General features: G+C 58.1%; 1 protein-coding gene across 2 annotated transcripts; it reads left to right on the top strand.

The window, feature by feature from the left end:
- Positions 1-1053: 1053 nt before the first annotated feature.
- Tbc1d16 (TBC1 domain family member 16) lies at positions 1054-43171 on the top strand. Of its 2 annotated transcripts, none has more exons than XM_090351328.1 (11): positions 1054-1280; positions 3908-4484; positions 31351-31512; positions 31944-32091; positions 32993-33157; positions 33706-33854; positions 34210-34344; positions 34942-35128; positions 38387-38566; positions 40867-41013; positions 41706-43171. In XM_090351328.1, the coding sequence occupies exons 1-11, from the start codon at positions 1106-1108 to the stop codon at positions 41952-41954; spliced, it is 2274 nt and encodes a 757-aa protein (XP_090207454.1). In that variant the 5' UTR covers positions 1054-1105; the 3' UTR covers positions 41955-43171. The 2 variants fall into 2 exon arrangements, with proteins under 2 accessions (XP_090207454.1, XP_090207453.1); XM_090351327.1 differs by having other exon boundaries at positions 32990-33157.
- The last annotated feature ends 17777 nt before the right edge of the window (positions 43172-60948 follow it).

Below are 60948 nucleotides of genomic sequence, written 5' to 3'. Positions count from 1 at the left end.
GATCTCCACACTGATCTCCTGGTCTGCTCTAGGTAGAACTGTTAACCTGCATTTCCTGAAGTCTTGGGGATCCTAGATCCACTGGGCGGGTGAGTCCCTGCCCTGCCTTCCCACAGACCAGAGCCCATGGCAGCTCCTCCTCCACGTCCTTGCCAAGGTCATGCTGTCCAAGGTCACACTGTCCTTTCCTGGGTTGCAGGTGTCAGATAACTGAAGATCTCTTCACCTTTATCAGTTCTTTGATTTTCCTCCTGTGTATCTCATTCATTTCCCTACTGGATTTTGGCTCTTGCCTACAGTGACTTCTAGGCTTTCTTTATTATAGGCTGGATCCTGAATCTCTTGCTTGTAGTTCTCTTTTATTGTTTGCCAGTCCTGTGGCCTGGGCACTGTACCAGAGTTTTTCTTGCTCAAGGCTAGCGCTCTACCACTGATGGCTGTGTGTGGCTGATTGAAGAAAAGAGTCTGGACTTTTCTGCCTGGACTGACTTTAAGCCACAATCCTCAGATCTTAGCCTCCTGCATAGGTGGGATTACAGGAGTGAGCCACCAGTGCCCTGCTTCTAGTTTTGTTTTGAATAGTTATAGGGAATCTTGGGTCCTTCAAATACTTACGACACCCTGAGAACTGGATGCTAGGGTCGCTGGGGCTGGTGGGGGTAGACAGTAAGTCAGGACTCCTTGCTGTCATCACGGTGGAAATGGACCAGAGAGAAGCCCAGAAAGGTTTAGGAGATCACTGCCTGGAAATGCCTGTCCTCTAGCCTAGCTGCTCTCTGGGAACGATGTGGACTCTAGGGACTCTTGGCATGTCTGGGGACACTCCATGCAGCAGAGGAGGGGTGTTCGTGGCATGTGGCAGGTTGAGGCCAGGAGGTGGCATGTCACAGCCCCAAGGACAGAGCATGACCAGCTGAGGTGGACTGGCCTGCCCTGGACATAGCCCTGTGCTCACAGACGTGGTCTGCTGCTGCAGGAGGGCATGAGGTGACCTGCTTTGCCTGTGACCTTGACCCCAGCCTCTCCTCTGTCTTCCTCTCCCCACAGGTCCTGACGAGCCCTGCCTGGGCCACAGCACACAGAGGATGGAAACACGCGCCCAGCAATGTCTCTGGGCCGCCTCCTCCGCCGGGCCTCCTCCAAAGCCTCGGACCTCCTGACTCTCACCCCCAGTGGTGGGGGGCCCCCCTCTGTCCTAGATGGAGAGATTATCTACTCCAAGAACAATGTCTGTGTGCACCCAGCTGAGGGGCTGCAGGGCCTGGGGGAGCACCACCCAGGTGAGGGTCAGGGGCCTGGGGCAGGGTGGTCTCAGGGTGCAGAGGAGTGGCAAAAATTCCCAGGAGATTCCGGGTCCTGCTTGCCTCTGCCCAGGGCAATGAGAATTAGAGTGACACTCCCCATTCCTCTGGCTCTGCGGAGTGGAGGGACTTGGCGACTGCTCAGAACCTCTGGTCACCTGCGGCCATTCCCAGGATGGAATGATCATTCTGGGGCCCTGGGGGAGAGAAGCGTCCCTTGGGAGTTTGCTGTTATTTGTGAGTCCCAGGGGAAGACACTGCTTTGTATTTATAGGGCAGGACATATTCTGAGTTAGGGCACAAGTGCCACCACACTCAAGAAAAATGAGCATTTGGTTCTAACAGCTAACTGTAGCGCGTCCCCCCCATGGAAGGGTTCCGGCCAGTCCGTCGATCTCTCTGCCCTGAGTTGGAACAGAAGTTTGTTTTAGTTTGTGTGTGGAGGCTGATCCAGAGTCTTGAGCTCAGAGCCTGAGCGCTGTCCTTTAGTTTTTTCACTTAAGACTGGTGCTCTACCACGTTGAGCCACGGCTCTGCTTCTGGGTTTTGGGTAGTTAGACATGAGAGCTTCATGGACTTTCCTGCCCAAGCTGGTTCCTGACCTTGGTCCTCAGATCTCAGCCTTCTGCATAGCTACCAGGGCAGCTGTGACACCAATGTCCAGCCCTTCCTTAGCTTATTTTTATTTTTTATTTTCCCCAGCCCTGGGGCTTGAACACTGTCCCTGAGTTTCTTTGTTTTTCCCGTCAAGGCTAGCACTTTACCATTTGAGCCACAGCACCATTTCCAGCTTTTCCTGTGTGTGTGGTACTAAGGAATGGAACCCATGCTTAGCAAGCAGTCTAGCACTAAGCTACATGCCAACCCTTCAAAGCTTTATTTTCTTTTCTTTCCCTAGCATCCTCACTCACTTATCCAGGACTTGCTTGAAACTGCAGTGAAGTGCTCAGATCTCACTGACTGCTATCACTTTAAACACTAATAACCAGTAAGCAGGTGTGTTGGCATGCCTGCCATTCCAGACTTCAGGGGGCCGAGGCAGGACCATCTCTAGTTCAGGCTGGCTTGGGCCACAGAGGGAGGCTCTGTGCATAAGAATCTAGATAAATAACTACATGATAAAATACTCAGACATGTGGTCAGGGTCTCCAGCTGTCCCCCTTCCCTGCCCCTGGGAAGAGAGGAAGCAAGCCTACGTGATGGCCAGGCTTCCTAGAGCCCCGTGAGTGAGCGAGGGGAAGGGAGGGAGGGAAGAAGGGAGCAAGCGAGCCAGCCAGCCAGCCCAGGAACCAAGAGAGTCTGAGGCTGCCCTGTGTTCCCCACGTGGCCTGGCTCTGAACTGTGGGAGTTGTCAGCGCCCCACCCATCGGAGGGCCAGCCCTGTGCAAATCAAACCCAGTGTTGGAGGAATAAAACAAGCTCTAGGAATGAAGCCCTAACCCTGAGTTCAAGCCCCACAGCCACCACCAACAAACATCCAATGAAGTGTTTGGGTCACACCCTCCTTCCTGGGGTGTTCAGGGCCCCGGCTGCCAGGTGCAGGACAAGAACCGGCCACCAGAAGACAAGGCAGCCAGGTCCCGGCCTGGCCACATCTGTCCTCTAACCTGCTGCCTCCTTGAATGCAGGCCCCCTTGGCGGTCTGGGAATTCAGGGTGGGCTGGAAGGGGCTGACCCAGCTCTGAGGCCCTGTGTGTGATGGGCTCAGCATTGGTGCGTGCGTGCGTGCGTGCGTGCGTGCGTGTGTGTGTGTGTTGATTCTGGTAGATTCTGAATTCATGGGTCTGGTGTGAACTACGTAGAACGACAGGTGCCCTGGGGAAGCTGTGGCAGTGTTCCCCAAGACCTGAGAAAGGAAAGGGCAAGGAACAGCCCCGGTCTCCACCCCATCCAGATCCCAAAGCCACCCGGTGTGAGGGTGTGGAAAAGCTCAGCTTCCCCCTCCTCCCCGCCACGCTCCGGCACAGCTGGCAATGTTCCCAGGGTTTCCCAACCTTTCTTGAACACGACTTGACTGGAGTCCAGGATCCAAGAGATGTGGTCTGGAGCACAGATTTCTGCCCGAGGCGGGGATCGACCCAGAATAGCAAATCCGGGGACAGGGTGCCGCAGCCCAGGAATGAGGAGACCAGCTGAGTGCTGCAGTGGGAAGGGCTGCCGCCCTCCCAGCCTGAGCACGGAGGCTTGCTGCTGGTCCATCCCGCAGACCTGCCCTGGAGAAAGACCCAGAATGCACAGCTGAAGGGAGCAGGCAGGCCCCGCCCGGCCTGCATTTGTTCCCGGGAAGCAGACATCCAGTCCCCACCTGCATCCCTCCACAGACTGCTGGACCGCTGGACTGGCTAGGCCCGTCCAGTCCCGGGGCTGGCCTCAGGCTTGGCCTGCATGGTGTGTGCGTGGGTGCGTGTACAGAGAATGCCCAGAGCATACCAGAGCACAGATCCATGCCAGGCTCATCTCTGTCCCCGAGGTATTTTGCTGGGGGCCGACAACAGCTGGAGCTGGCTGTTCCGTGCGGTCTCCATGGAAACTGCCGGAGGGCGCCATGCACAGGGCTTCCTGCAGCCGGCATGCCCCCTGACCTCCCGTCCTGTGACTCCCCGCAGGGTACCTGGGCTTGTACGTGGAGAAGGACGAGCTCCTGGGGGCCACGCTCATCCTGGCATGGGTCCCCAACTCTCGCATCAAGAGGCAAGATGAGGAGGCCCTACGCTACATTACCCCCGACAGCTCCCCTGTGCACAAGGCGCCCCGCCCTTGGCACCGGCGTACCCCGAGCGCGGGGGCTCCCCCCCAGCCCTCCCTCACAGAACAAAGGCCCTCCCTGACCCCCAAAGATGAGGATATCCTGGTGGTGTCCCAGAGCCCTGGGGACACTGTGCACATCAGCCCATCCCCCGAGGAGGGAGAGCCGCTGACCCAAGGCCCTGGAGCCGAGGGCCCCCACAGCGACTCCGGGATCTTGTCCACGGTCAGTTCACAGGACGGAACGGAGGACGGCCCAGAGCCTCGGCTTGAGGCTGGGGAGGAAGAGGGCTCCTTGGAGCTTTCTGCTGATGGTGTGAGCAGGGACAGCTCCTTTGACTCGGACTCAGACGCCTTCTCTTCACCCTTCTGCCTCTCCCCCATCAGCGCCGCCCTGGCTGAGGGCAGTGGTTCTGCATTCCTGGAGAGCGAGGGAAGGTGAGTTTTTCACTCACGGTGGGCTCCCGTAGTCCTCTCTTCCAGACCTCTGGGCATGTCTGCCAGCTGCAGTGGCAGGAGGTGGCCACTGAGCCCCAGTGGAGCTGGCTGGGTGCTGGACAGACATGGGGGTGGACATGGGGGCAGACAGTGGGCGCGGGGGCCAGCTCCCCCACCCCCGTCAGCCAGAGTGAGCAGGTGAGCCTGTGCCTGGCTCTGGTGGGGGAGGTCTATCTTGGCACCTGTCTGCCCCCCCCCCCGGTGCCATCTGGGTCCTCGACTTGAAGTAGTGGCGTGTGCCAGCGTAGCAGGATGGGTGTGAGGGATGTGATGATAATCACAGACAGCAGTAATTGATGGCTGAGCCATGTGCAGGGCCTGAGACTTGCCGGCACTGGGGCCTGCAGGCTCTCTACCCTGGGGTCCAGGGTTAGTCACAGAACTCAGCCTTGCACAGAAGAGGAAAGGGAGGTTCTGCCACTCGAGCCATGCCTCTACTTCCCAGTTTTTGCTGGCTAATAGAAGAGTCTTTCGACTATGTCTGCCCTAGCTGGCTTTGAACCATAATCCTCAGATCTCAGCCTCCTGATTGCAGGCGTGAACCACCTCACCTGCTCCAGCTGGGTCTCATCCAGGGCTGGAGTGTACAATCACACAGGTAGCAAAGGTCAGTGGACAGACACATGGCGTGCCTTCCCTGGGGTCGCAGAGGAATTCAGGATGGACGCAGCCCTGGTTTTCCCTCTCAATAAGGCATAGTCCTATAGCTTCTTGGAGAGCCAGGACGTTTGTCCCCAGTGCCTGCAGAGGGCCAAGCCCTGTGGTGGTCTCGGTCAGGGACGGGCTGAGGCCAGCGCTCCCCCTGGTGGTGGGACCGTGTCGGTGCAGTGGTGCCTGAACGTGTCTGTGTGCCTCAGTGCGGGGGAGGTGAACACGTCCTGGCCTATCCCTTCGCTTATCTACCCTCCCCCCACCAGGGGACCCCATTCGGAGCCTGGCCAGTACCACTGTCCATCCAACAACCCCATCTTGTCAGGAGCTGGGAATGGGGACCTGCCAACTGAGCGCTGGCTATGCCTGTGGTTGGAGTGATTTGGCACCATTCTTTATTTTTCTGTAGCCCTGGTGTTCCTGTTCATTTTGGGGCTCCTCAGGAGTCTGCACACCAAGTCCCTTTCCTGGACCTCTTTCTGCTAGCTGGCTCCCTCCCTGGCTGCTCTGGCGGCCCCCGGGGGCTCCATACAGCCTTGACTCCCTGGCTCTCAGAGCCTCCAGAGTCATCATTTCCACCTGGGGCATGAGTATCGCCCAGGAGGCTGGGGTTGGGGTGTTGTTACCCCACCCCCGTCTGGGGAAGGCTGGCCCAGGCCACCTATTCTTCAGTCTCTGCTGTGGGCCTCTCACCCCAGCTTCCTCCTGCACCCAGCCAGCCCCCCATATTCTAGACTGTCTGGCAGGGCCTCCAGTCTGCCAAGTTGGGCACCACTCAGCTCCTGCTCCCCTGTCCTCCTGCTAGAGCTGTCTCTTACTGTGGGCTGGGTCCCCGCCAGTGCCCACAGGGCCAGCTGTGCACTTTGGGATGGATGGATCCGGGTCAGACTGACTTTGCCCCTGGTGTGTGACATTGGGTATCTGAAGCTCAGCTGCCCTGGGGGAATGGAATGCGGGGATGCTGTGAGTCAGTGAGGAGGGCGGCCTGTGGGTGAAGCCCCCTCGAAGCTGCCCCTCTGCGGAGGAGGGCGGGGGGCTGCTGCTGGGAGTGGCACTGCCTCCTCCTCACTGTGGGGTACCTCATGTGCTTGGGACTCCTGCGTTGTCTGAGTGCCCCTTTGGCCTGGGGCACGGAGTCCCCTGTGCCATGTCTCTGGCCCACTGGGCCCGATCTAGTTTGGATGAGGTTCCATGAACAGTGTCGTTGATGTACATGGAGTTATGTAAGTCAGATAAAGGGTACCTTTCTTTTTGGATGGTGTCATCCCTTCCTCCAAGTTGTATGAGTTATTTCCCACGCCGTGTCAGTGAGTGCCACTGCTGCATTTGTTTGCCCAGGTTGATTTTTTAAATTGGTCTAAGATGTGCCATCTTGGTCCCTGGAAAGCAGCCATGGCCCCTGCTCATTTCCCGACCTTCGGGGCACCTGGCATGTGGTGGTGGGTGCACTGGCCCTCAGCACAGACCTCCTCAGATGGCTGTCCTGGGGCAGCTTTCCAACACCCTGGTGTCCAAACCACTTAGCTCAGCCTGGCACCTGCATGTCACCTGCATATCCCGAGCTCTCCAGGGGGCTCCCATTGTAGTAGACCACGCTGGGAGGGAGCTCTGGGGGAGGCAGAGGACATCAGAGCTGGGATCAGGGACTGTGTCCTGGCCAGCAGAGCTGGGCTGAGGACCCGCAGGGACTCGGTAACTCCTAGAGTCAGAGTGCTGACCCCCTGCCCCAGAGGGCAGGGCAGGTAGGCCGGCTCAGGGCTCCTCTAGTGGCAGAACTGGAGAAGTACAGCTAAGTAGCTGGTTCCCCCTGGGATGTAAGAACCGTTCCCTCCCCTGCCCCAGGACTGCAGGGTCCCCCAGATGTTTTCTTGCGTGGCAAATAGTTCAGAGGCTGCTGGGTGGTTAAAAGCAATGACATGGTGGACCCTGAGCAGGCTCATGTGGGTGCTGTCTGTGGGTCACAGGGCCTGTACCTAGGAAGCCTGACTTGCTGGGTCCTGAAGGCTCCCTTGAGCTTAGCACAGTGATGGCCAGGAAATTGAGCCAAAGAGCAGTGCAGACCTCCTTTGGGGTGAGGGTCACCTTGCACTGTCACGCTCCCTCCCCCACCCCGCCAGTAGTCCCTGTCCTCCAACAAATCAGACCCAAGGCCCTGGGCCATGACTGGGCTGTCTAAGGCGCCCTGTCCCAGGGCTGTCCTGGGTGTTGAGGAGGAGAAATGTCCTGTGTGGCTCCTCTCCTGGAGTCCCTCCTGGAAAATCATACCACAGGAGGAGAAAGTGCACGCACCCACCCGTGCTGCAGGAAGGCAACTGAATGCCACCATAGCGAGGAGCGCCCACAGGGTCAAGCAGGGTCCTGGTGCCGGGGTGCTCCAGGGTACATTTTGTGAGGAAAGGGCACCATCTGCCTTCTCAGAGGGCTGGTGCTCCACGCCCCACCCCCACACCTCCAGAGAGCCTTGGTCACAGCAGGTGGACTCTGCCGTCCTGAGGCCCGCACGGCCACATGAAATTTACAGACACGGGCCGGGAGTTTGGCCTAGTGGTTAAAGTGCTTGCCTAGCATGCATGAAGACCCGGGTTCGATTCCTCGGTACCACATACATAGAAAAAAGCCAGAAGTGGTGCTGAGGCTCAAGTGGTAGAGCTCTAGCCTTGAGAAAGTCCAAGGACAGGGCTCAGGCCCTGAGCTCAAGCCCAGGACTGGCAAAAAAAAAAAAAAAAAAAGAAATGTACAGACACCTGTAATCCTGAGGAGCCGAGTTCAAAGCCAGTCTGGATAAGAAAGTTCATGAGACCCTTATTTCCAATTAACCACCAAAAAGTCAGAGCAGAGGTATGGCTCAAGTGGTAGAGTGCCAGCAAAGATCAGACAGGAACGAGGCCATTCTGAGGGAGGCTGCCTAGCAGAGCTTCCTTCAAGATGGAATGGTCCTGGTGACCGCCGGCCCCCCGTGCCTCTCCCCTGAGCCCCCAGCATGTGGCGTGTGCAACTGCACAGTGGAACACTCCTTCTATGGGACATCCACCCACACCAACAGAAATGGCACCTGTGGACATGGCCCAGGGGTGGGCAGACAGGTGGGAAGGAAGACAGGTGCCTGTGTGTCTGCAAGAATGCAGTTGTGAGACTGTTCCTTTTTTAAAATTTGTGGTTTGTAATTACATTAGTCAGAAGATGAGCATTGGGTTTTGTTTTGGGCAGTACTCGGGCGCGTGTTCTGCCTCTTGAGCCATACCTATAGTTTTTTGCTTTTGCTTGCTTTAGTGTGTGTAAAGACCTTGACCCTCGTACCCATGTCCCCTCCATAGCTGGGATTACAGACATGAGCATCCAACTTTGGCTTCTTTGTGGAGACAGGTTCTCTTACTTTCTAGCTGAGGGCATAGTCCAAGGTCAGTCCTCCTCCTTCTGTGATAGATAAATAGCCGGAATTGCAGGTGTGAGCCACCATACCCGACAAAAACAAGTACTTAAGACTAGCTAGCCCCGCAGTCCTGGGGCTGGCTTCGGCTCCCCTGCTGTCCTGTTAACGAATGCACACAGTGAGACTGCTGCTGCTGGCCTTTCTCCATACCGTGGGCAGTCCCCGACCCCACTGTGCTCAGCCTCAGGGTTGCCACTGTCTGTCCCCAGGCCAAAGGTGCTGGCCTTTGAGGTCAGCAGTCAGGGTTTCAGGTCAGGCTGCGCAGTGTCTGCTTCCGGGTTGCAGCACCTTCTTGTGGTCTCGATGCCACGTCCCCACCTGCTCTCACGGGCCTGGTGGGCCTGTGGGCACGGACTCTGGGTCCTGGCACCCCAGCCTTTCATCCTGGCCGGAGGGCTCCTGGTTCAGTCCCAAGCAGCCTCCTGTTTCCAGATGGCAGTGTCCGTGCCGTAGGCCCCGCCATGCTGCACGTGCGAGGGCTCCTTTCCTGGGAGTCCTGGGCCATCCAGATCCCCTCTGGACGTTCTGCTTCCCGTGGAGAGTGTCTACACAGAGTGGTTCTGTGGAGAGGGGGTCCCCTTCCCGCACAGGGCAGGTCTGGGAACATCTTCCTTGGAAATGAGTGGGGAAGGCCGGCCAGGTAAACAGCCGCTCCATTCCCAGGGGCAGCGAAGGAGGGTCCACCTTTCCCTAAAGCCAGCCAGGAGCTAGCAGCAGAGGCCCAGAGCCCAGGGTGGGTACCCAGCAAGGACTGGCATGGTGCAGGGTGCACAGGGCAAATTAATGATGCCTTTAGGGCACAGGGGGTGAGGGAACAATATCTTAAGAACGTCTGCCTTGAGGAGGAGAAGGGTCACAGGGGTCACTCAGCAGTTATTGATGGCCTCTCGAGCATCAGGGGCAATTTGGCCCCACTTCCCCCATGACACTGGGCCAGAAGTTAACCTGGGAAGGTTATAAAATTGGAAGTCAGAGTGAGCCTGCACAGTACAGCAGGCAGTGGAGTTCTGGGGTGCTGGCCTTTCTCCCCTGCTGGAGGTGAAATGTGACCCCTCTCTTTGGTGGCTTCCAGAGCAGCCTGCAGTATTTTTCGCATGCGCCAGTACTGGGATTTGAACTCAGGGCTTTTGTGCTGTCCCTTAGAACTTTGTTGCTCAAGGCAGATTGCTCTACCACTGGAGCTACAACTAGCTTTTTGCTAGTCGGTGATAAGAAGCCCACAGACATTTCTGCTCTTGATTCCCAGATGGCAGCCTCTCCCCGTCTCTTAGTCAGCCATGGGGCTGGACCTCACGGCCTTCGCTTTGTGCTCGGGGACACTTGGAGCCAGAGCTCCACTCCCAGGTTTTTTGGTGGCTGATTGGAGATCCGAGTCTCATGGACTTTCCTGCCTGGGCTCGATCCTCAGCTCTTTGCCTCCTGAGTAGCTAGAACCACAGGCTCGAGCGACTGGTTCAGTGGGTGGACTTTCCTCCTGTGGGATGGTTTCAGCAGACTCACACGCCCCCTTCCTGTCGCTGGTCTTCTCCCCCCAGGGACCACTGTGCTCAGAAGGATGGGAAGGAGGGAGGGGGAAGAGGAATGAGCACTGGAATGCCAAGACCACAGGTATGTTAGGAGACCCCTCCAGCCAGTGGGGAGCAGGGGGGGGGGGTTGGGTGTTGGTGGGCCCTGCAGCAGGGAGGGGGGCACAGACCTGCCAGGGAGCTTGAGAATGGAGTGGCCAGGAGTAAAGGAGAGATGTGTCCTTGTCCCCCTGAAGCCAGCCCGGGCACCCCAATGCCTTAGGCACACCCACACCCCCGGGATGTTCTGGGAGCCCTTGCCGCCCCTCCCCGTCCCCCCGCAGCGGGCTGCTGCTCCCCACGATCTGTTGTTTGGATTTGTTTGTGCTTCGGTAACCGGGAGCTGAGATTTATTTCTTTAAAACATCCCATCGCTCGACACCCTGCAATCTGTTCTGGGCTGCCTTAGACTCTTCTTGCCTTATGTTTCTGCAATCCTTGGCGCAGGCTCTGTGTGCGTGTCTCCCTCCCCCTCCACCCCCTCGCTGAGGCCGAGATGGCCGTCACCAGCTGCTCCCCTGCCTGGAGGGACCCCTGCCCACCCCGGAGTCCCACGGATGCTACCACGGAAACAGCAGCGGCAGGTCTTAGTGCCATGGCTGGCCTGCAGCCCCTGGGTAGTCTAGAAACAGCCAGCAGGTCCTGTAGAGTCGCCCAGAGGTCTCGCTGCCAGGCCAGGAAGCTGGAGACACCCAGACAAGCAGGGCCAGAAACTGGCTGCCACCAGCTCCAGGATCTTGGAGTGGTTGCCAAGGAATTCAGGCTGGGTCTGGACAGTGCCCGGCCCTTTGAAGTGTGACTGCACACGTGTGTTTGGCACACACACGGTGTTGGAAAGGGAGAGGCTGTGGGCTGGGCCAGTGAGGCCCTGGGGGTCCAGCCTGGCTGCCAGATGCCCGTTTGGGAACTTGAGCCTTCACCTGAGATCCCCGAGGTGTCGCCTGGCAAGGTCTGTTACCTCGGTGCCTCTGGCCCCCATCGGAGAAATGAGGCAGGGAGAGGGTGAAGTCAGAGGACCCTGGAAAGGGCTGTGGAGGGGCTCGGCACGCATGCTAATTGTTGCCATGGTGACTGCACTTAAAAGTGGCGCAAAGGCAGCCTATGGGCATCTGGGGGCTGCCAGGTAGAGCCAAATGGGAGGCGTTTTCCTCAGAAGCCCAAAGTGACGGTGGGTGTGGGGCCGGCCGCCTGGGCGACGCAGTACAACCTCCTCTCCGTGTTTCAGTTCACCGCTGCAGAGACAGGCAGCTGGGTCTTGTTGGTTCTGCGTATGGACCTGTCCATGCAACAGAAATGTCTACGATTTAGGTTTTAACCACAATTTTTAGCAGGTTGGTCCCCGAGCTGTGAAAATGTGCACAGGACCCTTCATCCCAAATACCTAGGGGGAACATCTCTCGTAAAGCCACACGTGCAAGCACGCCTGTGATCCTAGCTGCTCCGGAGGCTGAGATCGGAGGATTGTGGTTCAAAGCCAGCAGGGCAGGAAAGCCACCAGAACTCAGGAAACGGAGCTATGGCTCAAGTGGTAGAGAGCTATTCTCGAGCCCACATCCTCACTGGCTTTGTTTCCTTACCCTTGAGCTTTTAGTATAGTCCATGATAAAATCCAGTATATTCTAAAAACTAGTCCAGTGTTGAGTGTGATTCACAAATATTTTGCCCAGTCTATGACGTTAAGCTCAGTTCAAGTCCAATTTGTCAATTTTCTTTTGTATGGATCATGGCTTTTGATGCCAGACCTAGGAATTCTGGGCAGGTGCTGGGTCTGGAGATGTTCTGGCATTTTTCATCAGTAAGATTTACCACTTTTCTGCCTCATTTGTCGATTAGACCGTCCGTGTTTCTGTCTGGCCTTCTGTCCCCTGAGCACTTCCACACTCCCTTCAGCTCGTCTGGAAGTGTCTTTGTGGGTCTTGCAGCTGCATTTTCTGCTATGGTAGCGGTGCTAGGGTTTGAACTTGTGTCTCTGTTTACCCGGCACGCACTCTTTACCGCTGAGCGAGCCTCCGGCCTCCCTCTCCGTAGCCACACCGTGTCTGCCAATCCTAGCACTTGACTCCAAGCCCAGACGCTCTTGTGGAGTTTTGGCTCAAGGCTGGTGCTCTGCCACTTGAGCCACAGCTTCACCTCTGGCCTTTTTTTTTTTTTTTTAATCTTTCTTGGGGCTTGAACTCTGGGCCTGGGTCCTGTCCTTGAGCTCTTCAGCTCAAGGCTAGTGCTCTACCATTTGAACCACAGTGCCACTTCTGGTTTTCTGATGGTTAGTTGGAGATAAAAGTCTTACGATTTCTGTGCCTGGGCTGTCTTTGAACCGAGATCCTCAGATCTCAGCCTCCTGAGTGGCCGGGATTACAGACATGAGCCACTGGCGCCCAGCTCCGCTGGTGTCTTTCTATTAAAGCCACCAAGACGGGGAGGAGAGGAGTCTCTGAGTCCTCCTGAGCTGACAAGAGCAGATCCAGGCACCTGGAGAGGGCTGTGGAAGGGCCTGAAAATCTAGTCTGTCTGTCCTGCTTCAGCTCACCCATAGCCACAACTCCCCAGGGTCTTTATGCAACCTGGCTGAGGGTTGCACAGGCCTGTGGGCCCACAGGCCTCTCTGGCAGGAGCTGGGGCTGCCTGTAGGAGCGGAAGCCAGGGCCCTGGGGCCGCTCTTACATCAGCAGCTGAGCAGAGCCCTGAGGGCTCACGTGAGCTGAGCATGCAGTCACCCATGCACTGCGCGCAGGTCACCCTAGGCCCCTGGGGACAAGGCTGGCTGTTGCAATGTAACCCAACCCCTGATGAAACCCTCTCTGAAACTGGGAGGGGGGACCTTTTGTTTTGTGGGGGATTACTGTATCTGGTTCTGTTTGCATTCAACTTGTAGACATCCCGGGATTCCCAAAGCACCAGCCCTGGCACACAAGGCGAGGGGCTTCCTGCCAGGCAGCCCCTCTCCCTGCACCCCTGCCCCTGCCCCTAAGAGCACAGGAGGAGGGGCTTCCTTGATTCAGAGAATCTGTTTGGAAATTGGATTCCATCCGTTTCCTCAGCCATCCAGAGCCAGTGGACACCCAGTCACAGCTCCGGAGCCTGTGAACACGGTGTCCCTTCCTGCTGGCCGGGCGGAACACTGGTGGGCCATGCCCAGGCAGATGGCTTCACTGTGGGGTTAGTGCCACAGCCTCTCTTGGCAGTACCCTGAGAAGGGGCTTCTGGGCACAGGCCCTGGGGCCCAACACGGCCTCAGTACCTTGCCGGGACTGGTGTGGTTGGGCTGCCCTATCTGTCGTGGCACAAGAGAGAGGAGAGACCTTTCTGGAGGACTCAGTGCCATTTTGTTTTGTTCAGTGGTTTCCGGAGCAGAATGGGACCCTCCAGTGACAGAGGGCCTTCCTGGGGGAGCCCTGGGGGGGGCAGTGCCACCTGGCAAGATGAGGATGGCAGGCTCGGGAGGGGAAAGCAGGGCCCTTCTGTGGGTCACTGGTGGAGGCAGCGGTGTGCCTGGGAGGGTGGCTGTGCAGGAAGTGAGGCTCTCTTGCTTAGCTGTGCTGAGGGCAGAGTGCGGGCTGAAGGCATCAGGATCTGTCTTGCTTCCGTAAATATTTAAACACAGGGAGGATTATTTTTGGTAGGTCTGTCTCTCTTCTCTCTGAAGCTGGCTGGCTGCCTGGATGGGTGTCGAATAACACTGGTCGGTGCACGCATGCGCGCATACATGTGCGCGCGCACACACACACACATGTATACAGAATGTACGCGTGTGCGCACACACACACACACACCCACCCTCCATGGGTTTGTGGTTCCTACAGTCCCTGTTTCCTGTTTGGAGGGCCACTGTGGAAGGAAAGGCCCCCCGGTGGGAAGCCAGTATGGCAGAGGTGGATGGGGACAGTTCTGTGAGCTTCTGGACCACCAGCTGCTGTGCTGGGGATGGTGGCATGCTGGGGACACGGGGGCAGGGGACACGGGGGCAGGGCACAGCCCACCTGGGGTGAAAGACTGCATTGTGTGCTGAGGCTGGCCCTAGCAGCCCCACACCCCACGCCTGCCTGCCCCGCAGTGCCATCCCACAATGAGGACCAGAGACCTGGAGGGACCTCCCGGGCCTCTGCTCACCCCGTGCAGGGCCACCTCCCCCCCTCTCCCCCCCCACTTCCTCCTGCCCCAGAGAGAGGTCTGGGCACCACCATCCTGACGCCTCCCCTGCTCCCTGCTCCCTGTCTAGAGGAGGGTTCCCCCCCTCCCCAGCCACCCCCTCTCGCATCCGGGTGCCCAGCAGAGGGCGGCCTTCTCCTAGACCAGCAGGGGCTGTGTGTGGGTTCCTCTCATTCTGCCCTCCCGGATGCTCACACCTGCAAAGGACCGGGAAGTCCTGCCTCTGATCCTTCCCTAGCTGACCCCGCCCCTCCCTCCCCTCCCTCCTCTGAGCGCAGCCTGACCAGAGTGGTGTCAGGTGCCTGAGAGCATTTCCCAGGCTGGCTTTGCTGTAGGAGAGGAGGACACTCAGGCCCCAGCCAGGCCTGGCCCTGGCTGTCCTCTTCCTCTGTCAGGACCTCCCGCCCCTCTGGGCATCCGGTGTCTGGGAGGTGGGAGATGGCTGGCCGGACTCCACTTGAGCCAGCCTCAGCCCTCGGGAGGCCCGATCTGTGCCACCTGTGCTTGAACTCTGGCCCCCCAACGTGGAGCTCAGAGCTGATGCTGTGCTGGCCACAGCCATCTCCCTGAGTTGCCGTCGTGAAGAGTCTGTCAAGGTTAGATAGGTTCGCACTTCCCAGTGTCTCTGTGAACTCCCCAGTGTATTCGGGGAAACGCAAGCCACATGTCTGGGTGTGGCCATGGTTGTGAAGCACTGCCTGCCCCCGGGACCCTCCAGCACTGCTTTGGGGATGGCACCCGGCCTTATGCTACCCAGGCTCCCCCTCCCTACCGGTTCTGCCACTGTTCTTCAGTAATAATCGCTGCTGTTGACGCCCCTCTGTTTGTGCATCAGGCTGGTTCCTGGGTTGAGGTGAAGGCACTAGTGTCTGCATTGCAGCAGTGGTGGCAATGCCTGCTGTGGGCTCTGTGGGTGGGGGAGCCAGGACCACTGGAGAAGCAGGAAAGGAAGGTAGCCTGCTGTCCAGGAACCAGCAGGAAGGTGCAGGCCCTTGGCATGGCCCAGCCTCTTTCAGTGATGCAGACACCCGTGTTTCCAGTGCAGTGGAGGGGTTCCTAGAGCAGCTAATCCACAGTGACCCCAGCTGGAGCAAGGACCACCCTGTCCCCCCTGCCAGGCCCACCCCAGGACTGACTGGGACAACGCAGGAGTCCAGTGATGCACTCATCAGGTCCTTGTTCCTGGAAGCTGGGCCCTGGCCTGACGCAGCCTGTTACCATGCTGGAGATGTGCCTGTAGCCTGCCTGCCAGCAGGGAAAAGACAGTCACCTCCCCCTGCTACCACCTGTGCTGATCAGAAATCCTCGGACGCTGGTGGCTCAAGCCTGTAATCCTAGCTACTCAGGAGACGGAGATCTAAGGGTCATGGTTCAAAGCCAGCCCAAGCAAGAACATCTGTGAGACTCTGATCTCTAGTTAACCACTGGAAAAACGGCTGGCAGTGGAGCTGTGGCTCAAGTAGTAGAGCCTTAGACCCAGTACAAGAGAGAGAGAGAGAGAGAGAGAGAGAGAGAGAGAGAGAGAGAGAGAGAGAGAGAGAGAGAGAGAGAAACAGAAAAACATCTGTTTAGACTATGTGCAGACTCTTTCTTATTTGTTCCATGAACAACATGGCATGACTAGTATTTACACGGCGTTTCCACTGTGCTGTATTGTAAGTCATCTCGAGACAACGCATAGCATGTGTGGCTCTACCTGCCTGCCACAGCTCTGTCTGCATGCCACAGTCCTCCAGGCATGCTACAGTTCTGTGTGCTTGCCATGGGATCAGATCTGAGGCCTTGAACATCCGTGGACTCTGGTACTCACAGTGCTCTTGGCACTACTGCCCAGTCCAGAGGGATGACTGCATCAAATCCTGCTGTCCACATATGTTCACAGCCTCGTGTGTGCTCCGTGTTCATGCTGGTGTTATGAGAGCTAAGGACGGAAGGCCTACAGCTGTGCCGACTTTGGCGTGAAGTCAAGACAGCTAGGATGTATCAGGACTGTCCTTAGGGTGGGCAGGGAAGCCAGATTTCCTCACCCGGCTGCCCTCTTGGAGGGGGCAGAGCTAGCTAGCTCCAGGCCCAGCTTATGCTGACCTGTGTGTCCACCCAGCAGGGGGCCAGCCTTCAGGGCAGGCCCAAAGGGGACTTCTGCTTTGGAACTTCGCTCCAATTATTTAATGAGCACAATGTGTTCCCATACTGGGGGTGTTGTAATTCACCCTGGGGCTCCCTCCAGAAGGGTGAGGGGACCTGGGGGTCCCTGCCAGGGCAGCTCTGGGCTATCACTTACCCTTGGGGGGTCCTGTGGGGTACCAGCTACGCTTGCCTCTGTAGAGTGATGGATGGAGGTGTGTCTGCTTGCCTCTGTTTCTCTGAACTTCAGAAACTTCTTTTGGGGCATTCTGAGTGTGTGTGTGTGTGTGTGTGTGCGTGCGTGCGTGCGTGCGTGTGTGTGTGTGTGTGTGTGTGTGTGTGTGTGTGTGTGTGCACACCAAGTACTGGTGCTTGAACTCAGGGTCTCACAGTCTCATTTGGCTTTTTCACTCATGGCTGGTGTTCTACCCCTGAGCCACACCTCCAGTCAGATACTTTGTTGGTAAATTAGGTAGAAGTCTCAGATTTGTCTGCTCAGGCTGGCTTCAAACCTTGATACCCAAATCTCAGCCTCCTCCTCTTGTTTTCATTGAAAGGCTTTCCTTGGCAAGGCGCCTTGTGGGTGCTGGGGCCCCAAGATGAGTCCGGGGTTTGGGGGTCGAGTAGCTGCTCAGCTGCCGTGCTCCTGTCCTGGCTCGACCTGCTTCATCGTCTTTGCAGAGTTACTTTGACTTTTGTAGACCTCATGGACAAAAGAAGCCTGATAGGTTTTGCTTCGGGGCCCACTGCTGATGAACGAACCCACCTTTTGTGCATAGAACCTTCTGCACAAACCCTTCGTGGCCCTAAAGTGGGTTCTTCCCCTTTCCATGACAGTTGCTGTGGTGTTGTTGTGTAGATGGCAGAATTATGTGGACCTGAGTTCACGGGGAGCCTGGGCTGGTGTGAGAGATGTTGAACCATTGTCTTGTCCGTTGTGGCCCCTGTTAGATTCGGCCCTCAGCCCCCATGGGTGGGGGTCGTGGGCTGCAGCACAGCCAGCCTGTGGGCCCACCCTCACAGTGGATGAAGGAAAAACATCGTGTTTGTACAAATCGGCACAGCGCAGCTAGAGGCCAGGCTGTGGTGCAGTGCGGCCTGGCGCGTGGTGTGACTTTCTGTGCGGTGTTGATTCTTTGGTGCCTTTGGGGAGCACATGAAAGACTGGGTAGACGCTTGCATGCGTCGGGCTGGTGGCCAGGCAGCACCTCCTGGGGAGGTCAGGAGAATGTTCAAAGAAAATAAATAAAATTATTTCTGGGAGCTCAGGCCATCTTTTTCCTCTCCCTACAGTGTGTGTGTGTGTGTGTGTGTGTGTGTGTGTGTGTGTGTGTGTGTGTGTGTGTGTGTGTGTGTGTGTGTGTGTGTGTGTTCGTTCCCTGAAGTCCCAGTCAGCTCCAGGCGCCTCGGAGGGCGCCGGGCCCCCACCCCTGCGCCTCGGAGGTTCCCTTGCTCTAAGCTTCAGGAAGCCGAACTGCCCAGCAGCCTGCAGTGTCTGTGGTCCCAGGATCCCAGGACCCATCGCGGTCCAGATCTTGGCTCTGCCTTAAATCTCCTCTAGTGAACAGAACCTGCAGAGCCGGGGAGAGTCAGCTGGGGGAAGTTGTGTCCTGTGTAAGCCATGGACCTGGGAGCCCCTCCCCCACACAGCCTGCCTCACCGAGGCCCTCATCTCCTGAGCACAGTGGCCCCTCCCCCAACAGCCCTCACCTCCTGAGATCAGTGGTCCCTCGTCTTGACACCCCCCCATTTACTATATTTAAAAAAACAACCATGCCCAAAGAAATGCATGTCCCCTGGCCCAAGCAGACCAGGATGTCCGGGAGAGGTTCCGGGATCATGACAGGAAGAGGGCACCATTTCCTGAGGGCCCAGCCTGATCTTGACCTTCCAGGAGGACCCAGAGGCCTGGGTCCCTCTGTGGATTTGTGCCCAGGTGGCCTGGGAGGGCTCGTGAGCAGGTGCAACAGCAGGTCTGTGGATGGGGGGTAGGGAGGACAGTGGCCTCAGGTCCAGTTCCTTCCGAGGCCCTTCCCCAGCTGAGCCAGGGCTTCAGGCCAGCCACGTGACCCAACAGCGGCCAGGTGGCCAGCTCGTCTCAGCAGGGCCAGGCTTGCCACATCCCGAAGGCAGAGAGAACACACTATGATGTTGCTTTCCAAACTCAAGGCTGTTCTCCCATGGTAGAGGCCAGGAAGGGGGGGCATGCACCTTCACCCTTTACCCTTGGATAAATGCAGGTGCAGCTAGCTGGCGTCCTTGGCTTTGGCCAGAGGTGGCATTCGTCTGTTTTTGTCTTCTGAAGGAAGGCCGTGCCGTGGAGAGATGGCATGTAGGGCTGGTGATGCTGTGGGAGGCATAAGCCCCGACTCAGAATGGGGCACTCAGGCCAATCAGAAACCTCGGCTTGGGTGGGACTTCTATCTTGGGGGACAACTAGGGGCCCCCTGGCACATTGACTTGTGATGTACACCTGTGCTTGACTGTCCAACAAAGACAGTCTGGGCTGGGGGAGTAAAGCCTTAGGTGACTTTCAGCCCTGATCAGACACCCACCTTGGCTGCCTCCTGCGTCTCCAGGCGGGGTGGGGGAAGGGGCCTGTGCAGTAATTGGCGCCATCGTGATTTATGCAAGTGCTAATCAGAGGCTTTTATTTTCTGATTATCTCTCCGTGTGATGGATGGCAAGCCCTAGCACAGTCAACAGAGAAATGGATTCTGGTTAGAATGTTTCAAAGCAAAAAATCAGCAGCGCCCAAGAGCAGAAGAGCCTGCACCTAGCAGAGAGCTTCCTCGGGAAAAATACCCTTCATAACCCCCCCTTTTTTTTTGCTTTTTTATTTAAATTAGGCTTTGCCCAGCAAGTTTGGCAGCACCTAATTTGGTCCTGCTTGACCTCTGCCTTCATGATTGGCAGTTGGTTGCTGGGCTTGAAGTTGTGCCTTGAAGGTGGGAGTCGGCAGAACAAATACCCTCGGACAGCTCAGGTCCCCGTGGAGCCAGGCAGAGCCGGGCAGAGCATGCAATTAAGAGACATCTTCACATGGAAAGTTAATTAGCTACTAAATAGCATTTAGCACAGTTTACGAGATGGGAAATGCATGTTTGAAAGGCAAATGGAGATCAATGGAAGAGGCTTCCACAAGGACCCTGGACAATAGGACCAGGCTGGCCTTACCCCAGAGCCAATCAGGGCACAGGCAGGCGTATTCTAACGGGGTGAAGGGCAGGCATCTGCTTATGGCACATGAGACGGACTCTTGTCCCCAGGGTTTATCCCCAGCAAGAGTGAGGCCATGGCATGCTGAGATGGCTAAAGACACCCCCTCTGGCCTTGGGGTGGCATTCAGCTGCCCTGTTTTTTAAATTAGTTTTAAAATGTCTTCATGCCAGTCGTTGGTGGTTCAGACTGTAATCCTAGCTACTCAGGGGGCTGTGATCCGAGGATCAAGGTTCAAAGCCAGCCAGGGCAGAAAGTCCATAAGACTCATCTCCAGTTAACCACAAAAAGCTGCAAGTGGAGTTGTGGCTTAAGTGGTAGAGTGCCAACCTTGAGCACAAAAGCTGTGTCAGCACCCAGGCCCAGAGTTCCAGCTCCTGACCAGAAAAGAAAAAAAAAGTCCTAGTTCCGGCGTTAGCTCCATAACATGCCCCTTCCTTGGCCCACCGAGCCTGACAGCCCAGACAGGAACAGTGTGACACCATTGCCTTAGCCCTAATGAAGACAGGCGAGGTGCCGTCCTGCCTGCCTATAGACCAGCTGCTTGGGAGGTGGAGGTGGGTGGATCGTAGTTGAGATTGGCCTGGGAAAAAGCAGGAGACTCTATATGAAAAATGACAAAGGGGGCCGGGAGTTTGGCCTAGTGGTTAAGGTGCTTGCCTAGCATGCACGAAGACTCAGGTTCGATTCCCCGGTACCACATACATAGAAAAAAGCAGGAAGTGGTGCTGAGGCTCAAGTGGTAGAGCTCTAGCCTTGAGAAAGTCCAAGGACAGTGCTCAGGCCCTGAGCTCAAGCCCAGGACTGGCAAAAAAAAAAAAAAAAAAAGAAAAGGGAGATGAGCAGGTGGTAAAGGACCAAGTCATACCAGTATGAGAACAAAACAATTTATTAAAAAAAAAAGAAAAAAAAAGAAAAATGACAAAGGAAGGCTTAAGGGGTAGAGGCCTACGTAGCAAGCATGAGGCCCTGAGTGTGAGCCTTGGTATAACTGAAGGCAGGGTAGCTAAGGTGTTTAGATGTCTATAGTCTATAATGAAAGCTAACACAGACGCTGCTGGGAGCTGCATCCGAACCCCAGGAAGCCATTGGGACTGAGGCCCTGTGCTTGTGACCCGGGAAAACCCCATTGCCATACGTTTAATTTTGCTTTTTGTGGTACCCAGGAATGAGCTCAGGGCCTGGAGCTTGCAAGGCAGTCACTCCTCCACCTGAGTCACACCGCCAGCCCCTTTTTGCATTGGTTCTTTTGGAGGCGGAGCCTCGCTGTGCACCCAGGCCAGCCTCCTGCTGGGCTCTCCTGTGTGGCTGTGGGTGGCAGGCATGCCTCACTTAGAGTCCCTCACGGCTGGGATGACAGGTCCACATGACTGAGCCAGCCATCAGTTTTGATGGAGTCTCACGTCGCTAGGATTGCGAGCATGCAGCGTGCAGTCCTGAGGCCAAGGGCACCTGTTTTGCCCCAATGTTGGCTTCTTCCACTCAGGAGGCAACTTGTTAATGCAACAGTTTAATAACCATGTTCTGAGCTGGGCACTGATGGCTCATGCCTGTAATCCTAGCCGTGCAGGAGACTGAGAGCTGAGAGTCATGGTTTGAAGCCAACCCAGGCAGGAAAATCTGTAAGACCCCATTTAACCACTAAAAAACTAGAAGTGTAGCTTATTGTAGTAGGGTGTTAGCCTTGAGTGAAAAAGCTAAAGGACAGCACCTGTCCCTGAGTTCAAGTCCCAATACTAACATACAAAAACACAAAGATGGGAGTTTTGTGGTCCTTTGCATGTCATCATACCTGACAATTCTGTCTCTCCACATGTTTGGTCACTCGCCGTCTCCTTTGGGGCAGTTGTATTTAAGATGAAAAGGTACTGGCCTCCCCGGGGCATTCAGAACCTCTCCAGGTGCCATCTTGGAATAGCTGTCAGGGAGACAGCCAGCTGATAGCCAGTTGCCAGGTGGCCCAGGAGCCAGCCCTCCCTGAGACGGGGCCCTGGCTGGAGAGGAGCCTTTTTGCTCTAGAAACCAATGGCAGGGGCTGGGAGTTTGGCCTAGTGATAGAGTGCTTGCCTAGCATGCACGAAGACCTGGGTTCGATTCCTCGGTACCACATACATAGAAAAAAGCCAGAAGTGGTGCGGAGGCTCAAGTGGTAGAGCTCTAGCCTTGAGAAAACCCAAGGACAGTGCTCAGGCCCTGAGCTCAAGCCCAGGACTGGCAAAAAAGAAAAAGAAACCAATGGCAGTTGGTTCTAAACATTCTGAGCCAAGCTCTGACCAGCCAACCCTCCAGTTCACCCAAAACCAGGCCCAGAGGCTGGAGAGCTGAAGGCAGGTACAAGGAGCAAAGCCGGAAGGTATGTGGGTCCCTTCTTCCTGCAGGGACGGGGTCCAGCAGGGCTCCGCCATGCTTCCTGTGGGCAGGAGTGAAGGAACTCCGTGTGTGGCCAATGCCTAGTCCAGATGCCAGCGGCCCCTGGGACTGCAGTGTGGCATGGAGCCCAGAGTGGTCACAGGGCAGCCCTTAGGACCCTGTTGGTCAAGGTCACAGTGCCAGGCCTCACCCTGGCACCTGCTTTGTGCCCTAGAAGAGGATGAGTCAGTCAGGCTGCGCTGCCTCTGCCATCGGGCCCCAGGCGGTGACTGGATCTGGACTAGGAGGAGAGAGAAGGAAACTGTGGGGTGGTCCCGAAGTCCACACTCTCAGAACCCAGACCTCTCCTTGGCAGGGAATGTCTCCAAACCACTGGGTCCTCGTTGGGAAATGCAGATACTCCAGCCCCTAAGATTTGCTGCTTCTGTGGACACATGCTTTTTTTTTTTTTCTTTTTTGGTGGTGGTACCCTGCAGCTTGCTTGCATGGATGGTGCTCTACCACTTGAGCTGTTCCTCCAGCTGGACTTTTTGCTGGCTATTTTTGGAGATGGAGTCTTATAGATTTTTCTGCCCTGGTGGGCTTTGAACTGTGATCACCCAGAGCGCAACTTTCCCAGTAGCTGAGAGTAAAGCATGAACCACGGGTGCCTGGCAACTACCTGCTGCTTTTCTGGAACAAACCTCGGTTACCCCACTCACAACAGAGCCTCCCAAACTCCCACTGCTTACCTCCCAGACACCCTGTTCTGATTGTCTGGTCACTCCAGAGAGGGACATTCTGGCCCATTAATCGGAATTCACTGACCCTTTATGAGGGCCAAGAGACCCCCTGTTTAGCCACAGTCTGGTTGTGGGAGCAGAAAGAGAGTAGGAGAATTTGGGCTGGTTGCCTGAAAAAGAGTTCATGAAATTTAATCAGATGCCTACAGGGAACACCTAAATTTAGTCAAATTATTACTAGTATTCATTCCATCTTCCTGTTGCCTAGGGGAACGTGAGTTGGGAAACCACCAGCCTGGGTGCTGATTGACCATTCCATTTCTGTGAACTGGGAGACCATCGTCCCTGGCGTGGGTGGCTGCCTTTCTCAGTCGTGGGCTGTGTGGCCTGAGGTCTAGGGAGGAGCAGGTGCTCCCTGCAGGGAGGGCCAACCGGAAGGCCACTGGGAGGCTCACACACCCTTGCGGGGAGGGCCAGCCAGAAGGCTGCCTGGGTTGGGCACAACTCCCCTGAGTCTGAAGCATGGTCCCTGCTCAGCCATGACAGGGCCTGCCTCTAGCTGCGTAGCCATCCTCTAGTCTCTGCTGGTGGCTCTGGTCCAGGGCTTCTTGGGGACCATGAAGGAGGCCAGGGTTTTCCTCCTCCTGCCGAGACCTTGCAGCATGGATCCAACAGGTTGCACGTTCACTTCCCCCGATGCCCAGGAGCTTAGGTGCCCATGGCGTCTGGCCCCACAGAGCCAGGTGGGTCTGGAACAGCAGCACCCTTCTCCTCTCCCAACGTGACCCACCCTGTCTGCCTGGCACCTGACGGTTGGGTGTCAGATGGTTCTGTGGTCTCACTTGGAGGGAGCTGGGATCCCTGCCGTGTTGGATACAGAGGGCATTGTTCTCCGGGGTTCCTGCCCAGTCCCGGGTTCTGGCAGGGATGGCTCCCCCTGCCTGGAAGAACTCTGTTCTCATTTCTCTAGGCCATGCCCCATTCCCTAGACATGCTCATGAATGCCGGGGCCACACAAGCTGTGCCATGCAGAGCTGGTGCCACACACAGCCAGCGCACACGCCCTGGTTCAGAACTCTCCTGCTTGTCCCCACAGTCGGTGCCAGAAGAAACTGGGGGAACCTCATCTAATTGGATTTTCCATTCCTTTCAAGTTTGGCAAGATATTATGTATTCTCTATCCTCGGCCATGAAGCCAGAAGAGATGGAAGGGACGTGAGAGCTTAGCCTGGTGCCGGAGCCACCGCAGCGGTCTCCAGACCACGTAGGCTATTAATTATTTTGCTGTATTTATTAGATGTATCCCGTGTCCCTTAGCCTCCAAGCACATTTGCAAATGCCTTCGGGGAGAGGGGAAAAACATGATTCCTGCCATCCACGTCTCCAGCCCATAACGAGCAGTGCGTGTGGTGGAGCAGTGCTAGCTAGAGCGCCCGCCAGCGCTCTCCACCCCGCCAGTGCAGCCATCAGACGTGTGCTCGTACAGCAGTTAGCTGTTGAGTAAAATTCTTCCTCATTCTCCCCGGGAACTGGGGAGGTCACTTGACTAAAGAAAAATTAAAATGGAGACAGTGCCTGAGGGGCCGGTGCATTCTCTACGCTGGCTGGCAAAGGGAAAGAGAGAGGCCTGGCCTGGTTATCTTCTCCTCGGTTGTGTTGGTAATAAACCTGAAGGATGTGCCCTTCCTCCCTGTAATTTATACCTTTCGTAATTAGCCCGGTGCATGCTCACGTGGTATCGAGTTAATCACCCAAGCCAGGACGGACGTATGTCCTGCTGGCCCCAGCAGCTCTGCTCCAGGAGCCTGGCCGCTGCCTGGGTGAAGAGCAGTGATTGATCCCCCTCTGCCTCTCCTTTTCTGCTTATGGCCACAGACCCTCTGCCCGGCACAGCCTGGCCTGGTGCCGCCCCACCCCCAGCTGGACCATTGCAGGCTCTAGGGCAGGAGTGGCTGATCCGTTTGTGGGAGAATGCTCTCTCAGCCCTATGGAACTGGTTCCTGTGACTACACAAAGCCGGGTCTACAGTACAAGCCCCATCCTGGCGAGCGGTCACGGCGTCTAGGTTTACTGCTTTGACCTGCCACCTTGGAGGCAGCATCGATCACCTGTCCAGGCATGGCTTGCTGAGCTCTGAGGTCAGCAGAAAGCCAGGTGGCTCCAGCCGGTGGTTGGCTTGACCTCACGCTGCTGTGTGGCACGTGCGCTGCTCAGGAGTGTCTGATGTTAATCATAGAAGACAGTCTGCAGTTCTGCTTGGAAGAGTGAGTAAGCTTCGCATGTGTTTTAAACCTGATGGGGCTGAGCTGGCCACCCACCTTCAGACCTATGGCATAGACGCTTAACTCTTCTCCCTACCTTGAGGGCACAGATTATCCTGCTCTGGGGGTACTGGTCACCTCAGTAGGTGGCAGAGAGGTGGAGAAGGGGCTCTGGGGCCTGGGGTAAGGTGTCTCCTTCCCCATGGGGTCAGGGGCTGAGGGTGCAGAGTGCTGCTACCCACCAGGCTCGTCTTGTCCCTGCTGTCCTCCTAAATGTTTGATTTGGAGTGTGGGAATTCTCCCCCAGGATTAAGGGTGGGGCCTAGTGTATCTACAGAACAGGCTTGGGGGTGGGGCCTAGTGTATCTACAGAACAGGATTGGGGGCGGGGCCTAGTGTATCTACAGAACAGGATTGAGGGCGGGGCCTAGTGTATCTACAGAACAGGATTAGGGGCAGGGCCTAGTGTATCTACAGAAAAGGATTGGGGCGGGGCCTAGTGTATCTACAGAACAGGCTTGGGGGCGGGGCCTAGTGTGTCTACAGAACAGGCTTGGGGGCGGGGCCTAGTGTATCTACAGAACAGGCTTGGGGGCGGGGCCTAGTGAATCTACAGAACAGGATTGAGGGCGGGGCCTAGTGTATCTACAGAACAGGATTGAGGGTGGGGCCTAGTGTATCTACAGAACAGGATTAGGGGCAGGGCCTAGTGTATCTACAGAAAAGGATTGGGGCGGGGCCTAGTGTATCTACAGAACAGGATTAGGGGCAGGGCCTAGTATATCTACAGAACAGGATTGAGGGCGGGGCCTAGTGTAGCTACAGAACAGGATTGAGGGCGGGGCCTAGTGTATCTACAGAACAGGATTGGGGGCAGGGCCTACTGTTAGCTACAGAACAGGATTGGGGGCGGGGCCTAGTGTATCTACAGAACAGGATTGGGGGCGGGGCCTAGTGAATCCACAGAACAGGATTGGGGGAGGGACCTAGTGAATCTACAGAACAGGATTGGGGGAGGGACCTAGTGAATCTACAGAACAGGATTGGGGAAGGACCTAGTGTATGTACATGGTAGGATTTCAGATGGGGTCCAGGACCTGTACTACTACTCCAGGGTAGGGAAGGGGCATGAGAGAGAGAGGACTTCAGAAAGCTCTAAAACTCATTGCCAGGACTCTCTGTCAGTTTGGAGAGGAGGTGACCTTGGGCACGGAGGACTGTCCTGGAGATGAAGACTGAGTTATGAGCAGTACAGTTGCCCCAGCAATGAAAATTAAACAAAAACTGGGGTTGGCTATTCGATTTATTCCTCTCATATCCCCGTCACCATAGCAGCCGAGCCTTACCCATGGTCTCTCCTGGGTCCGTTATCAGGGAGAGTGTAGGACTGGGGGCCTCACCCCCCCTGCTGTGTTGGCCCCTGTGCACAGAGGGAGAGGCTGGAGAACTCAGCTCTCCTCAGCATTCCTCATTTGTTGCTGTCGTGGGATGGACATGGGGCTTGAACCAGGGCCTGGGCGCTGTCCCTGTGTTTTTTTGCTCAAGGCCAGTGATCTACCACTTTGAGTCACAGTTCCACTTCCAGTTTTCTGGTGGTTAATTGGAGATCTGAGTCTCTCGGCCTCTCCTGCCCGGCGTAGTCCTCAGATCTCAGGATTACAGGCTCCAGCCTCCTGGACAGACCTGAGAGCAGGTCTTGGATCTGGACAGGCTCCCAGGCTCAGTTACAAAGGTGCTGCTGGGTTCAGAACCTGGAGGGTGGTTGTGACAGATCAGTTTCCACTAGCATTCCTGACCCGGTCTTCCCAGAGGATGTTTCCTTGTCGCATTGGGACATTTCTTGGTCAGGAAGGACGTGGGTGTGACTGATGGGCCACGAGCACTGCAGGAGCCAATCCCACACAGGCACCCACACTGCTGCCAGCCCGTTTCATGTCTCCTCCCAGCTTTCCTTCCAAGTTTCTATCTGTTCCAGCACTAGAAAGCCTCCAGGAGGCAGTGCCCCAAGCCGGGAGGGACAGGGGCCAGAGAAAAGGGGTATGTGCCAGGTGGACATCTGAACAGAGAGGGTTGTGGGCCCCGCTGGGCCCCTCAGTCTGGATCTGCAGGGTGGGTTGGTAACAGAGGTGGGGATCTTGTGTGTCTCTGGGGTTCCTTGTGTGGTGGGGAAGGGTTAGCAAACATAGAGCTCCTCCCCGGCCCTGGTCCTCTGCCCTGGGGAACAGGTGCTGTGGGCAGACTCAGGTACTGCTAGAAAGTGCTTCCAGCAGGTCTGGGGTAGTGGGGCTGGGCCCGTGTCTGCCGCTGTCGGTTATGGGAGTGAGAAGCAGTACTTCTCTTTGGCCCTTTAGGGTAGACTTGTGTGGTGGCTTGGGGCACCCAGCTTCCAGGCTGCCTGGCCTTTCCAGCCCCACCCCAGCTGGGCCCAGGGTGGGACAGGACTTGGCGGAGACAGACATTGGGGTTGGCCAGAGCTGGGGTCCGGGTGACACCGGCCTGGTCGATGACAGGAGATGGGATCTGTTTTGTTCTCCTGAATTTCATAAGCCAGTTTTCCTGATGTTGAGTTATCCAGAGGAGAAGAAGTAGAACTTGCTGTCCAGAAATAAAAAGCCCTACCCAAGGATCGAGGAAGATTTTCGGGGTAATAGCAGGTTCCTGCAGCTGTGGGGTGCAGGGCTAACAAGGCCTCGGGGCTGAGGGGGTCACGGGCTGAGGGGGTTATGGACTGAGGGGGCCGCTAGGCTGGCTTCTACTGGGATATAGCTTATGGCTGAACACTTGCCTGGCAAAGAGCAGTGTTCTGGGTTTGATTCCCCCATATGGAAAGAGAAAAGACAAAAAACATTTTTTTTTACAGATAAAAACAGACAGACTGGCCTCTCCCAGGGGCTTCCTGCAGAGGGAGGGGCTGGACGGTTGTGCCCTGGGTGGAGTGCAGCCAGCCTGCCCCCTCGGGGAAAGTGGGAAATCCGGCTGAGGTAGGAGACGGTCACCAACTCACAGGGGAAGCAGGTGGCCACCCTCCTTGTCCTCCTTGCTGAACCTGTCCCACCAATGCTTCCTCGTCCTCAAAGGGAACCCAAGCCACTCCTGTGGGAATGGGTGTGGCTGGAGCCTGCACCGCGCCCAGCGGTCAGCCAGCGTGACTACGGCAGGGTCCCCACGCTGGCCAGGGCTGCTGCCACCCAGGCTTGTGTCCTGCTCATCCATCAAGGACGGGGAGGGAATCGGGAGCTTGTAAAATGAAGTGTGCCTCTAGAGCTACTCGGGAGGCTGAGATCTGAGCATCTGATTCAAAGCCAGCCCAGGCAGGGAAGTTAGGTAACCACCAAAAAACTGGAAGGAGAGCTGTGGCTCAAGTGGTGGAGCACCAGCTTGAGTGAAAAGCTAAGCAAAGGTGCAAGGCCCTGCATTTGAGCCCTAGAACTTACATATATGTGCAGACACACATGCATACGCAGGTGGGGGTTTTTGTAAATATTGTTATTAGAAAGGTGATGTAAGAGGGGTTGTAGTTACGTAAGTCAGGTGAAGAGGACATCTCTTTTTGGGCAACGTCACCTCTTTCCCTCCCTCTGTTTTTCCCTCCCGTTCCCTCCCATGTTTTCCAGTGTCCAGTGAGCACCACTGCTGCATTTGTTCACCATCTGTCCCTCCAGCTTAGGTTTTGTAATATAATGTTTGTTGTCGACAGAGGTGTTGTACAGAAGGGTTACCACGTCATAAACCAGATAATGACAAGGTCACTGCCTTTCTCACTCTCCTCGTTTCCCCTCCCATCCCTGCCCACATAGTGTATGCTGGATAGCAGGATTCATTCATCACCCTTCCTTCCTCTCTTTCTGCACCCCCTTTGCCTCCCCTACAAAGAAAAAAAAATCAAAAACAAAATCAGATACCAACAAGAACAGTAACAATAGGGGGAAAAAAAAAACATGTTTTAAGGGCACAGAAATGAAGGAGCAAAGGTAAACCAATGCACAGTGGAACTCGACACCACAGGGGATGGGATAGAAGACCTGGGAGAGAAGGAGGGGAGGGGTGACATTTGCCGGAAAGAAATGTACTCATCACCTGAGTCTTAAAACTGTAACCCCTCTGTATGTCACCTTGATAATAACAATTTAAGAGAATGTTTGCATTTCCTGGTATTTGTTTAGATAAATAGTTATTGTTAAATGTTCAGAGAAGTCTCCTCCTTGGGTTCTCCCCAACAGTGGTCTCCTTTAGTGTGACTGTGTCATGTTCAGGTAGGTTTTAGATCTGGCTATCACATATGAGTGAAAATATGCGTCTTTGTCTCTCTGAGCTTAGCTTTGCCTCACTTAGCATGATTTGCTCTTGGTCTATCCATTTCCCTGCCGGTGGCAACATCTTATTCTTTGTAATGGATGAGTGAAATTCCACTGAAACTATGTTTCTAAGCTGAGCATCTTCTAGCCTTCTCTGTAGGATGCTTTCACATAATAGCAACCTGGGTGCCTGAATAAACCACCACATACTTTTATTTTAATGTCTTGTGCTCGATCATTTTATGAACAAACCAGATTATTGGCAACATAAATTCTCTCTCTTCCCCCACCCATCTCTCTCCCTTCCTCCTCCTTTCCTCCCTCCTTCCTCTCCTCTTCTCTCTCTTTTGCCAATCCTTGGGCTTGAACTCAGGGCTGGACTCCTTGAACCACAGCACCAATTCTGGCCTTTTTTGAGCAGTTAATTGGAGATAAGAGTCTCATGGACTTTCCTGCCCAGGCTGGTTCCCGGCTGCGATCCCCAGATCTCAGCCTCCTGAGTAGCTTGGGTTACTGGTGTGAGCTACTGGCACCCGTCAACTCAAATCCTCTTAAAACCAGACTGCTTCACATATCTACCTAGAAAGATCATCAAAAAAAAGGATTTCAGTTTTTCTTGAAGTCCTCCCTTTTGAAAAAGTATCTAGCTCCCAAGGTCACACTTTGCATCTTAATTCCAAGTATATTAAAAGTGTGCATGCATGTGCGTGCATGTGTGTGCGTGTTCTGTGCCAAGCCAGCACTGGGAGCTGGAGATGTGGCAGTCCCTCCCCTACCCCCCCCCAGGGCGGGAGGGGGGGGAGCAGATGAGATCCTAGAGGTCTTTGAGGCCATACCTGCTAGATGGGGCCCACTTAACCAGGGAATGGAGGCCTCTGCTAGCCTTGCTCCAGTTTGAGCCCATAGCCCCAAGCATACATGGAGTCTTGACTTAATGAATCAATTACTTATCGCAAATGATTTTCCCCAAGAAGGCGGAAAAGGATGTTTGCAGCCATGTGCCTGGGGGCAGGTAGCCGGGCAGGGTACCTCCTGGCCCTTCTCTCCCTGGGCTCTTTGCTGGTTTGGAATCAAACATTTAGGGAACCAGCAGGGACCTTCTGCCTGAACCCCAGCCTCCCTGAAGCCCTGCCTGGTGTTTGGCAAGCTTGGTGGCCCATGTGGCGTGGCAGGTTGGCCCAGCGCTCTATCTTGAGGCTCTCACAACCATGTGGCAATGGGACTTCCGCTCCTTGTATCCATTGTGGAGTGTTCACTGACACTGTGGCAGCCAAGCTGCCTAACCTCTGTGGGCCTCCCTTTCACTTTCTGTGCAGTAGGCAAAAACCTATTCACATAATAGGACTGCTCTCAGAATTACATGCAGCAAAGACACCAGAGGAGAGGGTATCCACGTACACAATTTAATAAGTATTAGCCATTATGGGTGGGGGGGGTGCTGGTACTTGTACTGGGGCTTGAAGACCCCAGCCCAGCTCTTCTGCTGGCTCATTGGTGATGGAGTCTCACAGGCCTTTCTATCCACGATGGCCTCAAACTGGAATCCTCCAGGTCTCAGGATTACTGGTGTGAGCCACCAGCTCCTGGCTCCTGATTGGTTCATTGTGCTAATGCTCCAGGCGTTTCCTTACTCAAACCAGTGATCTACAGAGAACCAGTCTAAGCCTGTCCCGTGTAAAACCCTCCTTCGTCCCCCGTGGCCGCCACGCCTGCGCAGAGCGCTGTGCAGTTACTCCTTCCCGCCGAACCTTGTTACTCCCTTTGCTTTATAAATGATGACTCAGAGGCTCTGAGAGGCTTGGGAACCTTTCCCAGGGCACCCAGCTGAGTCTGGAGCTCTAGTCAGCGTGGCCTCGCCCGCCTCTGGCCCTGGTAAAGTAAGCAGAACGCCCTCCTTCCCTCTCTGCGGCGTCTCTGGAGGTCGGTGCCCTAGGCTGGCATATTCACCTGCATCTGGGCTGGCTTGGGATGTGTGTGTGCGGAACTCACCAGGGCGCCGGCCTCATGTGACCTGCCCTGTCAGTTCCCCCTCCAGCTCGGACGCCCACTTGAGGTTCCCAGACAGTAGCTGCCTCCTGCAGACCCCACGCTGGTTCGAGCTGCCGCAGGGCTGCGCCCTGGAGCCAATCTGCGGCGTGTTCCGTGTGGACCTGGGCCACATGCGCTCGCTGCGCCTCTTCTTCAGGTGAGGACCCTCGGCTGGCCACAGCCCAGAGGCCGGAGGCTGCTCCGCTGTGGCTGCCGGGGAAGACAGCAGCCGGGGAGTGGCCGGCATCTGGAACTGGGGGCGTGGCTCAGGTGGTCCAAAACCCATTGTGCAAGTATGAGGCCCCGAGTTCAAATCCCCAACATTGGAGAAAGACAGAAACTAGGGCCCCGCTTTGGGGAGGAAAGCAGAGCCGGGCACTGGCACCGCAGCTCCCTGCCATGGTGGGTACTGGCCAGCTCAGGGATGGACAAGCCCAGGCAGTTCCTTCACCAATCAGGGTGGCCCAGCCCAAGTCAGTCCCAAGGGGGATGCTGTGAGCAGAGCTGTGGACGTGTGGGTGTGGGCCCCATCAGTTTCAGTCTCTGACTCTGTGGTCACTGACCTTCTCGCCCCCGACGGCCCCCCAGTGATGACGCCTGCACCAGTGGCCAGTTGGTGGTTGCCAGCCGTGAGAGCCAGTACAAGATTTTCCATTTCCACCACGGTGGCCTGGACAAGCTCTGCGAGGTGTTTCAGCAGTGGAAATTCTGCACCGAGACGCACCTCAGAGACCAGGTAGCACGGCCGCACCGAGGCCCCCGAGGGACTTCACCGCAGACCACCGCCGGCCTCCCCTCACGTCCACCGCTGACTCCGCCACCCACCTGCAAGGCCCCCCAGTACCGTCTCAGCATCCCCATGGCCCTGAACTTGGGTCTGGGGCCTCCAGGCTGGCGGGCCCGTGGGGTGTGACCAGCGGCTGTGTCTGTGGGTATTGGCCTGGTGGCAGACGTCAGAGCTCTTTGGGTGTGAGACGTGTTCTCTCTGCACTTGAAGAAAAATCATGTTTTGACAAGGCATCCTGCCATATTTTGCTCAATTGACACACAAATGTAATAAGAGCTTTTTAATTATCTGTTTAAGATACTATAGGTGCTTATTAGAAATGGGGCTGACTTTAAAGCCCGGCCCTCCCCACACAGCCTCCTGCTGGCTCACCTTATTACAGTAGCCTGGCGTCTTCTCCCCCTACACTGAACAACCTTTGATTTTTGAATTAAATGTCAGCTGCAGTTGTGCCCTGCATTGGTGACTGCTCGCGGAGACAATCTGACAGGCTGGCTCCCCGCCCGCACAACAGCCATCCCTTTGTATGTGGCCAATCACATGTAATTTATTGTAGGCCTCCCAGCAGAGGGAAGTTGGGCCATAAGGAACATTAATTCCGTTTTTGTGGCTAGGGTCAGGGAAGGGGGGCTGGCTTGGCAGTGGGCTGGTTTGCAGCAGAGGAAAGCCCATTTTAGGATGAAGGTATTTTCCTTTTAATTGCATCTAATTACACTTGCCATTTAGAGGTTTTGGGGGGGGGTGCTGCACTCCCCCTTCCATGGGGCGGGGGGGGGGGCTTGCTTTTAAACCCTGGGAACAACCTCGGCGTGGCTTCGGGAGCCAGCCCAGTTTTCTTCCGGTCCAGCAGGTCTCTGATGAGAAGACATGCATGCTCTTCTCCATCCGAAGGCCGAAGCTGCCGTCCTCCGAGACCCACCCAGAGGAGAGCCTCTACCAGAGGCTGGACACCTCCGCCTGGCTCAGTCACCTGAACGAGCTGGGCCAGGTAGAGGAGGAGTACAAGCTGCGCAAGGTGAGGGGTTCACTTGGTGGTCCCCCTGGGGAGGGGCGGGCAAGCTGCCTCCAGCCCCTGCTCTCCCCAACCCCCCCCCCAATACACAGTCACCTCCTTGAGGCTTCCAGGGCTCCTCCGGGTCCCTGGCATGAAGTTCTCTGCATTTGTACAAGGAAGCAATCAAGGTTGTGGTGTTGAAAAGACAACCCAGAGTGGGACAAGCCCGTTTGGGATCCCGCGTCAGCCTGGCTGTGCCCAGGGTCTGCGGAATTGAAATAAATGCCGCCTTTCCAAACCGGGGATTAGGCAGTGACGGGAGAAGGACAGGTTAATCGAGCGCTGCCCCGGGGGGGCTTTGACATTGAAATGAGCCGGTTTGTGCCCTGTGTGGGAATGGGGACCCTGGCTTCCCCCTGGTAAACATGTGCAAATTGCTGGGGGGGCGCTGTGGGGGGGTAGTGCCACCACTCTGTAGCCACCCGAGCAATGGAGCACACGGCCTGGGAGTTCAGGGTTCTTTGAGGGGCCCTATTCTATCTCCCCCCAACTTCAACCATATCCTGCAGGCCATTTTCTTCGGTGGCGTGGATGTGTGCGTGCGGGGCCAGGTCTGGCCCTTTCTGCTGAGCTACTACAGCGCCCAGTCCACGGCCCAGGAGCGGGAGGCGCTGCGGGTGCAGAGGCGGAAGGAATACGGGGAGATCCAGCAGAAAAGGTGCCACCCCCCTCAAGCCCCCCAGGCTGTGGAGAAGGGCAGCCACGGGGCCCCTTGACCCATGGTTTCTTTTCAAAATGGCTCTCGGGGAACGTGAGTGGCGAGCACTGCACTGGGCCCTCGGCTCACAGATGAGGCCTGCCATATCCCTCTCCACCTCTTCGCCCCTCTGGGAGGCTGGCACTGGGCAGGAGCCTCGCCGCCCCCACCCTGTTCTGTCTGAGGGCTGGGCTTGTGTCCACAGCGCCTGCCCCAGGGTGTGGGGCCGAGGCCCCTGCCAGCCCTCGCCCACTCCCCGCCCCCCACCGCCTGCCCCAGGGCTGCTGCTGACCTCCGGCCCGTGCTCTGCCCCCAGACTCTCCATGCCTCCCCAGGAGCACCGAGCCTTCTGGCGCAACGTGCAGTTCACAGTGGACAAAGACGTGGTGCGCACGGATCGGAGCAACCAGTTCTTCCGCGGGGAGGGCAACCCCAACGTGGAGTGCATGAGGTACCCGAGGGCGGGGCCGGCACCCTCGCCTCCCTTCCCGCAGAGCTTCAGCGGGCTAGCCCTGAGCTTCTTGGGCTATCCTAGGGGAGCCACTCAGTCCTACCCGAGAGAGCCAGCTGAGCCCGTGCGGGGTGGGGCGCCCTCAGGGCCTGCTCTTGCTGGGCTCACACCCACAGTGGTGCCCCCGAGCTCCCAGTGGGTGGTCTTCCTGTAATCACCCACACAGAGCCAGAGGTGGCATCTTTGACATTGTGCTGCCAAATGACAAATAATTGCACAAAATTAACAGCCCATAAAAATGTCCCAACCAGCCTACCCCCTTGTCACAGGCAGCGGACCATTAAGGAAATGAGAGCCACATTCCTCACGCACGCACGGCGCCCGCTCCGGGCTCCGGGCCTGGTGAGCAGCTGGTTGCAGGCCATCGCCTTGTGCAAAGCGAGGGTCCGGTGGTCTTGATGCCAAGCCTGGGCTCTTGAGGTGCTCGTAGCTTCCAGGCCCGAGATGGAGGTGGGAGAAGGTCCCGGGTCTCCACCGGGCAGCCAGGGCAGAGAGGCCGCAGCTCACCTCTGCTTTCCTGGCCGCCTCGGCTCACAGGAGGATCCTGCTGAATTACGCTGTGTACAACCCGGCCATCGGCTACTCTCAGGGAATGTCAGACCTACTGGCGCCCATCCTGGCCGAGGTCCTGGACGAGTCGGACACCTTCTGGTGCTTTGTCGGCTTGATGCAGAACACGATCTTCGTCAGCTCTCCTCGGGATGAGGACATGGAGAGGCAGCTGGTGAGGCTCGGCTCTGTGCGTGTGCACGTAAGTGCGCGTGTGTAGGCTTGTAGCGTGTGTATGAGTATGAGCGTATGCGTGGACTGAGGGCTGGGCTCATGGTGTGCGTGCATGTATAAGGCATATGCCAGCTGTACCAGCTTGTGTCGGCTGCCGTGTCTGTGCATATGTGTGTGTGTATATATAGGCTCAGGGCTGTGTTCATGTGTGTGTGTTTGTGTAGACTTGCAGTGTGGGTGTGTACATGTGTGTGTAGGCTCAGGGCTGTGTGTACATGTGTGTGGTGTGTATGTGAAAGCTCACAGCTATGTGTATATGTGTGTGTAATATATAGCCTCAGGGCTGTATGTGTATAGGCTCAGGCTGTGTGTGTGTGTGTGTGTGTGTGTAAGTGTGTGTATGTGTGTGTGTGTATGTAGCCTCAGGGCTCTGTGTGTGTGTATATATATGTGTTTGTATATGTGTGTGTATATGTGTGTGTGTTTATATATGTGTGTATATGTGTGTGTGTGTAGCCTCAGGGCTCTGTGTGTGTATATGTGTGTGTGTGTATATATATGTGTGTGTGTGTGTGTGTGTGTGTGTGTGTGTATAGCCTCAGGGCTCTGTGGGGGGGGCTCAGGGCCGTGTGTGTGTGTGTGTGTGTGCATGTGTGTGTGCATGTGTGTGTGTGCGTGTGTGCATGTGTGTGTGTGCGTGTGTGTGTATAGCCTCAGGGCTCCGTGGGGGGGGCTCAGGGCCGTGTGTGTGTGTGTGTGTGTGTGCGTGTGTGTGTGTAGCCTCAGGGCTCTGTGGGGGGGCTCAGGGCTGTGTGTGTGTGTGTGCGTGCGTGTGCGTGTGTGTGTCTGTGTAGCCTCAGGGTTCTGTGGGGGGGGTTCAGGGCCGTGTGTGTGTGTGTGTGTGTGTGTGTGTGTGTGTAGCCTCAGGGCTCCGTGGGGGGGCTCAGGGCCGTGTGTGTGTGTGTGTGTGTGTGTGTGTGTGTGTGTGTGTGTAGCTTCAGGGCTCCGTGGGGGGGCTCAGGGCCGTGTGTATGTGTGTGCGTGTGTGTGTGTGTGTATAGCCTCAGGGCTCCGTGGGGGGGGCTCAGGGCCGTGTGTGTGTGTGTGTGTGTGTGTGTGTGTGTGTGTGTATAGCCTCAGGGCACCATGGGGGGGGCTCAGGGCCGTGTGTGTGCGTGTGTGTGTGTGTGTGTGTGCGTGTGTGTGTAGCCTCAGGGCTCTGTGGGGGGGGCTCAGGGCTGTGCGTGTGTGTATGTGTGTGTGTGTGTGTGCGTGTGTGTGTATAGCCTCAGGGCTCCGTGGGGGGGCTCAGGGCCGTGTGCACGCTCGCAGGCGTGTACACAGCAGGATGTGAAGGAGTACACACCACCTTTCCCTCTCACTGCTACGGTCTCTGGTGATGGATTGTTTTGCTATTGTGGGTCAGTGGACAGCAGAGCCCAGCATGGGCGTGGCTGACCAGACATGGGCATCTTAGCCCTGGGAAGGGCCAGCTAGCTGCCAACAGCCTGGGTCTGCTTGGCTCTGGGGCTGGAGGGCGGCGCCCCTCTGAGGGAGGCCCCATCCCACCGGGCCCACACTGCAAGAGCTAGGTTCTCTCCTGTGTCTGGACTGAAGGGTCAGGCACCTCCCACCCCCCACCCCTGAGCGGCAGGCCTCCCTGAGCGGAACAGCCGGCCAGGCTGCATGGCAGGGGAGGAATGGCCAAGGGGGCAGAGCAGCCACATGCAACCCAGGGACCGGTCAGAACCCTGCTCTGCTCCGTTGTCAGTGTGCGGTACTGTGTCCCTCCTCCCCGTGCCAGTGCTGGCTGAGAATGCCCTGCCCTGGTCGGGAAGAATGTGCCCTGGAGGCTGGCCCTGGGCTCTGGGCCCCAGGCACATGGGAGGATGGCGGGAGCCCAGCCCAAGCCTCACTGCACCCTCTGCACTCAGCTTGGGCCCCAGCTGAGACCAGATGCCCTGCTGGAGCAGCGTCAGAGCCGAAGGGAGTGTGAAGGAGCTCGTCCACTGGGGGGGGGGGCAGGGGGCGTGGACTCCACGGGCGGGGGCTGCTGTCAGCTGTCCTGGACTGCTGTGGGCCACAGAGTGACCTGTCAGGATCACTGGACTCCCGGGGTCCTGGCAAGTCCGGCAGAACAATGGGCTGCTTATGTAGGGAGGGGGTGCGTGGGCCCTGAGCCCCCGGCCGGGAGCCAAGTGCCTGCTCCCAGGCCCACACTCGTGTCCTGCACCACGTGCCCCCCCCGTGATGTCAGACTCCAGCTCCAGGACGCAGTTACAGGCTCTGACGCCGTTCTCTGGGCTGTGCCCCATTCCCCCGGCAGCTGGAGGCCCCGTGGCCGGTGACTCATCAGCTGTGACATTGATTCTGCAGCAGCTCTGGTGAGGTCAGCCCAGCTGGCTGCCCGAGAGCCTCGTCCGCTCAGCCTCTCGCCCTCTCATCCCCCGATGACCTTGCTCCATCTTCTCATGCCATAGGAGGCTCCCACTTTCTCCTCCCTGCTCTGGGTTGGTGCTGAGGGGAGGTGGGAGCAGAGGCCCCAGGCCGGGGACCCAGAGGTGACCCTGCTCACCCTGCCAGGAGAGGTGGGCGTCAGGAACATCCCAAGTGGTGGCTGGAGCTGGGGCGGCTTCTGCAGTCATCAGTCTTCTGGCCACTCAGGCCAGCAGCCTCCATCCAGGTGCCGGAACTCCAGACACGGGGCAGGCACGGGCGTCCTGTGTGAGCTTTTCAAGATTAGCGCTGGCCTGAGGAGTGGCCTCCCTGGCCAGGTGGACAGGCCTGCCCTGGGCTAGCCTGACTGTACAGCCCCCCAGCTGTGCCTGTGGGTAGACAGGCCTGCCCCAGGCCGGACTGTCCGTGTACCTGAGGACGGCCAGTGGACAGGCCTGCCCAGCCTGGCCTGAGGGTCGCCTCGGCGTCTCTGCCCCCGCCCAGACTGGCCTGCCTGAGGGTCCCCTCGGCGTCTCTGCCCCCCAGCTGTACCTGTGGGTGGACAGGCCTGCCCTGGGCTGGCCTGAGGGTCCCCTCGGCATCTCTGCCCCCCCCCCCGCGGGCTGGCCTGAGGGTCCCCTCGGCGTCTCTGCCCCCCCCCAGCTGTACCTGCCTGAGGGTCCCCTCGGCGTCTCTGCCCCCCAGCTGTACCTGTGGGTGGACAGGCCTGCCCTGGGCTGGCCTGAGGGTCCCCTCGGCGTCTCTGCCCCCCCCAGCTGTACCTGCCTGAGGGTCCCCTCGGCGTCTCTGCCCCCCCCCCCAGCTGTACCTGCGGGAGCTGCTGCGGCTGAGCCAGCTGCGCTTCTACCAGCACCTGGCCTCCCTGGGCGAGGACGGCCTCCAGATGCTCTTCTGCCACCGCTGGCTGCTGCTGTGCTTCAAGCGGGAGTTCCCCGAGCCCGAGGCGCTTCGGATCTGGGAGGCCTGCTGGGCCCACTACCAGGTGAGCCAGCCCGTGCCACTCTTGCCCTGCGGGGGGGGGAGGGCGGCTTCCTGGGCCCCCCTCCCTCCTCACCCCCACAGGCCACCCACAGCCTGAGCCCCCGGGGGCTGGTTTCAGACCTCGCCTCCCAGGTACTAAAACGGAGGCAGGTAACCCAGGGCCGCCTGGTACCACCTCTGGGGCTGGCACTGAGGCGGGGACTGGTAATTTGAGGGGGTAGGTCATCTCCTGGAATTAGCTAGTCTTTTTTTTTTTTTTTGCTTTGCTTTTTGCCAATCCTTTCCTTTTTGCCAAGGGCCTCGGGCCCTTGGCATTGTCCTTGAGCCTTCTCAAGGCTAGAACTCTACCACTTGGGCCACAACTGCAGTGCTGGCTTTTTTGGGGGTATGTCGTACCAAGAAATTGAACCCAGGGCTTTGTGCGTGTTAGGCAAGCACTCTACCACTAGGCCATGCTCCCAGGAATTGGCCCGTCTTTGAAACCATCTCATAACCGGTCATTGGTGGCTCACGCCGGTCATCCCAGCTACTCAGGAGGCTGTGAGCTGAGAATTGTGGTTCAAAGCAGCCCTTGCAGGAAGATCCGTGGGACTTCTCCAGAAACTGCCAAACGGCAGAAGTGGAGCAGTGGCTCAAGTAGTAGAGCACTAAACTTGAGCAAAAAAGCTCAGGGTCAGCACCCAAGCCCTGAGTTCAAGCCCAGAACCAGCACCAAAAAGCAAAAGAAACACAAAGAGCTGTACGCTGGCCCCACCTAGGTGGGACGCATCTGTAACCCCGCGAGGTGGTGGGAGGTGGAAGTAAGGGCCTTTCAGTTTGAAAATACTTGAGACTATTTGAAAAATAACTAAAGTAAAAAAAGACTAAAGGACCTGAGTTCAACTCCCAGTATGGCCTCATCCTGGGGGCCTCCCACCCTGAGTGGAATGGTAGGGAGCTTCCATCAAGGATGGGGGGGCGGTGCCAGGATCGCTGTGGGCCGCCCACAATGAGATTCTGCACTAGTACAGGGACACACAGCTCAGAAGGCCTGAAATGCTAGATCTGACACACGCTCACACGTGCAAAATATACACATCCAACCACACTGCCACATACACTCACGCGTGTAAAATTACACATAACCACACTCTTACTCACATGCAAATAGACAACCACACATGCAAATACACTTCACTCACCTCCACACATGCTCTCTCACACACACACACACACACACGGCCTCTACCTGCCGCAGCACTGGTGTGGTGCTCTGAGCGTGTCTGGCTGGTGGGTCTCTATGTGGCAGTGTCCTGTGTTTAATGAAATCCAAGCACCACCCTGCCTTTCATTTTGTCCCAGGTTCAGGCTCAGGCTACTCGCAGCCATCCCCTGGCCTGGGTGTGGGAGGGGGGGTCACCCCACACGAAGCCTCTGCATGGCCTCTGAGAGGTTAGGAGGCCGCACCCCTTTCCCTCCGCTTGCCCTGGGTCTTGCTGGAGCTGAGGCTCAAGGTCAGGTCCTTGTGTGGTGCGTCTCACCCGCATTCCTCAGATACTGGGCGTCACTTCCTGCAGAGGGAACAGACCATTCTAGAAGTGTTCGGGAGGAAGAGTCTCGCCGCCCACAGCCTCTGCCTGACCTGTCGGGGGCCGTCCTATTGGGCCTGGAGACTAAACATGGTTTTCCTGGCGCTCCTGTCCTTCCTCCACCTTCCCGAGCAGTGCTCCGGGGCGTCCAGGCAGGAGGGGAGACCAGACGGGTGGCCACGGCCAGGCCAGGCCTGAGTGGCTCCCTGCTGCCCCAGCAGTCCCCCGGGGGGCCCTAATGAAGGCCTGGGCTTCCACAGGCCTTTGAGGGAGCCGGGCGTGCAGAGGCTCGGGCAGCCCCCACACGGGGCCCCGCGCTGCAGACTCCGGGCTCTGGGGCTGGCACTGGGGACGCCCAGAGGCCGAGGGCAGACTGCCCAGTGCTGGGAGGCCAGGGGCTCTTTGGCCGCTATGTGGCGAGTCTCTCTGTTGTCTGACTGGGGCCCCCGGCTTTGGAGGGGCCCATTGGTTACCCTTAGCCCAGAGCCCACCAGGGAGTCCAGCAGCCCCCTGGATCTGCACCAGACTTGGCAGCTCTGGTCCCCTTTGTAGTGGAGATGGGGTGGGAGGGGCAGCACCCGGGGGGGGGGGGGGGGGCGGTGAGGCCTCTCTCTTGGCCCAGCCTGAGCTAGTCCTGCCCCCCTCCCGCTCCCCCCCCCCGCTCCCCCGCCCCGCTCCCCCCGCTCCCCCGCCCCGCTCCCCCCCCGCTCCCCCCCGCCCCCCGCCCCTGCAGACGGACTACTTCCACCTGTTCATCTGCGTGGCGATCGTGGCGGTCTATGGGGATGACGTCATCGAGCAGCAGCTGGCTACTGACCAGATGCTCCTGCACTTCGGGAACCTGGCCATGCACATGAACGGGGAGCTGGTGCTCAGGAAGGTGAGCGAGGCCCCCGCCCACCGCGGGGGCCCACCCTCCCCCCAGTCCTCAGGGCACCCCTTCCCTGGGTCAGAGTTCACAGATTTCTGGGCTGGCCCCCACCTGGAGCACCTGGCGCGTAGCCCAGAACTGGGGAAGACGGAAGAAGTGGTGAAGCCTGGGAGGGTGGCTGCAGGAGGGCGACCTTGGGCTCCTCCTTCTCCTCCCCCTCCTCCTCCTCCCACTCCTCCTCCTCCTCCCCCTCTCCCTCCCCCTCTTCCTACTCCCCCTCTTCCTCCTCCTCCTCCCCCTCTTCCTCTTCCTCCTCCTCCCCCTCCTCCTCCTCCCCCTCCTCCTCCTCCCCCTCTTCCTCCTCCCCCTCTTCCTCCTCCTTCTCCTCCCCCTCCTCCTCCTCCTCCTGCCCTTGCAGGAAGTACTGTTGGGGAGAGCTCAGTGGTCTGTAGGCAGGGGGTCCTCTGGTGACCCCAAAGCTGGGGTCCAAGGGGTCCTGCAAAAGGGCAGGCTGGGTGCCCTAGCTGGCCTGAGGGGTGAGCGCGGCCTCTTGGGCTCTGCTCACCCCTGGAGTTGACTGGGAGCCTCGGCTCTGGGGCCCCCAGGGCGCGGGGGGGCTGGTGTTGATGAGGGACAGTCTCGCCGGCCCAGCCCAGCCCCGCTCCCAGGCTGGCCTCCCTCAGCCCAGCCTCTCCCTGCAGGCCAGGAGTTTGCTGTACCAGTTCCGCCTCCTGCCCAGGATCCCCTGCAGCCTGCATGACCTCTGCAAGCTGTGCAGCACAGGCATGTGGGACAGCGGGTACATGCCTGCCGTGGAGTGTGCCGGCCACCACCCTGGCTCCGAGAGTTGCCCCTACACGGGGACGGTGGACATGCCCTCTCCCAGGCCCCCAAGAGAGGGCAAGAAGGGCCTAAGGACGCCCCTGGAGGGCTTCAGCTTCCGCAGATAGGTGGGGCTCCCCAGAGGTCTTTGGCTTGGGGAGGGCGGGAGGGGAGGGATGGTGGACACGAAGGGGTACCTCCGTGTGACAAGAAGAGTTGGAAGGGACTTCCACTGGAGTTAGTGGCCGAGAAAAGAGCGCGCTCTTCAGCTGCCCGTGGCCCCTGGGCCAGGCTGAGGGCTCCCCTGTGGCCACGGCCACTGCAGCTCCCAGGGCCTGGGCTTTCAACGTGCCGAGCAGCACCAGCGCCTGGGGACGTGAGGACCGGGTTCCCCCAGGCCTGGAGGCATTCCTGCACACCCCAGCCACTGCACGCAGCCCCGCCTCCCCCAGCTGCAAGACTGCTGTGGAGATGGCTGCCCAGAACAAAACAAAACAGAGCCCCTGGCCTTGGGGCTTCTCACCGGGGCTGGCCACGGTGGGAGGGAGATGCCCGCAGAGCCAGAGCCGCTGGCAGGTGGGTGAGGGTGGGCACACCCCCTCAGGACACAGCCTCTGTGGATCCGAGCCCTTGTGTGCCCCCCTCAGGAACAGCAGCCGGCGGGGGTGGAAGGGTCAGGCTGGGCCTGTGCACACATGCCAGCTCCTAGAAGAGGATCTTCGTCCAGGGAGCAGGCCGCGTTACCCCTTCAGCCAAGACAAAGGCACCTGACCGCCTGGGCATTTCGCAGTCTCTCTGCTGGGTGTGGACCTCTGTCCTGGTCTCAGAGGCCTGGGGCACTTGGGGCTCTGCTTCTTAGGGAGGAAGGTTACCCTAGCACCCCAACTCCAGAAGCCTGGGTCGCGGTTGCCTCTAGGGCACAGGGTCTACCCTCAGCACTCTTGGCCAGCCGTAAAGCCACAGCTCAGGCTGGGGAGAGTTGGGAACCTGGATCCCTCTGTGAAGCCAGCCAGGGGCCGAGGGCTCATGGCTGTGGTCACAGAAGGTGGCACTGCAGGACAGTGCCATTTTTAATGGGGCGGGGGCAGGGGAGGTGTCCATAGGAAATTGCTCCTTGCTCAGCTTCTCTTTTCTCCCTAAGCCCATTCCTCTGGGCAGCCACTTTGAAGCGCCTGGGTCCTTGAGTTCAGGAACCTTTGGGGAGACCTTCCTGGAGGCTATTCATGTCTCAGGGTGCTAACTTATAGTGAGGCGGTTGAAGTCTTGGCATGAATTTATCTGATTTGCTTCTGAGAAAGGATTGTTCTCAGGATTGGCTTCTGGTCATCCAGGGCAATGCCTGTCTTTTACCTCTGGAAGCCTGGCACAGCTGGACCCACCGCCCATTGCCGGAGCAGATGTCTGGACCAGTAGTCCAGGCTGGCTGTGTCGGGCATGGGATGGGCTCTCCTCCAGCCACTGAACACAGCTCCAGGGGAGTTCGCCAATGCATGGGGGAGCCGGTACCTGTCCACCCCTCCTCCAGGCCAGACCTGTGGAGGCAGCAAAAATGGAAAAGCCGACACCAGCAGGGGGCTTTGCAAGCCCTGCTGGGCGTCCTGTCTGCTGCCTTCCTGGTGGGCAAGGCAGGCCATGAGGCTGGACGCTGTGTCCAGGTGTCCTCCGCTGACCCTCTGCACAGCTGTGGGAAGAAGTTGGGGCTGGGCTGTGCCCCCGTCTGCCTGGCACCACCCGAATGCAGCTTGCTGTCCTGGCACTTCCCGCACCTGTGGCCAGCCAGAGCTCAGCAGCCCGCCCTGGGGTGCAGGGCTGCCGGGGTGGGGGGCCTGCTCCTCGCATGGCTCTCTTCATCTGGATGCAATTAGAGGAAACCAGCCAGAAACCCTGTGGCAGCTGTTACCCCAGGATTATTCTCAGCCAGCAAAAGGCATTAGGGTGATAATTCAGCCATTAGGCTTCAGCCGGCCCACCGCCAGGACGTGCGAGCAGGGTTAATCAGTATGGTCCATCCTCCGCCACGCTGCTTATTTAACCCATTTTTTAAAATGACACTTAATGTTATTGGCTGGTGTGCGTGCATGCGCATACTTCAAGTTGATGCCCGGTCTGGCCCGCCACGGGCGCTGTGTGCGTGTTGTGCAGTGTGAGGTGATGCCACTGCAGACGCCGCCTGCCGGTCCTGTCGCTCTCTCCCAGGGGAGAGGGGTCTCAAGGGGAAACGAAGTTAGCACTGGGGTGGGTACGGGTGTCCTCACAGGGTGCAGAGGAAAGTTCCACCTCAAGTTCCAGCCCAGAGCCCTCAGGAGTCAGAGTCTCCACCCAGCTCACCCCTGTGGGGAAGGGCCTACAGGGCAGCTCCATTCCCAGCCTGGGGCTAGGACCCCATCTGCAGACAGCACATCCCCCACACAGAGGGGGTGGTAGGAAGGAGGACCTTGGCCTTGACCTTGGCCTTGACCTTGACCTTAGAGCTGGTTTCTACAGGAAGCTGTGTGCTGCTCTGCTGGGCAGGAGGAAGACCAGGCTCTGGGGTTTACGCAAGGTCTCCCTGGCCCCGGACTGGGGCTGGCCAGGAAGCCCCTGCCTTTGGATCGCAGCCCTAGGAATGGAGGGGGTGGTACCATGACAGGGGAGGGGGTATAGGCCGGTGGGGGCCTCTGAGCTTCACTGTCTCCTTGTTCGGCAGAGTTAACCTGGAGTAGCCCCCAGGGTGACCAGAATCCACTCATGGCTTGTTCCTTGTCTGGCCTCCCTGATCTGCAAGAGGCTGGGGTGTCAGGGACAACCCCCAGTTAAGGAAGCTTCTTCTGTGTGTCTACCCAGCAGAGACTCATTGAAGCTGACCTTCCTAAGGGGGAGCAAGATGAGGTCTCCTGGAAACACACACGTGTGCACACACACACACCAGGGGGCATGGCCAGAGGCTGATGGCGAGAGACCCTGGGTGCCCCAGGAGTCCCTGAAATCAGACCACCAACTCTAGACTCCTGTTATGTCCTGAGCCCTGAGAGTGGGCATCGCCCCACATACACAAAAGTTCATTTTCCCCAAAGTCGTTTCCAGGGGCCAGGGGCAGCTATGGAGGGTCCGAGCCTGGTCTCTGGCCTCTCCCTACCTCCATGTCCCGTAAGTTGAAGATCAGGGGTGCCTGCCCAGGCCAGCTCACAGCATGGCTGTGTGGACTCGGAGAGCCTCATTGCAGGAACCTCACCTGCCACTCGGGGAAGCGAGACTGCGGGCCTGGCCCCGCTCCACTCGAGCTTACCCCTGGTATACAGCTGGCCAACATCCAGGCTGCAGCACGTCCTCCACAGAGGGGGAGCCTCTCCGTGCCATGCAGAAAAGCCAGCCATGACGGGACGGTCCTCGGTGGTCTAGGCCTGCCCTCCCACCCAGTGTCCCCACACAGAAGGGTGAGCCTCCTGGCGACCAGGGCACAGGCAGCTGGCTTTTTAACCACCTGGCGGTGGGTGCCCAGGGTGTGGGGCAGTCAGAGGGGTCAAGTCACACAGCTTCCACCAGCATCGGGCGTTTAAGAACAGTTCCACGAAACTGCCACCGTTGCTGAGATACCGATGTCTGAGGCGAGAGATTTCTCTGTTACGCGTTTTTGTTCTGGTCAGGCCCGGGACACGCTTTGGCTTTTGGTAAATAAAATGGAACTTCAGGAAACTGATGATCTGCAAGCCTCTGAGGAAGGGTCAGAGGGATGGGCCAGCGGTGGAGGGTGGAGCCAGGCTCCAGGGCTAGAGTGGCGGAGGCCTATGTCAGAAAGCCTTGCTCTAGGCCCTGGCGAAGGCTGTGGGGTTTCAGCCCTGGGGAACCCAGCTGACCTGCACCTGGAAGCACACACAGAGAACTTGGTCGGGCCTTTGAGATCACAGTCCCAATGTCAGAAAAAGCCCTATGTGACCTTCCTTAGTGGGCGACAAGGGGGATATATGGGTGGGAGTGAGCAGGCCTCAGTCTGTCCTGCTCCAAGCTCTGGGAGCTGGTAACCAGGACTTGTGCCCAGGCCCTGCGGGGAGCCCTTCCTGGAGCAGTGGGGAGGCTGGTGCACAGCTGGATCCCAGTGTTTGGGGTGACCAGCTGCTTTTCCATGTTTTTTGTGTGTGTGTGGCTTTTTGCTGTTTGGGTGCTTGAACTCAGAGCCTTGGCTTTTTTCCGCTCAAGGCCAGTGCTCTGTCACTGGAGCGCGGCGCTGTTCCCTGGGGAGGCACACACCAGGGTTTGTCCTTGTTCCAGGATGGCCCTGGCCTCCTAAGCTGGGGAGGGTGGCTGGCCATGTGGCTGGGGCACAGACTGCGCAGATCAGGCTCTCCAGGCCCTTGGTGACCTCCAAGAGCCTCTGTCCAGTCGGCCCTGCTGGCCGGGGCTGCATCCCGGAGGCCTGGCTCTGCCCCGGCGTGGACAACCTGCAGTGCCCTGAGCTCACTCCAGGGAAGCTGGGTGGGGCTCGGGGGATTCCCCAGGGCCTGGGGCAGGCAGACTTGTACCCTCCACTTCCACAGGAGCAAGGCCCCCACCCCACCTTTGTCTCAGCTGATCTTGCTCCTTGGAGGCTCCAGGCTTCCCCTCTGCAGACATGGCTGCCTCCCTGCCTCCTGGACAGTAGGTCTGAGCCTCACCCTTCCATGCAGCAGGCCAGGCTCTGCCCCTGCTTCCGCTGTACTCTATGTGGGACACACACCTGTGCCCTGCCCTATCCAGGGGGAAGGGAAGCCTCACAGTGCACCCCCATAACCCCATAACTGGAAGACTCCAGGCCAGCCCCTCCCCTTTTCACCAGAACAGGGCCCAGACTCGCAGCCAGCCACTCAGGCGCTCGGCAGGCCAGGATGCCTGGCATTTGACGTCAGAAGGATGACCCCTCAACCTCTCCTGTCCTCCTCCTGCCTCCCGGGACAGCAGCCAGGTCTCAGGGCTGCTGGGCGGAAGACCTTGCAACTCTGAAAAGAGGCCACAGTCCCCAGTAGGAAAGCAAGCCTCACACTAGATGCTTTCACACCCTGACACCGGACAGAAGGACTAGTCCATCGTCCGAAGGCTGTGTCCAGGCTGACAAAGCAGGAGGGAGTAAGGATCAGTTGTGCCACTCTGGCACAGCAGCCGGCCCCTGGGGAGGGAGGGTGCCGTGGGGGCATGGAGAGAGCCTAGTATCAGAAACACATTTGCTGCAGTCCCTTGGTGGCTCACTGGCAACAAACATGGTAGGAAAAGGCAGAGAGCCCCGTCTGTAGCCATCACCATGGCACGTGGCCTGAGAGTCTAGTGGGGGACAGTAAGGGGTCATCACCACCTTGGAGAGCTGTGGCTGGCATCTGAGGACGGGCAGGGCTCATGGAACGTGAACACTGACAGCTTACTTGCAGTGCCTGCTAGCTCCCCCCCCACACACACTTTCTGGTGGGGAAAGCTGGCCTGACCTGCTTCAGTGCCCCCTGTCCCAGCTCGCTGGCTTCTAGAACACCGGTCCTGAGGGTGGACCCTGGGGGTTCGGCCTCGTGTCCTACGGGGAAAAACTGACCCAGGCTGTGGGCTGAGATTCAACCACTGGGTCACCAGGCTCACCCCCACGGGGTCTCTGTGCAGACTCCCATACCTGACAGTCCCACAACACCAAGGTCCTGCAGAAGGGACGGCCGCCCTCCCCAGGTAGCCCTGACAGCTTCGTTGGGAAGGTGGCTCCGCCCACCACAGCCCCAGTGGCTCCAGGTGCCTGTGGCTTTCCCTGAGGGTCTCCTCCCACCCTTGGGAGGCCAGCATCCGAGAGGCCACGTGGTGCTGGGACCGCCCACCTCCATCCCAGACCCTGGGAGGAAGGGGCGCCTCTCTGCCAGGCAGGGGTCCTGAGCACCCAGTCCCGTCCTCCACAAGCTCCTCTGGTGCTGGGACACACTGCCACATCCTCTGCAGGGCCCGGGCTTCCCCCCAGGCCAGGGCAGAGGGAGGCTCAGGAGGGCATCGTGGGGCCTGTGTGGTAGTGACAGCCCTCACTTCCCATTTCTGCAGGCAGAGCACTGGCTCGCTCACCTCTACTGAGGCTGTCCTGTGCAGGGCCAGCTGCGTGGCTGCCTCCTGCAGCTTCACCCCCCCCCGACACCCCACCCCTGCCCCAGCAGGCCTCCCTCCTCTGACAGTGGTTCCACCTCACATGGGGTGGGCACAGGGGTCCCCCAAATGAAGATGAAGAGGGGGTGGAGGGGAGCAGGCAGGCAGGAGCAGGGCTGGGGACTGGGATAAGGGGCTTCCAGAGCAGAGCGAGGTGTGCTCCAGATAAATATTAATAACCGGTGACATGGGGAATTGGGGAGAATCTAATTACAAGAATGCTTACAAGCCAGCAGCCTGGCAGCCGAAGGGGCGGGGCTTCCTGGCTCACAGTTACCCACATGCCCAGAGGTTTCTGCAACCCACCCCCATCCAGCCAGAGCCAGATGCTGGCCCCAGCCTCTGCTGGGTCTACCCACGCCACAACCCAGGGGTCAGCTGCCCAACAGTACCTCACCCCAGACCCAGGGTCCAGTTGTTTTCAGCCTGCTAGGCCTCTGTCCATCTGCCCAGTGTGTCTCCCATTCCTGCAGATTCACAGAAAAAGGACTCTCAGGTTTTAAAAGTCCACCCAGTTCCGGATCCCAGCCTGCAGGACAGCAGTGGACACCTGCGTCTCTGGCTGACCCCCCAGACATGATGCCCTGCCTCACAGGGCAGGCCCACACAGCCTGGCCAGTGCTGAGTGCAGCTGAGGGAACGCTTTCCCAGAATCCAGAGCTCGGCTGCCCCTGACCTGGGCCCCACAGACCCCTCCCCAGTGGGCCTCTGGCATGGACCAGCTTAGGCCGGCTGCTGCAGGCCCATTCTCCCTAAAATGGAGGCTGACAGGACTTCTGGTGCAGAGCAATGGTATTCTGCCCAGATCTGAGTGACCGCAGCCCGAGGTCAGCTGGGCCCACTCGGGTGGGTGTGGCCTCCCAGCACTGATCAAGGGGCAGGCAGAGCACTGACTGCGGCGGTTGATTGCAGGTTGACCCTCTCTCGGCCCCAGGGACAGCACCTCTGTGCGTGAGTCAGGCTCAGGCCCGGCCACAGTCTCTCCAGTGTTTGCAGGATAATAAATGAATAAACCAGGGCTCTCCTGCCTGTCAGCAAATATTGTCTGAATGAAGAACCCTCGCAGTTGGCATGGACGCCTCCTGTACACAAATCATAAACGACCCGGGACAAGTGCTGATGGGCTGATAAGATTGGAACCCTGCACAGAGGCTGCGGGGCAGGGGCGAGGGGCACGGGGCCATGGCGTCTCTTCCTGCTGAGACTGGGGGGCTGGGGACGCTGGCAACATCGGAATTCTGGCTTCTGGCTCCCTGTGTGACCTTGGGAAAGGCGCTGAGTTGCTCTGACCCCCAGGCTGCTCACCCGTAAACATGGCGGGAACTAAACCACGTGAAGCATGTGGGGGGTGGGGCTTACAGCCCCCCTGCCACCCCCTGCTCCTGCAGGACGGAGCCTCTGGGGGCCCCTGATGCAGCGGGGCACGGCTTTCCTGACTTAGGAACCTCCGTCTCTGCCACCTCAGGCCCTGGTGTGTACCTCAGTGAGGTGTGTGCACAGTGAGAGTGGAGGGCAGGGTGTGAGGAGGATGGTGTGGGTACAGCGTTCTGTGCCCACGGAACAGCCAGCCCAGGTGGTCCCTGCAGCTGGCGGTTCCAGAATCTTCTCCCATGGACATGCTGCGGTCACTCATGTGGCCAGCTGCAGATCAGGGGCTGACACTCAAAGCCAAGCCTGGGCAGGGGGTTGGGCCCTGCCCTAATGGGGGTTTGGGGGATTGGGATGCAGAGGGCCAGGGAGAAGGGGTGCCCCCCCACCCCAGCTGTACTACCCTGTACTACCCTGGCCCTGCTCTGGGTCATGGAGCTGAGAGCTCTGGCAGCTTTGATGGCGTCAGCTGGGCCGCCAGGATGGGGTGGGGGGCATGGTGGAGAGCACGGACTCCCCAGAGCCTCATCAGATGCCTGTCCTTCCATGGGTTTATCTCCTGGCAGACAGACAAGGATGTCGCAGCCAGTGACTGTGGCCTTGCTGGGCTGGGGAAGGGTGTTGCAGGAGGGACCTCCCCAGGGAGGGTCTCCTGTCCCTGGCAGACAGGGGAAACTGGACCTGAAGTCGTGGCGTGTGGACGAGGGGCAGGGAGGGCACCTCGGGGATGTGGGCAGCCGGGCTTCCCTGCCCCCAGCAGGGCTTGTCGCCGTGTTGTGTCATCCCATGCCTTTGGCTCAGGGACTCAGGCTGCCACCTGTTGAGAAGGGCCAGGAGCCTGGCATGGGGCTCACTGGCCGCTGGCCAGGCAGAGGGAGCTGGTGATGGCCTGTCAGTCATGAGGTGACTGGCCCCTGCCATGGCACAGTGCCAGGCTCAGAACAGAGGGACCAGGGTTTTGGGGACGCTGGCTGGTATGTGAACTGAAGGCTGTGACTGAGCCCGGCGCTGTCTGGGTGACAATGAAGTGAGGAGGCTGAATCTAGGTAACTTCTCACAGCCATTCTGACGCCTGGCCGGGTGCAGGGGGCTTTCTACTCCACTCTGCAGTCTAGAAGTGAGAGGGGCCATTCATTGACTTGGAGCTGTCAGCCTGTTTAGCCTTAGGAGAGCTTTTCATAGAACAGGCTCTGATTCTGCCTTGATTGCCTCCTTCAATGTCTGAATCCTCTCCCTTTGAGTACACCCCTAGATGGGAAGGCGCAGACTGTCTTCCCTAAATGGGAAAGGTCTGCAGGTACCTGAGCTACTTCCTTAGACAGTTATGGAAGTTCTGCTTGCACCTGAGCGCTCCCAGATGAAGTCTGCTTTTGTGAAGGCTTGATCTCCACCCAAGCAAGTGGTTTTTGTCTTTAAAAGCTTTGTTTGAGGGCTGGGAGCGTGGCCTAGTGGTAGAGTGTTTGTCTAGCATGCAGGAATCCCTGGGTTCCATTCCTTAGTACTGCATACACAGAAAAAGCACCAGAAGTGGTGCTGTGGCTCAAGTGGTAGAGCGCTAGCCTTGAGAAAGCCCACAGACAGTGCCAGGGCCCTGAGTTTAAGCCCCAGGAGTGAGGAGGAAAAAAAAAAAAGCTTTGTTTGAGCCCTGTTAGGGGCTGCAGGTCTTTGAGACAGGAATCCACCTACCTGTAGACACCAGCTCTCCAGTAAAGACTCTCAAGATTCAATTCGACCTCTGAAAAGGTGGCTTCTCTGTTTCCTCGGGGCTGAGATGCCTGAGCAGCACACAATGGCCAGGCAGAGTAATTGTCACCCCATTCCCTAGCTCAGGCGGCTGGGGCAGAGGGACAGTGAGAGGCCTGCCCAGTTCACACAGCCGCTTGTTTACCAGCAGATTCAGAGCCAGGTTATCAAGCAGCATGGCCGTGGGAGATGCAGGCACTAACCTGATGTCTGGATGGGTGGTGGGCCAGGCACCCACGCGGGCTGGCCACCCCGTGGGGTGCACGCACAGGCAGGCCTCCTTCACCCCGAGAGGACAGCCTCTCAGGGGAAAGGGAAAGACACACAGACAAAAACAATGGCCCACAGACCCTACAAGTTGCCCCTACCACCATGCCTCAGTTTCTCTGCTCATTCAAGGGAGGGAGGAAGGGGAGGAGGGAGGCGCCCTCTGAACAAGAAGTTAGTTAGCTCACCATCCAGGGGTGGCATGGGGGAGCTCTGAACTGGGCCCCCTCCCAGCTTCACAGAGGCTGGCAAAGCTCAGGGTCTGGTCAAGAACTCAGCTCTGGACTTTCTCCTGGCCTTGAACTTTCCATTCTGTTTTGCAATCCTGAAGACAGCTGCCTCTAGGCCCCTGGGCCTCCCTCCTTATCACAAGGAAGCTTCTGGCCCCACAATAGCCGATTGTACTGCTCCCCTGGGCGGGGTGACATTCCTGCCCACCCCCTCCCTAACGCTTTTCCCTTAGTAGCTTTGGGATAATAAAGGACCCCATTGTGATTGGTCTGTTCAGGGGACAGTGTGGCCCCTGGGGGCCGGGGAGGCCTGGGGCTTGGGGTGGGGAGGGGTGGCCTAGCCTGGAACATCTCCGTGGTGAGTCTCCCCCGTCCCTGCATGTGAAAGTGTGCAGGAACTTGTCAAGCTAGCCAAAGTTTATTTTTATTCCATGATGATAAAATGTCTGGGCACCCATGGTTCATGCCTGTAAGCCAACTACTCAGGAGACTGAGGTCTAAGGCTTACAGTTCAATGCCAGTCGAGGCAGGAAAATCCACAGGACCATCTCTACTTCATGAGCAAAGAAAAGCTAGAGGTGGGGCTGTGGCCGAAGCCGTAGCGCTGGACAGCCTTGAATGGAAAAGCAAAGAGACAGTGCCCAGGCCCGAGATCAGGCCCCAGAACTGGCACAGAAATAAATACTGACAATAAAATAATTTGGTGATTTTCATAGTTGACACAGATGCATGTGAATTAGTACTAAGGTGTCAAGTGTCCGGGGGCTCAGGCCTGCTCCCTGCAATCCCCACACTCCTGGCTCTACAGGATTCCAGGTCTGCAACAGGGCTGAGGCAGCCTAGCACGTGGAACTGGTGCCAGGCCAGGAGCTGGGCCCCAGACCGCATCCTGGCCCTGGAGCACCACCCAGGGCTCTCCATGCCACCTGTTCCCTGCCCCCTCAGCTCCAGGACACTTCCGGCCTCAGCTCAGCTCCGGAGAGGCCAGAAGGGATTTCTCAGAATGTGGGGCAGTTGCTACAGTCAGAGGAACTTGGCAGGGGCCCCACAGGACAGCCAGAGTGGGGAAGCAGCCCAAGTTCCAGGGCCTGAGGCCAAGCATGCTGGCAGGGAGACCCGAGCGGCAAGCGGGGCCAGGGGCCGTGCTGTGACCAGTGGCTCTGTGGGGGCCTCTGGGAGGTCAAGTGGCCCTCGGCATTGTCTCTAGAGCAGCCTCTGCCCTTGGCTGGTCAGGGTAAGGTGGGCATTTGGGGTACGCTTAAGAGACGGCCCAAGGAACAAGTGTACTTAAAGCAACAGGTCGTACTCAGCCTTGCACTCTCCCCCACACTGAGAGGGTGGGAGGGAGGGGGGTTCCTGCGACTCCGGACCCCGGCCTAGTCCTCTCTCTGGGGGCCAGGGCATAGAGGCCGGCTTTGGCTGACTCAGGCTGGGTCCTCTGAGCTTTTGCTTTCCTCGCACCTGAAGGAGACCCAGGGTCAAGGTGTGGACATGAGGAGACAGGCGACCTTTCCAGTGCCCGCTGCCAGCTTCCCTCGTGTCAGGCCAGGGGCCTCCGCCGGTTGTAGCTCCTGCTGGACATTGCCAGAGGAGACCATGGGGCAGGGCTGGGAGCAGCCTGGGCGTGGGTGCCCGCCTGCCCCCAGGACAGGGCTGGGAGGGCCCCGGGGGATGGAAATATGTCTACCTGTCTGCCAGAGTCAGTGGGCAGCTCAGGGGTCTGGACAGACAAGCGTCTAGCCGGACAGTGACATGAAGAGGGAACACGTGACCTTCCCACTAGTGGGAGGATAACTCAGGGTCTCCTGTGTCATGTGACCCCACCTCCCAGGAAGGCCCAGCCTCTGACCAAGCGTCCTGGGCAGGTGTTTGTCTTTTCCTAAGACCTCCACTAATGTCCACACTATGTAGAGCTCCCCTGAAGGGTTCCAGCCAGATGCGTCCAGTTCACACAGCCATCACTCAGCCTGCAAGGACCTCAGCCACCTGTGGGGGTCATCCTGTCCCCTGGGTCTCAGTTCCACTCCCCGCACTGGTCAGCCTCCCCCGTCTGTGGCCTGTGTCTTCTCTGGGCTCTGGGCCTCTCCCATGCTAGGCAGGCAAGCTAGCCCGCGCGCGCATGTGTGTGTTGGGGTGTGAACTCAAAGTTTCTCACTTGGGGCTTTTTCCCTCATGGTTGGTATTCCGACACCTAAACTGTGCCTCTAGTTTTGGCTTTTCTGCCCAGGCTGACTTTGAACTGTGATCCTCAGAGCTTCACTTCCTGAGTAGCTAGGATTTAAAAAGTGAGCCGCTGCACCCCTGTGGCATTTTTAAAAAAAAAAAAAGAGGAAAAGCATGAAGAGTAATTGGCTGGGCTCCAGCCCTGGTGAACATTTTCAGTGATCTGAGTGTAAACACAAACCTGCATCTCCTGCCTCAGTTTCCTTGCCTGTAAAATAGACATAAACACCTCCAAGACACCTCCTGAGGACAACGGGGCCATGTGTGAGGAGTTTAGGGCCTGCGGCCGGGACCAGGGGTCGGGTTGGGGAGGTGTGAGGCAGTGCCCGTCGAGGACACCCACGATTCTCCAGTGAAAGGAGCTTTGGGTGCATCACGTGACTGCCCCAAGTCTGCATGTGCTCCTTCCTGCCTCAGTGACATTAGGCTTCGGCTTCCCCGTCTGTGCAGCGGCCATGCAGATCTTGCAGCGTGGGGGCACTGAGCCAGGACAGGCAGTGGACAGCAGGAGCTGTGTTCTGCTCTCTCCCCCAGTGGGGGCCGAAGGTGGCCTTGAGCGGGGTGGGGGTGGGGTCTGTTCTGTGGATGTGGTCACAGCTGGCCAAAGGCCACAGTACTGGGAGTGGGTGCGTGAGGGTAGGGCTCGGCATGACAGGCTCCTCCAGGGCCTGAGTCAGGACGTGTCCTGTCCTCCCTCCCCTCCCAGGGGACCCCAGCAGCTCAGTTGTCCCTGTCCTGAGCCATGAGGGGGCTCCCCCCCCCACGCCCTGCAAGTCACCTAGGAGGTTTTACATTGTAAGAACACCTAGAGGCATCTCAAATCCATCCCTAATGACAGGCATCAAGGAGCAATAAAAGGGAGGGGGCTGCGGGAGGGACTGTGGGCGGGGCTGTGGGCGTGTCCTGGGTGGGGGGCCTGGGTCGTGGGCGTGTCCTGGGCGGGGCCGCGGGAGGGCACTGAGCTCTGCCGGCAGGGGCTGGCGCTGTCACTGGCTGGCTCCCTCAGTGGTGGCAGGAGCTCTCCCAGAATTGATTAGTCTTGGACGCGCTGACCTTTTTGTTCTTGAAAAATTGCTTTTGAGCAGCCAAGGCAATAAAAGTAAATTGATTCAGAGAGAATGAGGATGAAATTTGCGTTAGGCCAGGTGCAGTGGATAAACGCCGGTGATGTCAGCACAGCCACCAGCCCCTGGGCTGCCCAGGAGGCAGGGGAGCTGAGGGAGGGTGTGCTGGGGGAGGGGGGGACGACGGGAGTGCCGGGTGAGCAGAAACACGGGTGGTAAGAAAGGGTGGGGGGAACCGGGACCTGGCTCCGGGCAGGAGCCTCTGCAGGAGGGGGGTCACCAGTCCGCACTGCTGGGGTGTTATGAGTGTGAGTGTCCCTTCATTGACAGGGAAGCAGGTGCAGAGAACCAGGGCAGGCCAAGGGACCGTGCAGAGGCTGGTCTCGGGCCTGCAGCTTATCCTGCTCGTGTGGGCCTTGAGCAGGGACAGGCCCCCCATGGCTTGAGGAGCTGCCTTCCATGCAGTGGCACCCCTGCAGTGGCCAGCCTCTCTCTCCCAGCCTGGTACCTCTGAGTCTGTAGCTTGTGGGCCCTGGTCCCAGATGTGGGGTGGACTTGTGCAATCCAGTAATCTGGGTGAGGGGGGCTCATTCCACAAAGCAGTTGATGTCACCCCAAAATGAGATCACGCCCTGGGGCAGGGGGCAGGGAGGGGGGAAGAGGGCCTCAAACGAAATAAATTGGTGAGTCTGGCAGCGCCCTGCCATGAGCCAGCCACAGAGCCAGCTCCCTGACCTGCAGTGGCCCAGGGACCTGTGCAGAGGCTGGCGTCCTGGTTCCCATGGTAACAGGCATGGGCTGCAGCTCTGCTCAGTCTGGGTCTCAGGTGTGCGCTCACCTGGGGCCCTTCTCCACCTGGCTTTCCTCCTCTAGACTAGGTCCAGGGTGCACAGTCCCCTTTGCTGTCTGCACCCCAGCACCTGTTGCCATGGTGGGGGGCAGGTTGGGGACACAGCCCGCTCCTCTGCAGTGCCTCCTCCCTCCAGTGGGCCCAGGGGCACAGGCTTCTGGGTGACGACGCCCTTACCAGTGGAGCCATTGCACACCTGCTCCCTGTGCTGGGCCTTTGCTGCTGAGGGGGGGGCTGGGCACCCATCCCCTCACATCCTGGTGCCCATGCCACGTCTGGGCCCTGAGGAGGGCAGGAAAGCCATGTCCCCCTCCTGGCTTCAGCACTGAGCAAGGCTGGCAACTAGAGAAGGCAAAGGTACCTGTGCATCTGGCTTCCGCCTCCCAGGGTCCTCTCCGCTGCTCCTCCTCCTTTCCTCCCAGTAACTCAGCTGTCCAGTGACCTGGGCAAAAAATGAGGCTGGGTGCAGGGCCAGAAAGCCAGTGCTCTGCCTGCCTCTGAGGAGAAGGTCTGGCACCACCCACAGATGCACACAGCCTGACATGGAGCCATGGAGGGGGGGTGCAGAGGTCAGCGGGGCTGGCTGCCCACAGCAGGCTCTGGACAGTCTGCCAGCTGCAGCCAGACCTGTTTCATCGGGCTTGGCTGCCTCCATTCCCCTGGAGCAGAGAGTTGCAAGGGTGACAGAAGCAGGGCTGTGGCCCCCAAGATCGGGGGCTCTTGGCCAGGCTTGGTGGGGTACACAGTGCTAGATCTGAGGACCTGAGTTCGGCTGCACCCCAGCCCTCTCCTCCTTCTGATTCAACTGGGAAACCCCACAAGGGACCATGGTAAGACTCGTAAGTCCCTGCCTGGTGTGTGGCCCAATGCCAAGAGTCCCCCCGGGGGGTCCTTCATTCCTCAGGTGTACCCTTAGCAGTTTCCTGTCCGGATGTAAATTCTCTGGAAGGTTTGTGAAATTCTGACCACCCCACATCTTGTGGCTGTCAGATGGTAAAGCCATTATAGCCACCCAGTCTTGGCAGTCGTGACACTCCAGGGGTGCTAGGATGGAACTCAGTGCTTTCAGGCAAACCGTTCACCTCTGACCTGTGTCTTTGGCCTCTGTGAGTGCCAAAGACTCCATTCTAGAAAAGGTTGGCCCCTCTGATCTGTAAACGTCCAACCCCCCCCACACGTGTGTGCGTGTGTGTACACGTGCACATAGTTGTCTCTCTTGCACCCAAGGTCCTTTCTGTGGGGACAACTCACCCACTTGTGTCAGTGGTGGTCCGAGGGCTGGACACATGGCCGAGAGGCTGGGCTGGCAGGTCTATGCCACGGGACGAGCAGGTGAGCTAGGCTGGGCCATCCAGAACATGAGCAGAAGAGGACCTGTCCCCTCACAAGCAGGGGACCTGCCAGGCAGGCAGCCTCTGGGCCTGGCCCTAGGCTGGAGGAGATGTGGCCAGTCCCGGCTTAGTCTGTGCCACGCAGTCCCCCCTGGGCCACCCTTGCCCGACAGACCAGCTTGAGGACCACCAGGCTGACCCTCGCTCGGTGAGACGCTGCCTCTACCTGCGTGTCTGGACGTGGCCCGTGGGCAGAAGTTCAACCCAGCTAAAAACGCCATGGTGGGCTGTGCTGGTGACGCACTCAGCACTCTGTAGGGAAAGACTTCCCAGGGACTAGGGGGGCCTCTCTCCCAGCCCCAGAGAGGATGCACCCCACTGGATCCAGACCCGCTCCTCCACTCTCACACTCGGGAAAGGCAGACTGCCAAGTCCCTGCCACCCTTCCCATGTACAGCATTGGCAGCTGCTCCACTACGTGGGGGATTTCTTGTGTGCATGCGTGTGCATGTGTGTGTGCATGCATGTGCACCAGTAACAGTACTTGAACTCAGTGCCTGGGTGCTGTCTGTCCCTTAGCTTTTTCTACAAAAGGCTGGTGTTCTAGCTCTGGAAGCACAGCTCCACTCTGGCTGTTGGATGGTTCATCGAGTCTCAGAGACTTTCCTGCCCTGCCTGGCTTCAAAACCTTGAGCCTCAGATCTCAGCCCCAGGGTGGCTGGGATGTCAGGCGAGAGCCACTGGGCCAGCCTGGTCTTCCTCAGGCTGAATCACTCACCTTTCTCACCAAGCAAGGCCACTCTTCCCCGTGGCCGTCCACGGCGTGCTCACAGAGCCATCTTCCTCAGGGAAGCCCGTCCAGGTAGCAGGGGTGGGACCCTGGAAGAAGGATGCCTGCCTCCATGTGGCTGTGGGCACCACGCCCTCCAGCACAGAGATGGCTCCCATAATGACCGTCCAGGGCTCCCCACCCTCAGGGGTCACTGATTCCTCCATGAGCCAAGGAGGGGCAGGGCCCTGCTCTCCAGTGAGGGTGTCGGGTGGAGAGCCGTGAGGGGTGCTCTCCTCGTGGGGGTGTCCTGTGTGCCAAGGCCGGCGAGTTCTGTCTCATCCCTCTACTCTCACCTCTAGATCTTAACAGGGCACAGCAAAATATGCAACAAGAAAACTGTGACTGCAGAGACCTCTGCCACCCATGCCCAGAGGGCACACCCCTGTCTCACCACCTACTCGAGGAGGACCTAGCTTGTGCCTGAGGGAGAAAGAGAGGCCCTACCCCCAAAATAACCAGAGCAAAGCTGGGCACTGGTGCTCACGCTGCAATCCTAGCTACTCACGAAGCTGAGATTTGAAGATCGCGGTTCAAAGCCTGCCTGGGCAGAAAAGTCCATGTGACTCTTTCTCCAAAGAACCCCCAGGAAACTGGAAGTGGCCCTGCGGCTCAAGAGGTAGAGCAGTCGCCTTGAGTGAAAAAGCTCAGGGACAGCACCCAGGCCCCGAGTTCAAGCCCCACGACCACTACCACCACCAACATAATAACAACCAGGGTAAGCTGGGCTCTGGTAGCTCTTGCCTGTAATCCAAGCTACTCCAGGAAAATGAGATGTGAGCATCGAAGTTTGAGGTAGGAAAGTCTGTGAGACTCTTATCTCCAGTCAGCTGCAGGCAGGAAAGTCCCTGAGACTTCTGGATACAGCTAGCCAACAAAAGGCCAGAAAGCTAAGTGCTAAGCACCAGGCTTGAGTAAAAAGAAGGGAAAAAAAGCCAATAGAGGCACAAGATCCCGAGTTCAAGCCCCAGTTCATCATCCTCAGTCAGAGCAAAAGAGACTGGAGGCCTGGCTCAAACAATAAAATGTGGAAAGCCCTAACTTCAAAACCTAGTAATAGGTACATTGTACACACACACACACACACACACACACACACACACACACACACACACACAATGAGGTCCCACAAAATATGGAGGTCTCAGAAGAGCTTTGTGTGACTCTATTTTTTTGTTGTTGTTTATTGCCAGCCCTGGGCTTGAGCTCAGGTCCTGACCACTATCCTTGGGTTTTCTCAAAGCTAGAGTTCTACCACTTCTGGCTTTTTCTATGTATGTGGCACTGAGGAATCGAACCCAGGTCTTTGTGCATGCTAGGCAAGCAGTCTTACCACTAGGCCACACTCCCGGCCCTGCGTGGCTCTGTTGTCATAAACTATCCAGAGCAGGCAGGTCCTGGGGTGGGGGGAGGGCAGAGGCCATGGTTTGCCCGAGGGCAGGGCCAGGGAGAGGGAGGAGTGGCCTTCAGGAGCCCAGGGATTCCTTTGAGGGTGATTAAAATATTCTGGAATTCAATTATGGTGGTGATGGACAACTGAGATTTTACTGAAAAACCATAGAATTGCGTCGTGCCTTCAATGGTAAAATGGTCCTCAATAAAGCTTGTTAGGTATTAGCGGGTCCATCCTGATTCTATCCTTGTAAGGGTATGTGCAGGGCCAGGAGTGTGGCCTAGTGGTTAAAGTGCTTTCCTAGCATGCACGAAGACCCAGGTTTGATTCCTCGGTACCACGTACATAGAAAAAAGCCGGAAGTGGTGCTGAGGCTCAAGTGGTAGAGCTCTAGCCTTGAGAAAGTCCAAGGACAGTGCTCAGGCCCTGAGCTCAAGCCCAGGACTGGCAAAAAAAAAAAAAAAAGAAAGAAAGAAGAGTATGTGCACAGGGTGTGTAGTGCAGGGGCAGGAGGGGAGGACTCAGCCTTCCCCCCACCCCCTCTCCCAGCCCCCTCCCATCTCCCCCCTCTTCCCCTGGCTTTGCTGGGCAAAGGCATCAGAGCACGGGCTGGACCTGACCCAAGTCCTTGAGGCCAAGCTCCCTGACCCCAACCTGCCGAGGGATTGGCACCCTGGCAGCTTTGCCAGTTTATTTAGCAAGTTATCAAGGCCCTGCTGAGCGCAGGCGGGCACCCCAACCCGGGGGCTGGTGCTAGGGCCTGGCCCAACTTCTGTCCTGGGCTGGGTCCGAGCCCTCTGGCTTCCTGCTGCCCTGCCCTGCTCCACTACGTCCACACTTGAGCAGAAACCCTCGCCCGCCTCCCTCTCTGCCCCTGGCCACCTCCCCTGTCCTGGAGCTCTGTTTGCCCACAGACCTGGCCGGGCCCTCAGTGCCTCCTGGCTCTCTGCCCAGGTCACTTCTGGCTGCAGCCTCCTGACCACACATGCACACAAGGCCTTCTTGTTCATGGTCATCTCCTGTGCCCACTGGGGCTGGAGGAAGGCTGGCTGACACATGGCACATGGGTGCTGCACAGCACCAGCCCTTGCCTCTCTGTCCCTGGATGTCCTGGTTTTGGAGCAGGCTTCATAAACCCATGGTGGGCAGGGGAGTGGGTGAGGGGTGATGTGGAACAGCGGTCCCCATGGCCCAGCCTCTGGCTGGCAGAGGCTCTCCTGCCCTTGTAAGGGAGAGTGCTGGAGCCGGCCTTACCACCACACCACCTGAGTCATTTGTTTATTTTTGGCGGTGGAGGATAACCAAAGAAGGAACAGGGCTGAACCAGGAGCCTGGGGCCTGAGCCGGGGTGTGGCCAGGCCCTGGAGGGCCACCCTCCAGGCAGGCAGGAGGGCCAGCAGAGGCGGCAGGCCTCCTGGACACGGTGCCAGGAGCAGGATGGGCCTGGCTGCTCTGGACTCAAGGCTGGTGTGGACAGAGGCGCTGGGCTAGCACTGGGCCTCGATGGCCCTTCCAGCAGCCTGGGCTGTGACCCTGACCGAGAAGCCGTGATGACTCTCCCCCTCCTCTCCTCCCCCTCCCCGTGCTCCTCTCCCCCCTCCCCCTCCCCCTCCCCACCCTCTCCTTCCCTCGAGGCTCCCTGCTGGCTGGGCTAGCAGCCCGGGAACTGGGTTTGCTGTGCCCGAACCCAGGGGCTGCAGGCGCTACCATTGG

This window comes from Megascapheus bottae, chromosome 17 (assembly GCF_031878675.1).
Source record: "Megascapheus bottae isolate mThoBot1 chromosome 17, mThoBot2.hap1, whole genome shotgun sequence".
NCBI lineage: Eukaryota > Metazoa > Chordata > Mammalia > Rodentia > Geomyidae > Megascapheus > Megascapheus bottae.
Note: the sequence above shows the minus strand (reverse complement) of the source record. Positions and strands in the feature narration are given on the sequence as shown.

What these genes read in the sequence shown, in the direction of transcription:
- Tbc1d16 (XM_090351327.1), top strand. Translation starts at nt 1,106, where the DNA reads ATGTCTCTGGGCCGCCTCCTCCGCCGGGCCTCCTCCAAAGCCTCGGAC. An exon ending in AGGAGTACAAGCTGCGCAAG is followed by an intron (nt 33,158 to 33,705) that starts GTGAGGGGTTCA and finishes CATATCCTGCAG; the next exon opens with GCCATTTTCTTCGGTGGCGT. An exon ending in CCCAACGTGGAGTGCATGAG is followed by an intron (nt 34,345 to 34,941) that starts GTACCCGAGGGC and finishes CTCGGCTCACAG; the next exon opens with GAGGATCCTGCTGAATTACG.